Source organism: Capsicum annuum, chromosome 6 (genome assembly GCF_002878395.1).
Source record: "Capsicum annuum cultivar UCD-10X-F1 chromosome 6, UCD10Xv1.1, whole genome shotgun sequence".
Classification (NCBI taxonomy): domain Eukaryota; kingdom Viridiplantae; phylum Streptophyta; class Magnoliopsida; order Solanales; family Solanaceae; genus Capsicum; species Capsicum annuum.
The window spans coordinates 178,813,597-178,885,685 of NC_061116.1; the positions used below are offsets into that span (position 1 = coordinate 178,813,597).

The 72,089-nt window shown below is 34.9% G+C and overlaps 1 protein-coding gene across 1 annotated transcript; it reads left to right on the top strand.

The window, feature by feature from the left end:
- Positions 1–436: 436 nt before the first annotated feature.
- On the top strand, positions 437–34,139 carry LOC107874890. The gene is made up of 6 exons (XM_016721599.2): positions 437–561; positions 852–1,017; positions 1,469–1,569; positions 1,829–1,894; positions 33,280–33,436; positions 34,058–34,139. Exons 1-6 carry the CDS (start codon positions 538–540, stop codon positions 34,126–34,128), a joined length of 585 nt encoding a protein of 194 aa, XP_016577085.1. The 5' UTR covers positions 437–537; the 3' UTR covers positions 34,129–34,139.
- The last annotated feature ends 37,950 nt before the right edge of the window (positions 34,140–72,089 follow it).

Below are 72,089 nucleotides of genomic sequence, written 5' to 3' on the forward strand. Positions count from 1 at the left end.
TACATAACTTAACAAATATCAATGCTGACAAACAAATCTTTTCTTACAAAAAAAATGAGCTCAAATTCACAAAAGATTCCCTATTATAGTGTTTTTTAGTGATTTAATTGATGAGTTTTTCTTAAAACTTCATTCATGTTATGATAAAGCATAGAATTTGCTCAGTTTTTTCTGATATTTTGATGTTTTCTTAAAGCATAGAATTCTTTAGTGATTCTATAGAATTCTATTAGTTAATTCTTTTATAAAAGTCTTTGGGTGAAAAAAATGAGGCATTTCCTTGAATTTCTTCAATATGGAATAGTTAAGTCATAATATTTTATGATGCTAGCTTATTCTTTTACAATGAACTCTACATTATTGTTGTGATGTATATACATGAGGAGGCTAAACTATTTCTTTCTGTATATATATGTGTCGGCATTAACTGATATTTCTTAATTTAATTCAGTTTGAGAAGGAAATAGCTTAGTAGCTTAGAGGAGAAATATAATCACGGGATTGACGTGTTGAATTCAATCTCCTTTTGCTTTTACGATGAAGGACAACGATTATGTGATGGTAACTTTACTTCTCTCAAAATCTAATTTTCTGATTTCTTTTATAACTCATTTTGTAATTACTTATTAAAGCATAAAATCTATCGATATACTCAATTGTTTCTTTATTATAAGGTGAAAGTTTTGCAGTTTTCTTTCCATCCCATTTTAGTGAACTCTCTATTCTCTTCTAATACTTTGCCTTGAACTTTTGAACTTATTAGTATGATCAAGCAATAGTCTACCTTTTTATAATCATGAACTCTTAAATTTTTGTATATAATTTGTGGATTTTTTTGTGTGATTCCATAGTATATTATAATGGAATATGAAAAGGAAAGGAAAGAAAAGGAGGCACTTAAGAAGGTGATGAAAAACAAAAAATCGAATGTGGACATTGAAGGTGAAAAGGGAAAAGATCAAAGCATCTCTGTTGAGAAGAAAAACATTGACAAAGAACAAAAAAGAGACACCAATGGTAATTAATTAGAAATTTTGCATTTTACAGACTTATGTTAATTTCTATTTTTTGTTCATTTTAGATAGTGCATATTACTGATTAGGAGGAAGGGAAAGATAGAAGTGGCCGAGATATACTTTAAATTTTAAATTTGCAAGTATTGTGTCATGTAGACATAATTTGTTTTCTTTTCTTTTTTTCAAAAATCTTTTAAAACTAATTTGTTAGTTATATGTTAGAATGAGTTTTTCAAGTTTGAAAAGCTTGTCCCGATACAACTTTTTTCAACATCACTTAATTTATGTCACTACACCTACTTAACATATATACACACACATACATATATATATATACATATATATGTATATAGATCTATATGTATATACATATATATATACATATATATATATATATATATACATATATATCTTATACAAATTTTAATTCGCAAATTGCGAACTTCATGTAGAGAAAGCTGCAAAACAAGAAGCAACTATAGACAACATCAAAGACAATGTTGGAATCCATTTATCTTGTGGGCCTAAACTGGGTCTTGAACCAATTGATGAAGTAAGTGTATTTTTTTCTCATCTTTTATCTATTTAATAAACCTGTATATATTTTTCATTCCACATCATCATCGGCTTTTTATTCTTTGAATCAATGGCTATGTAGTCTATCAATAAAGATGTTGGGACCTCTCATCAATAACATGATATTGTACAAATTCCATCACAAACAAAACAGAAAAAAATTTATTAAAAAACATAAGTGAACACACTTTCTCTTCTTATGATTGTAGTGGGTTCACACCATGTTCTTTGTGCAGCTTGTCAACGAAGTTATTGAGACTTCTGATAAAAAAGATGATGTTATACAAGAGAAACTGCAGAAGGTACTATTAGAACTTGGGTTTCCCCCTTTAACTATGTTGAAAGTTGAGTTATTTTATCCTCTCTATATTATTTCTCCATGTCATGGGAAATTTTTTCCACAAGAATCAAATCTTCATCTAATGATAAAATGATTTTCAAACCTAGTTCTTTCATATAGCCCACTCTAGAGTAAAATAATATAATAAATAACTATAAATATATCTAAAAAAATATAAGTAAGTACACTCCAGTGTAACCACAACTTCATTTTTAAAAATGGATAACTAGTTTAGTGCATCTCTGATTGCTCAATTCACTATTGATGCATTATAGTTATTCTTTATATCACAACTCAATTTCTCTATGTCATGATGACACTTACTTTATCCCACCTGTAGGTAATCCAACTCATAGTCCAAAACAAGTGAAGGAATAACGAGCAAAAACTAAGGAAAGACATAAATAAATCAACACCAACAATAAAGACATAAGCAGAAGTGAATAAACCTATGTATATAGTATATCGTAAGAGGAAAAAAAGAGTAGAAAATCTATAAGTTGATCCCTCCCAAGACCTGGTAAGGTCGGTACTAGAGCTAATACTTAAATAAACTCAGAGTACTTGATTGAATCCAAACTATACACAATATGTACAAAGTAGTTTCAAGTATAAAAGACTAAACTAGAATAGATGGAGAAGAATCAGCCTCGTACGACAGTAAACTCACCCTATTTTAGATCAGTATTGGGTGTAGGAAATTATGTCAATGCCGATTGCTAGTACTCATATCTATATCAAGGAAATGATGCAGTATGAGTACCAAAGAAACGGTTACTTAGGAGACATCATCGACTGACTAAGCTCAAGTATAGAAAAGTATGACTAAAATACGAGGGTATAATATAATTCATCAGTAAATAGGGAAAGTAAGGTAAACACCTACTGAGCTATACAAATACGATAAAGGAATAAGCAAAAGCAATTCAACAAAGTAAATAATGAAACAATAAGAAGGCAACTAAAACATAACCTAACTGGGCCCCTATAAATCTTTCAGGCTTACTAAAGAAGAAAATTAACCTAACCGTGCCCACATACGCCGGTGGGACACACAATAAATAATTAAAGGAAAACCCCTAAATAATTTGTAGCTAAACCAATCCAAGGAAATCATAGTAGCCACCAAGATTTGAACCGGGCTTGAACAATCACCAATTGGTAGTAATGAGAGCCCATATGCTAGAGCCAAATCAGGAATAGTAGGTGATAATGAGAGCGGCACATATTTGATATACAACTAACTCATAATTAGATGCTAGACTTGAACCAAAATTCAGAGGAACCATAACTCCCAGAATAACAATAATCAGTACCAGAATTTCGGATCATATCATAACCATTGCCAGACTCAAGTTAGAACTAATAGTAACCATACTAAACTTTAAAAGTGAAATCAAAGACATACCGTAACTGATGCCAAAGTGGTGTAAGAACTCATAATAAATAACAAAAATAAAATATATGTTGGCCCTCAACCATAACTGAAATGAATTTAAATACACAAGTATTACTTCGCTGAAAGGGAGGAATTCAAGGTTTTGAACCTGAATGCCACATCCTAAGTTCATAAATATTACACCAAACTAATGGATAATGACATCAAAATTTATTAGAATGGGGCCCTAACCGCATAAATAAGGCATATAATATGTCAAACATTATCCAAGATACAACTACCTGCCCAAAGATAGCATAATAACCTACAATTACCATAAATAAACTCAATTCAGAGATAGGTTAAGCCTAACCTACCTTAACGCAAAAGCTAAAAGCTACTCCGAGAATCTTTCGAATAGTGTTCCATTGGAGCATGAGCTTGAAAAACTTGATATAGAATGTTAATTTCATTTGGGATAAATATGATATCATAATATTTTCTAAAGTATTAACTTTCTTTGATATTCATATTCGAACTTAATTTGTATATCAATGAAATTAAATGGACAACATAGTTTATAAATGATTTGGTTAATGGAAAAAAGTTTAATTTGCCTGAATCATTACGACTCAGACATTTAATATAATTCATTTACTGGAACCTTTGACCTAATAGTGGTGATGAGTTCTCCCTCCACTTTCATGTGGGAGCGGAGGTGTCCTCTCATATCCCTCCGGATCATCTCTTTAATTTTTTTATTTGGATATTGCTTAAGTTCGTGATAAAATAAAAATAATTTTTTAAATATATCATAATTAATTAAAATTTATTTAGAATAAAGCCTCTACCATATAATAATAATATTTTATCATATCTAAATTTACCATCTTCGCTTAGAATATTAATAGATTATAAAACTTTTATAAGGTAATATAGATATATCATAATTAAAATGTTTATAAACATAAAAACATTTACAAAAGGTAATTGACTATATCATCTAACCTGATTGGAATTTAATTTAAATATCTCACAACTAATTCAGTATAAATAAATTCTCATATGAATTGCTTGAAAACCGATCTATCAGTCCTAGCAAGTTATAAATAACTTATGACACTTATATAAATTCTCTAAATGCTAAGAATGCATGAAAATAAGGGAAATGACCATGAGGGTCATTACAACATCCACTACTAAAAGGACTTTAGTTCACAAAAGCAAAGGATAAGTAAATACCTGAAGGCTCAAACATGTACCTTTACTGGCCGCACATATCACGCTTGGTGTCCCAGGTACCCTCTTTATCTAGATGGTGGTAACACTAAACCTTAAATACTGGAATATGACTGGAGCACAACTATCTAACATCTCTATCAAAAGTGGATGTAGGCTCCTATACAAATGTCAGCCTTTTATCCAACTAAACTGAGTTTAAATGAAGCGTGTGTGACTCATATGGAATTTTTTATCATAGCATAGACATATAAAACTCCAGGTGGATAGCTGAATAGAAAAGAGAATGTGGAACTCTCAAAATCTTACACTCAAGTGCGGAGCATGTCCTCTGAAAATTGGTAATCCGCTCTGACTATCAATCTGGGTTGAAATATAGTGTTATGGTCAATATGGGTACTTCTTGAAATATCCTCTAGCAGCTAAAACTAAAATGAACCGTGGTCTGAAATGATAGCCATTGGTACCATATGTAAGTGAACTACCTCATGAATATAAATACAGGGTAACCTTTCAACAATATTGAAGACTTGAAGAGGGATAAAATGTGTAGAATTGGTTCATCAATCTTTGATGACCCTAGTACTTTCAAAACTGTGGGAGGTTAGAGGAAATTTATCTATGAAATCCAATGTAAATCTCTCTCATTTCCAATCGGGAATGGGTAGCTACTAAATCAATCCACTAGGCCTTTGGTCCTTGGCCTTTACCTACTGACAATAAAGGCATCGAGCTATAAATCCTGTTATATCTCTCTACATACCACTCCATTTCTAGTGTTGCATCAAATCTCTATACTTCTTAGTTGTTTTGGGGGAATATAATAGCTGAATTCATGTGCCTCACAAAGAATCACCTGAATCTAGTGTCCAACCCTTGGAACACAAATACAACCGTCAAATCTTAGAACACCTTCAGACTCTATGGTAGACCTTCTGGACTCACTTCTCAAAATCTTATCCAAAATGATAATAAGCCTACTATCCTCAATAGATGACCCCAAAATTTCTCTAAAAAGTATATTAAGCCTCAATAGTAGCAATGATTCTTTAAGGGACATAAATATCCAAATGAACCATCAAGTTACCTAAGGACTGGATATCGAATGACAACATCTGCTGAGAAATTGGAATAAAGGACTAGCTACCCATACTTACCGACTTCTACTCAAGGCATTTGCTACGATGTTCACATTTCTTAGAGGTAGAGAATAAATATATCATAGTGCTGAAGAAACTCAATTCATCTATGATGCCTTGAATTAAGCTCCCTCTAGGTGATAATATACTTAAGATTGTGGTGATAAATAAAGATCTTATAGAAAACCCCATACAAATGATGTCTCCAAATTTTAAGAGCAAACACAATTGCTGGCAACTCCAAGTCATGAGTAGGGTAGTTGCACTTATGCACCTTCAGTTTCCTTGATGCGTGTGTAATAACATGGTCTCGTCGCATCAGAACACACTCCAAACCAATAACAAATGCATCATAATAGATACTAAATCCCTCACCCTCAACTGGAAGAGTCATATCAGGGGGCTAAAGTAAGCAAATCCTTGAGCTTTAGAAAGTTTGCCTCATAATTTGTAGACCACTGAAATGGAACCTCCTTCATGGTAGATCTATTCATTGGGGCTACGATAAAAATAATGACCCTCAATGAACCATTTATAATAACCTACAAGCCCAATGAAACTACGAACCTCAGTAGGTGATGTCAGCCTAGACTAACTACGAATAGTCTCAATATTTATTAGGTCTAACATAATACAATTCTTGGACACTACACGCCCTGAGAAAGCCACAACTCAATCTTGAACTCACACTTTGATAACTTATCATAAAGTCGATGATCTTTCAAAGTGTGGAGCATAGTCCTCAAATGTTGCTCGTGCTCCTTCCTACTTCTCGAATATACCATAATGTCATCAATGATCACTATCATGAAAGAGTCTAAATACTACACATAATTCATTAGATCCATAAATGTTGTTGGGTTATTAGTCAACCTAAAAGACATCACTAGGAACTCGTAATGGTCGTAATGAGTCCTAAAGGTTTTCTTAGGCATGTACGCAACCTTAAATCCCAACTGATGGCACCCAGATCTCAAATTTCTGATAGGAAATACTCCCTGAAGTTGGTTTAACAAATCATCTACATGAGGCATATGATATTAATTATTCACGGTCACTTTGTTCAACTCTATGTAGTTGATATACATATGCATAGAGTCATCTTTTATCTTTATAAATAGAACTATAGCACCCCAATATTCTACACTCATTCTGATAAAACCCTTACCCAAAAGATCTTGAAGCTGAATATTCAGCTTCTTTTGCTCGACAAGAGCCATAGGATAAGTATTCATAAAAATAGGCAAGGTGAATACATTGAGGTCAATAATAAACTCTATATCACACTTAGGAAGAAGGCTAGGTAGGTAGGTATGAAAGACAATGAGAAAATCATAACAATAAGAATAAAGTCAAGCAAAGAACTCTCAACACTAACATATCAAACATAAGCAAGAAAAGACTCATAACCCCTTGATATTAATGTCCTAGCCCAAACATAAGAAATAATCAATGTCATTGCACATATTAAAGAATTGTGCCACATAACTGGGGTATGCCAGGCATGGCTAAAGTAATGGTCTTGGCAAGGAAACCAAGACCTCATGATATATAGACTACTAGTCCGTGCATAGTATCATATCAAAATATTCTATATCTAATACAATATCAACCTGTATATCATAATATCGAATAGTCACCAATCACGACTATATACCCGATCACTTTTAAAGAATCACCTATTGAAATGCCCTGGAAATACACCCTGAATGTCACCTGGTGCTCAGGACTACAAGTAGTCCCAAGCTAACCATTTAAGACTTCTAACAACTTTGGAACTCATAATAAAAGTAAACTTGACATGTAAAATCTTGAGATAACAGAGTTAATATCTTAACTGAAACTGAAGTAATATCTTACTAAAAATCTTAAACTTTGAAATCTTGAAAAACAATCACTTTTAAATCTAAAATATAAACTAGTCGGACAAGCCTCTACTTCTAACTAGAGAGCCACTGAGACAAGCCCCAGCTGACCCGGACTTAACAGAAATCAAATGACTAAAATATTTGATCGATATCAAAGTCTGATAAATAGGCCATCGAAGTATGAGGACTCACTAAAAATTTAGATGTAGGTAAAGATGATAATAATAGATCACACTACTGGAATTGAGCACCAGTACCTACATTATAAGACAATGTAGAACATAAACATATATATGGATCAATACTTCTAGAATGTACTGAGTATGTGGGGGTGAATTCATAAGTAAAACAATAATCGAATCTTTATATATATATACATATATTTATATTTTTTCAAATTATGCATGCTAAATGTAAATTACTCACCTTGGGACTGAATAGAACTGAAAACTGAAAAATCATAAACCATGAATCATAAAACATACTGAATAAACTTCGTAAACCATATACTTAGTTTTTGAAACCTTTACTTTTACTCTTTTTTTGGGAGGTTCTTCTAACCTACATAAACCATGTAAGCTATCATTGAGTCCAATGTCTTACCCACATTGTGGGGAGTTATTCTTTACCATCAGATTAGAACCAAAGATAGAGTGATCACTATACTGAACCCACTATGGGTTTTAAAACCTCCGATGGCATTTACTTCTGGGCCAAGGGACCTTGGACTCATACCTATCTTGATTCTAAATACTACTCCCACATTAAGTATATGCTCATACTATAAGAAATCCACCTTAAAATAGCATAGAGATTTATATAATGAAAACCAATTATGATTCTCTTTACTTTAAATCATAAACAGTATGGATAATATGGATTTCATAATCTTAGCTAGGGATCAAAAGATCAGTTCTTGCTTCAAATCTTGATATAAGCTTGTCATAGAATCTCTAAAAGCATAACTTCTTGAAAGCTCAACACTTAAACTTAGGGATTAAAATTCATGCTTTAAACTCATGGTAATTCATACACAAAACTCCATGCTAAATATAATTCTTAAAGTACTTCAAGAAGAACAAGTCAATATAGTGCAATCTCATTCATAATATATATCTTGTAAGTTAAAAACCATAAACATAAGCACTTCTTGATATACTTAAATCTTTAAATCTCATGATAATTACTTGCTTCAAGAATAAATAAACTTGGGTATAAACCCTACTTCTAAATAAATAAATAAAATCTTAAAATCATGAAATTTGGGCACAAAGGTGAAAGGATACCCTTGTTCATAACTGCACATACCTTAATAGTCTTGACTTGGTGTAAAAGCTTGACTTTGGAAGCCTTGGAGATGATATTGGAAACTTTTATTGAATGCTTTGGAATAGGGAACTTAGATTCTTACTTATCTTGAAGAAAGCATAATGGAGTTTTTGGTGTTCTTGAGAGGAGGTTAGGGTTTTGTCGGAGAGAAAAGTGAGGCAGAATAGGCAAATAATGCTTAAACTGACATTTAATCTCTTTTTTTGTGATTTGGACTGATTTGAAATGACTTAACTACCCCTCAAAAGATTAATCTCATAACTAGAATGTCATTTGGAGGCTTGAACGATGAGATGACATGCCAATCACTATCTTGGTGTTACGCAGCACAATCGTGTGGAGCTACCAGAATCAAAATCCAAACATTACCCAAACCTCGTATGAAAATTACGCAACTTCTCTAAGACATGCTTCTTACACCCCTTAACATGAATCAACTCAATAACCATCATCTCGGAGCTCGAAAGGTCAAATTAAAAATCCTCAAAGTTGAGAGGTCGAAATAAGGCTAAGTCTTTAATACTTAATTAAATTTTTAGGCTTTAAGCCTTTATGCAAGAACTAGGAGCTAAACTAAATTAAGTATAATACGGGGCATTGCAATATGTCTTTCTTCAAAAAATTAGTCCTCGAACAAGACTGCTTAAGCTGATGATTCTAAGGAACTAAGATTATGTATTGAACTTGCATAACTGGAAACATAATTACATGACTGATATGACTCGTGAATGCATAAAATGACAAGAAAAATGATTATATAAAGTTGTGACTGAGAATAGAATGAGGTAATCTATGGAAAATTATCACCTTAAGCTGTGTCTAAACTTTCAGAGAAAAAATGTGGGTATTGGTTCACATATCTGCTTCTACTTCCCAAGTGGCGCCCTCAACAAACTGATTTATCCAAAGAACTTTGACCAAGGGAACTTCTTTGTTCCTTAGTCTACTATCTAGCGGTCAAGGATCTCAACTTGGATTTCTTCATAAGAAAGGATATCTAAACATCTGTGTTTTCCAAAGGAACTACAACAGCTGAATCACTAATACACTTCTTCAATAAGGAGACATGAAACACTGGGTGTAGAGATGTCAAATCTACAGGCAACTCAAGCTCTTTGCTACATTTCCAACATGGCTCAAGATTCTATAAGGAACAACATATTAGGTACTAAGTTTCCCCCTCTTTCCATATTTTTACCATCTTCATAGGAAAAATCTTCAAATAAACTAAGTCACCAACCTCAAACTCAAGATCTCTTCTCTTACTTCTGTATAGCATTTATGTCGACTCTGGGCTATTTTGAACCTCTTTCGAATTATCTAAACTTTCTCTATACTATCAAAGAAGACTCTCCCACTTCAAACCAATCAGTAAGTGACCTATATCTTCTCCCATAGAGAGCCTCAAACGAAGCCATCTGGAAACTGGAATGATAATTGTTGTTGTAGACAAACTCAATCAATCGCTAGTGATCATCCCAACTTCCTTTAAAGTCAAGAACACATGCCCTCAACATATCCTCAAGAGTCTAAATAGTCCTCTCTTCCTGACCATCTATCTGAGGATAAAAAAGCATTACTTAGACAAACTCAGGTAACAAGACCCTTCTGAAAGACTTTCCAAAAGTGAGAGCTAAACTAAGTACCTTTGTCTGAAATGATAGAGAAAGGAACTCTATGCAATCTGACCAACTCTCTAATATAGATCTTGTCATAATCCTCTGTTGAATAGAAAGTATAAAATGGCAAGAAATAGGAAGACTTGGTTATTATTTCTACAGTAACCCAAATCAAATCATGATGATGATGCAAATGGGGAAACCCTATCAAATAATCCATGTTCTCCTATTCTCGCTCCAAGGTGGGAATGTTGAACTCCTGTATAGTGTAACTAGGCCTTTGGTGTTCAACCTTAACCTGCTGACAATTAACACACTTAGCAAAAAACTCTACAATATCCCTCTTTATGCCACTGTACTAAAAAATTTCCCGTAAATTACGGTACATCTCGGTGGCTCATAAGTGAATGAGTAACGCGCACCGTGCTCTTTTACCAAAATCCACTGCCTCAAACCATCAACACAAGGCAGACACAGTCTACCCTATTATTGCAACATACCATCACCCCCTTAGGAGAAAACCTCTATTTTCTGATCTCTGATTGACTCCTTCAACTTAGCACAACTGGAATTCTTATATTGCTTCTCCTTTACTTCGGAAACCAAAGAAGATTCTAAACTATTGTGAACCCAAACACTACTTTCAGCTGAATCACCCAATCGAGCACCTAATCTCGCCAACTGATAAACCTCCTAAACTAACTTCTTCATATCATTATCAACATGAGCAACACTACCTATAGAAAGTATACTAAGGTCGTCTGCCACTACATTGGCCTTGCTCGGATGATACAAAATACTCATGTCATTCTCTTTCAATAACTCCAACCATATTCTCTGATAAAGATTTAAATATTTCTATGAGAAAACACAATGCAAACTTTTGTGATCCGTGAACACATCAATATACACCTCATAAAGATAATGCCTCCAAATTTTCAACACAAAAACAATGACTAACTCAAGATCATGGGTAGGATAATTCTTCTTATGATGTTTAATTTGGATAGAGGTACAGACTATGACCTTACCTCTATGCATCAAAATATAACCCAGAGCAACTCTAGAAGCATCACAGTAAATAGAAAATCTATTCGTACCATCAAGTAGTGTCAAAACTAGGGATGAAGTGAGTCGAGTCTTGAACTCCTAAAAACTCTTCTCACAAGAATTTAACCACGGAAAATTCACTTTATTTTGAGTCAATATAGACATGATGGATGCAATAGATGAAAAGCCCTCAGCAAACTGACATTAATAGCAAGCCAAACCCAAGAAACTCCTGATCTATGACATAGAGATGTGTTTAGGCCAGTTTCTCACTTCTTTGGTCTTTTGAGGATCAACTCTAATGCCATCACCGGAAACAATATAACCAAGGAAACCTAATGATCTTAGACGAATCTCACACTTATAAAATTTAGCAAACAACTGATGGTCTCTAAGATTCTGTACTACAATTCTGATATGGTCTGCACGATCATCTTCACTACGGGAATAGACAAGAATATCATCAATGAAAACTATGAGAAATATGTGCAAGTACTGCTAGAACACTCTTTTCATAAAGTCCTTAAAGGATGCTGGGGCATTTATCAGCCCAAATGACATGACTAGAAATTCAAAATGACTATAACGGGTTCTAAAGGTTGTCTTTGGAATGTCACACTCCCTTACTCTAAGATAATGATAGTAGGATTTAATGTTTATCTTAGAGAAATGACATGCACGTTAGAGTTGGTCGAATAAGTCATCAATCCTAGGAAGAGGATATTTTTTCTTGATTGTGATTTTATTGAACGAGCGGTAGTCAATGCATATTTGGAGAGATCCATCTTTCTTATGCACGAACAGGATGGGAGCACCCCACGGAGATACACAGGGCCTTATGAAACCTTTATCTAAGATGTCCTTAAGATGCTTTTTAACTCTTTAATCTCAGCCGGAGCCATACTATATGGAGGGATAGAGATGGGCTAAATATTAGGAAGATGATCAATACTGAATTCTACTTCTCTATTGGGAGGTACTCCTGGCCGATCAATGGGAAAGACCTCGAGAAACTCATTGACTACATAGACTGAATAAGCTATGGGACCTTCAAACTTAGTATCTTTGAATCAAATTACATAATAAATACACCTTTTTGATATCGACTTTCTGGTCTTAAGACAAGATATGAAATGACTCTTGGGAGATTCAGAACTACCTTCCCAATTAAAGACTGCCTCATCAAGAAACTGAAGCTTCTCCACACGGGTGTGACAATCTAATGTTGTATAGCATTAATTGATCCAATCCATTCCAAGAATTACATCGAATTCTACCATTTGTAACTCTATTAGGTCTACTAGTATAACCTTATAGAGGACAGTGATACGATACTTCATATATACTCATTGTGAAATAATTGACTCATCCAGTTGGGTGGAAAGTAAGAAGGGCAAGGAGAGCTTTTCAAGACCTATCCAAAAATTTACCATAACCAATGAAGTCACATAAGATAGATTTGACCCTGGGTATAAAAACACATATATATCAAGATGAAATACATGAAACATACCAGTAACAACATCTGGTAAACTCTTCTGCTGCTGTTAGGATGGTTAAGCATAAAAAAATTATCGCGCTGACTACAACTAGTTCTGGATATTGTGCCTTAAGGAGGAACTGGGTGACCTAATGGAGTTGGTGGTCAAGTAGACTAAGTCTGGGGACGATCATCCCTACTTTATTACTTAGAATATGGACACTCTTTGGTTCTGTGACCCAACTTGCCATATACATAACAACCGCTTCTTTTTATCAAATACTCACTAGGATGGTTTCTGCCACACTTTGCACAAGTCGAATAACTGGGCCTTCTACCCATACTATTCTAAGATCTAGAAATAGAAGTCCTACCCCTTTGCTCCTGCTTGGTTCTGGGTACAGGGGTACTAGCTATAAATGGCACTGGTGCTACTCAATGGCCTTAAAACTATGAATGGATTCCCTCTCCAAACCTCTGTTGAACATACTCAAACTATTTAGTTCTAGCCTTTTAATTTCCCTTCTCTCTTTCCCTCATCTTTTCTGCCTCAATTTGTTGAGCATGCGTTATCAACCTAGCAATATTTATATCCCCAATAATCCTAGGAGTCCTACAATCCTTGACTACTAAACTAGATACACTAGTAACAAACTTACTAATACTTTATCTAGGATCAACTACCTACTCGAAAGCATACTTTGACAACTAAGTGAACCTAAAAGAGTACTTCTTCACTATCATCGAGTCCTGCCTCAGGTTTATACACTCCTAAACCTTAGCTTCTCTTATATCACATGGAAAAACCCTATCCTGAAATATATCCAGAAACACTTGCCAACTTATAGGAGAGATACTTTTACCTCTACCTTTCTTCCACATAACAACCTAATCATAAGAAATATCATTAAGCCTATAGGATGCTAATTCTACACTCTCTTCCTCAATAACATACATAATCTTATTGATATTTCTCACCACATCAATAAAGAGTTATTGATCCTCACCAACCTTTGATCCAAAGAACTCAGGTGGATCCATTCTTATGAAGTCATGAATTCTAGATGCAGCTAGATTACCATTTCGATAAAGTGAGATTTCCACTTATTGGTTACCCTAAAAATTAACATTCACAGCTTAGGCCAATGTCTGAAAGGTAGCTCAAAATTCAGAATGAGACATATTCTCATTCACAGGGTTGACTTATATTAGTGGTTGTTCATTTTTTATCCGTGTATTGGCTCGACAAGGAGGTATATTCTGTCACTTTAAAGAATGAATTAAAGCCAACTATAAGCATGATAGATCATGAAAGAAATGATGATTCGTAACTCATTTTGTATTCTCTTAATCATAAATATGGTGCTCTTCACACCCTGATCAAGAATCACTATAATGTGGCTTGTCTGACTTCATAGGACTCTTTAAAACCTTAGTCTCTAATACCAAGTTTGTAACATCACAAAATGTACCCTGAACATCACATAGTGTTCAAGACTATAAGTAATCCCAAGCTAACCCTTTAAGCCTTCTAACGACTTTGGAACTCATAGTAAAAGTAAACTTGACGTGCGAAATAATGAGATAAAATAATTAATATCTTAAATGAAACTGAAGTAACATATTACTGGAATTCTTGAACTTGGAAATCTTGAAAATAGTAACTTTTAAATCTAAAATAGAAAACAATCGGAAAAGCTTCTACTTCTAACTAGAGAGCCACTGGGACAAGCCCCAGCTGATCAGAACTTAACAAAATCAAATAACAAAAATACTTTATCGATATCAAAGTCTGATAAAATGATCCTTCAAACTACGAGGACTCATAAAAAATCTGGATCTAGGTGAAGATGCTCGTAATCAATCATATTGCTGGAAATGAGCACAAAGACCTACATTATAAGGCCATGTAGAACATAGACATATATGTGGATCAGTACTTCTAGAATGTACTTAGTATATGGGGGTTGAATTCATAAGTAAATCAATAACTGAATCTTTATAAATATGTATATATATACACTTTCAAATGATGCATGCTTAGTGTAAATGACTTACCTTGGGACTGAATAGAACTTAAAACTGAAAAATCATAAACCATGAATCATAAAGCATACTGAATAAACTTTTTGAGCCACACACTTAGTTTATAAAAACTTTACTTTTACTATTTTTTTTGGGAGGTTCTTCTAACCGACATAAACCATCTGAGCTATCATAGAATCCAATGTCTTACCCACATTGGGGAAAACTATTCTACCCTTGCCATCGGTATAAAACCTAAGATAGAGTGATCACTATACTTAAACCACTATGGATATTAAAATCTATGGTGTAAACGTAGTTCTAGAATATGTGACCTTGGACTCATACCCAACTCAGTCCTCAATACTACTCCTATATTACCTTTATTCTCATACTGTAAGAAATCCACCTTAAAATAGCATAAGGATTTATATAATGAAAACCAATTATGCTTCTCTTTACTTCAAAATCATAAATAGTATGAATAATGTGGATTTCATAATCTTAGCTAGGGATCAAAAGATCCTTTCTTTCTTTAAATCTTGATATAAGCTAGTCATAGAATGCTTAAAGCATAAACTTCTTGAAATCTCAACACTTAAGCTTAGGCTTAAAATTCATGCTTTAAACTCATGGAAATTCATACCTAAAACTTCATGATCAATATAATTCTTAAAATACTTCAGGACTAACAAGTCAAGATAGTGTAATCTCATTCATAATATAAATATAGTAAGTTAAAAACCATAAATATAATCACTTCTTGATCTACTTTAAGCTTTTAATATCATGATAATCACATGCTTTAAGAATATATAAACTTGGGTATAAACCCTACTTCAATACAAGTAAATAGAATCATTAAATAATTTAATTTGAGCACAAGGGTGAAAGGATACCCTTTTTAATAACCCCACATAGCTTAATATACTTTGACTTAGGAAGCCTTGAAGATGATATTGAAAGCTTTTCTTGAATTTCTTAGATTAGGGAACGTAGGTTCTTGATTATCTTGAAGAAAGTGTAATTAAGATTTTGGTGTTCTCGAGAGGAGGTTAGGGTTTTTATGGAATGAAAAATAAGGAAGAATGAGAAAATAATGCTTAAATCAATGTTTAATTACTCATTTTTATGATTTGGGGGGATAAGAAAAGACCTAACTACTCTCAGAAGATTAAAATCACAACTAGAATGTCATTTAGAGGCTTGGCGTGATGCAATGACATGCCCATTAATATACCCAGCACGCCACGATGCAAATGCATTGAGCTGCTGCATTAAAAATCCAAACATGACCTGAACCTCATCCAAAAATTTCAAAACTTCCCTGAGACATGTTTCTTACACCCCTGAACATGAATCAACTCAAAAACCATTATATAAGAGCCTAGAATGTCAACTTAAAAATCCTTGAAGTTGAGAGGTCAAATTAGGGCTAAGGCTTCAACACTTAGTTAAATTTTTAGGCTTTAAGCTTCTTATGCAAGCACTAGGAGCTGAACTAAACTAAGTATAATATGGGGTATTATAGTTATGGGAATCACTATATGCAATGACACAGATATATACATGGAACTTTGAACCAAACGTGGTGAATAATAAGTAGAAATATTTGAAAATATGGAATCAAGATCAAACATAGTAGAAACTGGCTGATGGCATACAAAAATCATACATATGATCACAATATCCAAAGCCTCAGCCTCCAGCCAATTAGGTACAACATATAAATAGCCCTGCCCGCTATCAAACTAGGTACCAACCTGACCACCTATCCTACCACCATGAGGACCACCTATCAAACCTTAGGGAACACCTCTATGACCCTAAGCACCACCCCAACTAGCGGCAATACTAATATAACTAATTATGTAGTCTGAACTGAAGGCTCAATTATCCTATATCGGGGATATTCACAGGTGAGTGACTAATAACCTCACATTCAAAACATAGCCCATCCATTTTACTCTATCTAGAAGGTTTGATGGAAACAAAATGACCACCCTAACTCGATGACCCTTATACTAAATACCTCTTTGATGCTAAATGTTTCTGTAACAACTAGAACCACAATACTCAAGCTAGTCCCTATTTGATATCCAAAGAGATGCCTAAACTAGCCTGCTTGGCTGATCATGATGTTGATAAGGTTGCTCATGGGGGTACCTACTCTGAAACCCCTGACCTCTAAATTATGGGTTGTTATGGATCCTACTATAATCACCCTAATAATAAGGTCTCTTATAATGGCTCCTTGGGTCTTCTGATGTATCACTATTGTCACCCAAAACTAACCTCCAAAAGAAGTAAGCTACGGTCGATGCCAAATATAGTAACCCAACCAGTTTGGGGTCGATCCCATAGGGAAAATATTTAATAGTTGCTCAAGTTGATGTAATTCACGAGCAGTGCAGAAAGTAAATTGGGAAAATTTGGCGTTATTAGTAAGTAGTAACCGAATCTATAATGCTTTGAGTAGTAAAAAATAGGAGGAAAATATTAGGTTTGTGTTGCCCCTGGCTTTTTAATTCCGTAAATTTCTTATGTACAATCCACCCATTTTAATATCTACATGTAAAGTCGTCAAGAAATGTATTACCAACCATCTTGTCAATGTGTTGGTAAATCTTACCTTTAACGTGTGAGTCTCAGGGAGTTGCCTTATTGCTACTTGTCTTTGACTTTAATTCACTTTCTCTTTTTGAGTCTTTAGTGAATAGATGAGATGATGGAATAGTATGCTGGGGGTAAACCTCTAATTACTGTCTTAATCCTCTTTTCCCAATAACAAACTCCCTTGTGATGACGTTTGCAAATACAGTCTATCCTAAAGCTTCTGCAGTAGCTCGGAGGTCAATTATTATGAAGAATATTATGATACATGCAATAACCTAGAATAGATGAATCTCCTACTTCCTTAACGTAGCTAATCTATTAGGGTTCCCACAACCCTATTCAGGGAGATTAGCTACTCATGATAATTTAAGAATTCATGATTATCAATAAAGAAAAGTTGTAATTAATTACACAAGAATAAGTTGAATGAAATTCCCAAGTCTTCAATTACATAAAATCCCAAAATCTCAAGAGTAATTGTAAAGTATATAAAAGTATGTTGAATATAGTTAAAGTAAGTGTAACAATGTGAGACTACCTCCTAGTCGTTACGCGATGCTTACGGACCTGAGGGACCATAAGCTAACCCATGAGTTGGTACCTGATGTGAGCACTGGATAATATAATCATGAATGTGGAAGAATAACTGAAATGCCATAATGTTTTAATAATGAAACGACTACTAAATTATAGACCTGGCATAATACTAAAATCTGAATAGCTAATTGTAGTGTCTGTAAAGCCTCTAAACTGAATACTGTAAGTTGATGGGCTATGCCCCCAATGAACTCTACTAACTTCTAATCTATCCTTGTATGATGAGGACTAACCACTGCTACTATATTGCTAATGATCTGAGCAACTAAGTATGATCCGAGAACTGAGAGTCAGCACCTATTATATGATACATCATAGCACAAAGAAAGGTATGCGAATAGTACATTAAATATACTGGTATGCTATATAAGGTAATTTGATATGCATGGTTTGATGAATAGAACTAATAATTAACTAGGTATGTATGTAAATCATGGAGTACTAAATAAAGAGAATGGAATCTATAGACACTGAATATGCATGAAAATCTATAAATATTGAGGATGCATGACCAAGCATAAAACATAAATTGAGTAAAATCTATAAACTGAAATAACTGAAATATGTATACTTTGGTCAAACAACACTAAGACTGAATAGCTGAGCTAGGACTGTAACTGAGACTATATCTGAGATAGTGGGAGGTATCATCTAACCGACATTTTCCAATTAGAGCTAGTCGGTGTCCAATCTGTAACACCAGTTAGAAGGGTATGAATATCATGCCACGGGTACTAATGATGGTTGTGTGGATCCACTAGACTAATATAATGTCAAAAGGACTAAGGGTATCAAGCCTGAACTGATGGGTGACCCCTACGAGATAGTCAAACCTAATCTGACGGGTGACTACTCATATCCTACACAGGCTATGTAGTTCTAGAGTATAGGGAATGCTATTAATGACTTTGCCTATCTGACGGGGAAGCCACTATCCTTGCAATCGCTCGGTGCTAAATCCTTCTTCCATCTGAAAGACACTGAGATACTGGACTGTTCCTAGTTTAATGACTAACATATTAATATTTTGATAATGCTCATAATATAATCTTAAGACTATTCTGTAATGTAGTGAGACTAGAGAAAATAAATAGCTATGGTTTTTGGGTATTCAATACCTCCAGGACTCAAAACAATAATGGTAAAAATGAAACTAAAGCTTGGAAAACAAAACATAAAGGCTTTTATCAAATCAATCACTTTGGTAGGCATTTTATTTAACACTTGTATTTCAGGGTTTGAAGTAATCATAGGAATGCCATGGAACCATTAAAATTTCATGAATTCAACATAATAGTTCTAAATTATGGTTTTATTCAATAAATAATAATATAAAAATATGGAGGATTGAATGATATCAATAATTTCATAGTAACATGGTATAAAATCAATAGTACATGGAGATTCAATGATGAAATCATGATTTAAAACATAATAACTTGAAACTACAATAGGTTATTTAGACGTCATGGATGAAAGGAATGCATGGATGAACATCTAACATACCTTAATGGATGAATTTCTTGATGTTCTGGGTGAGTTCTTGAGGATTGGGCTTGAAATTAGAGAGCTAGGGTTCTTGATTTGTGGGAAAATGATTAAAATAAGGAGTTCAAAAATGTTTTTAGGGATTAAAAGCACACTTGGGATGATTAAAATTAGGGAAAAGGACTATTTTACCCTTGGGCAAAAATTTTAATTTTCATTGAATTTTTCCAAAATGGGCACTTGGCACGACGTAGCGATATCACATAGTGTAACTTGAAACGGACAAATAGGAACTGAGATGATGGCATGATGCGCAACTATTGCGGTAAGCCTTTGGATGCCATTTTGTCCACCTCCGCGATGCACCAACGTCGCAGAGGCCAGCTAGAAATTGATAAATGAGAAATTAGCCAGCTCCGTGATGTGCCATGATTGCAGAGTCACACTGGAAATTGACAATTATCATTTGAGCTGCCTGTGCGATGCGCTAAGGGTTAAAATGACGGTGTTTAATGACTGAAACTTTAAATCACCATAACTTCTTACCCAATATTCAGATTTAGGTGAATTTTATATTGTTGGAAAGATAATTGAATTTCGTACAAAATGGCAGGCTATAGACTGAAAAATAAGGAGTGTTTCAAAAAATTTATATAAGAATACTCATGTATTGGAGCTTAGATTATGCTAGTGAAATACGGTTCATTACAATATCTCCCCTTTGGGATCATTCATCCTTGAATGAAACTAGTTAAGATGAAAAAAACTGTTGGACTGAGCTTACACACTGAACATACATATTTGATGCACGGATTACATGACTGAACTGATTTGTAAATGCTCGACTGACATGGACATAATGTCCAACTAAAACTAAGCATGATAGAGAGAAATTTTTAAAAATTTGTTCCTTATACTGAATCTAGATTCGTGGAGAACATATGAGGGTACTTGGTTTGCATATCTGCTTTTACTTCCCAAGTGGTTCCTTCAATGGACTGATTCCACCAAAGAGCTTTGACTAGTGGAACTTCTTCGTTCCTTAGTTTCGAACTTGATGATCAAGCATTTTGACTGAAACTTCCTCATAGGAAAGACTATTTTGAATATCTACTCTTTCTAAGGGAACAACTACTGCTGGATCACCAATACACTTTTTCAACAATTATACTAGGTGTACTGAGGCTAAATTTGAAGGAAAATTAAGCTCGTAAGCTACCTTTACACAATGACTAAGAATTCTAAGGGGACCATTATATTGAGGACTGAGATTCCCTTTCTTGCCGAATCTCTACACTCCTTTCATAGGAGAGATTTTCAAGTACACGAAATCATTGACCCCAAACTCGAGATCATTTCTCCTCATATCTGTACAAGATTTATATCGGCTCTGGGCAGCCCTAAGCCTTTCTCTGATCAATTGAACCTTCTCCATCGCATCAAAAACCATGTCAGGAGTTACTACTATAGCCTCACCTACTTTAAACTAACCAATTGGAGATCTACATCTCCTACCATAGAGAGCCTCAAATGGAGCCATACAAATACTGGAATGATAGGTGTTATTGTATGTAAATTAAATCAAAGACAATTGGTCATCCCTACTACCTTTAAAATCAACTGCGCATTATCTCAGCATATCCTCAAGAGTCTGAATTGTCCTTTCTGCTTGACCATTTGTCTAAGGGTTGAAGGCTGTACTGAGATTAACTTGGGTACCAAGACCCTTTTGGAATGATTTCCAGAAATAAGAGGTAAATAGGGTACCTTTATCTAAGATGATAGATAAGGGAAAACTGTATAACTTAACCAATTCTCTGAGATAGAGCTTGGCATAGTCCTCAGCTAAATAAGAGGTATGGACTGGCAAGAAATGAGCTGATTTGGTCATTCTATCTATGATAACCTAAATAGAATCATGCTGATGACGGGTACGAGGAAAACCTATCACAAAGTCTATGTTCACTTCTTCCCATTTCCACATAGGAATAATGAACTCCCATATGGATGCATTAGGCTTCTGATGCTTAATCTTAACTTGCTGGTATGTAGAGGACTTAGCCACAAACTCTGCAATATCTCTCTTCATTCCCCTTCCCCAATAGATCTCCCGTAAATTATGGTCTATCGTAGTGGTCCCTGGATGAATAGAGTAACGCGCACCATGCATCTCCAAAAGAATCCATTACCTTAAGTCATCTACACTACGCACACACAATCTACCCTGAAAGCGCAACACACCATCTCCCCCTTGGGAGAAAACATCCACTTTATAATCTCTGACCAATTCTTTTAACTTAAATATACTGGGCAATCTATCCTACTTTTCCTTCACCTTGGAAACTAGAGATGATTTTGAGTTACTCTACACCCACACACTACCCTCTGCTGAGTCAACTAAGCAGACACCTAGTCGGGCAAGCTAATAGACTTCCTCAGCTAACTATTTCTTACTATCCTCAACATGAGCTACACTACCCATGGACAATCTACTGAGAGCTTCAGGAACTACATTGGCTTTACCCAAATGATACAGAACACTCATGTTGTAATGCTTCAATAAATCTAACCACCTTTTCTAATGTAGATTCAAATCTTTCTGAGAGAACACATACTGAAGGCTTTTGTAACCTAAGAACATATTTACATGCACCCTATGCAAGTAATGCCTCTAAATCTTTAAGGCAAACACTACAACTGCTAACTTAAGATCATGAGTATGGTAATTTTTCTCTTGGGGTTTAAGCTGTCTGGAGGCATAGGGTATGACCTTACCTCTCTGCATGAAGACATAACCTAAGCCTATTTTGGATGCTCACAGTACACCATAAAACCATCTAAACTAACTGGTAAAGTCAAGATTGAGGCTGAGGTAAGTCGAGTCTTCAACTCTTAAAAATTCATCTCGCAGGAATCTGACCACTGAAACTTAACTTTCTTATGAATCAATTTGAAAATAGGGGGTGCAATAGAAGAAAAACCTTCAACAAATCGGAGGTAATAGCCAGCTAAACCCAAGAAACTCCTAATATCTGATGGAGAGATAGGTCTAGGCCAGTTTCTCACTACCTCGGTATTTTGAGGATCAACTTTAATATAATCACCAGAAATAATATGACCAAGGAAAGCTACTTATCTTAGACAAAATTCACACTTACTAAATTTAGCGAACAACTGTTGAGCTCTAAGAGTCTGAAGTAATATTCTGAGGTAGTCTGTATGATCGTTTTTGCTATGGGAGCAAACAAGAATGTCCTCAATGAAGACTAACGAACATGTCCAAGTACTGCTTGAACACTCTGTTCATAAATTCCATGAAGGCTACTGGGGCATTTGTATAACCGAAGGACATGACTAGAAATTCAAAGTGACCATAGCGGGTTCAAAAAGCTATTTTGGAAATTTCCCATTCTCTGACCCTGAGGTGATGATAGACTAATCTAAGTTTTATCTTGGAAAAGTTGTTAGCACCCTAAAGTTGGTCAAACAAGTCGTCGATTCTAGGAAGTGGATATTTATTCTTGAATGTGACCTTGTTTCACTAATGGTATCCTATGCATATTTTGAGATAACCATCTTTCTTATGAACGAATAGAATAGGTGCAAACCATAGGGAGACGTTGGGTTTGATGAGTCCCTTATCTAAGAGATTTTTCAATTATTCTTTCAATTCTTTGAGTTTAGCTAGAGCTATTCTATATGGCGGAATAGATTTAGGCCAATTATTTGGAAGAAGGTCTATTCTGAAGTCGGTTTCCCTTTCGGGAGGAGCTCCAGGAAAATCTTTAGGAAATACATCTAAGAATTTATTTACTACTAGAACTGACTCAAGAGCAGGAGTTTCTGTGTTAAAGTCCTTGACTCACAAAAGATGGTAGACACACCCCTTGGATATTATATTTCTGGATCTAAGGTATGAAATCAGCTGTCCCCAAGAGCTTTGGTACTACCCCTCCATTCAAGGACTAGTTCATTTAGGAGCTAAAAATGAACTATTCTTTTTCTACAATTGACTGAGGCATAGCATGAGTGGATCCAATCCATGCCAAAAATAACTTTAAAATCTGTTATCGATCTAACTCCATGAGACTAACTAAGGTAAATTTTTGAGATATTGTGATCGAACAGTTCCTGTAAACCTACCTGGCTATAATAGAAACACCTACTAGGGTAGACACTAAAAAGGGCTCTACTAGTGTTTTGGGACTGACTCCAAAATTGATGGCTATATATGGAGTTACAAAAGAAAGAGAAGATCCAGGGTCTAGTAAAGCATAAACATATAAGTAAAAAACCTGAAACATACTAGTAACTACGTCACGAGAATTTTCCTAATCTTTGCGGGACTTAAGAGCATACAATCTATTTGGATGTTGACTACTGGTAGCACTGAAAGCGGCACCCTGTTGTGTCGAGCGACCAGATGGAACTGACGACTGGTGGGATTGGCCTTGTTGGTTCCCATCCCTACCTTTCTTAGAAACTACCTGACATTCCTGAATTCGGTGGCCTGGCTTGCCACACCCAAAGCACACATCACTACCTAGACTACACTTATCCTGATGCTGTCTGCCATAATTCTGACATAAAGGATTGGTATGAGCACTATTAACACTAACTTTGAACTTAGATCCTAGTACCCTATCCTTATTGTCATTTCTAAATTTGTGTACTAGGTACTGGCTGAAGAAGGTGCTGGGGCTGAAGACGTCTAATGAAATTAAAGACAGTTACCACGTTATGACTTTGGCTGATTAAAATTTAAAATACCTATCCTAGCCCTCTTATTTTCCCTCTTTCTTTCCTTAATCTTATGTTTCTCTATCTTTTGAGAATAGACCATCAGCCTAGATAAGTCCATCTCACTAATCAACATTGCAGTCCTGCACTTCTTGACCACACTATCATACATGCCAGACACAAACTTACTCATCTTGGACCTGTTATTAGCTACCAAATGAGGATCATACTTATCTAATTGAGTAAACTTAAGGGAATACTCCCTCACTCTCATGCTGCCCTGCCTCAAGTTAATGAACTCTAACACTTTGGCCCTCTTAACTCTAATAGGAAGAATATGTCTATGAATATTATGGCAAACTCTTCCTATTCTACAGGCCTCACATCTATACCCCTATCAACTTTCCACTACTTAAACCAAGTATGGGCTACATCTGGCAATTGATATATAGCTAACTCGAAACTGTAACTAGACATCACCCCCATAGCATCCATTACCTTTTGTACCATATCTAAGAATTCCTATATATCATCTTCAGACTTGGATCAAGTGAAAAAAAGAGGATTCATCTGGGTGAAATCTTGAATTCTAGTCATAGCAGTATTGGCCACTGGGTTGGCCAGAATAACAGCTAGCCATTTATTATGTGCTACTATGGAATTGGCTAGAGTAGTGAGCGTAACCCAAAATTCTGCGTAAGAGACGTGCTCATCCAGAGGACCTGCATGGATGGGTTGAGGGCTGGCCAATTTCCTATTCTTGTTTCGTTCTTCTTGGGAGGCATGTTCTATAAAAGGAAGAAGGAAATGGATTAGAAAGAGAGTTTAACTTGAGCTCATGCTAACTAGCATGACATGACTACTGAAAGAAGGGAAAATTTTTCCTAAATGCCTTATAGCTTCTCGTCCATAAGTGTGGCGCGCTACACACCCATGCACAAGACTCTACATGATGTGGCTTTCAGAATTTCTAGGATACTTTAAGACCTTAGGCTCTGATAACAAGTTTGTAATGACTCGAGACTACCACTAGTTGTTACACGGTGCTTATAGTCCCAAGAGACCACAATCTAACACATGAGCTAGTACCTTCTGTAAGCACTGGATAATATAATCATGAATGCAGAAGAATAACTAAAATACCATAAGGTTTTGATAACTGGAATACCACAAGGTTTTAATAATGAAACGACTAATGAATTATGAACCCGATATAATACTGAAATATGAATAATCTGAATAACTAACTGTAATGTCTGAAAAGCCTCTAAACTGAATATTGTGAGTTGATCGAACAGGCACCCAACTAACTTTACTAATTACTGAGATAATGACATAAAGTAATATAATCTATCCTTGGATGATAAGGACTCACCACTGCTATTATACTGCTATTGATCTGAGGGACTAAGTGTGATTTGAGAACTGAGCGTCATCACCTATGATATAATACATCATAGAACAAAGAAAGGTATGCGATCAGTTCTTTGAATATACTGGTATACTAAATGAGGTAGGATGATATGCATGGTTTTATGAACATAACTAATAGTTAACTGGGTATGCATGTAAAGCATGGAGTACTGAATAAAGAGCATACAATCTGTAGATACTGAAAATGCATGAAAATTTATAAATACTAAGGATGCATGATCAAGCATATAAGATGAACTGAGTAAAATCTATAAACTAAAATACTAAAATAACTAAAATATGTATGCTTAGGTCAAACAACACTAAGACTAAATAACTAAGCTGGGACTATAACTGAGACTATATCTGAAACTGTGGGAGGTATCATCTAACCGACATTTCCTAATTTAAGCTAATCAGGGTCCAACCCGTAACCCTGTTAGAAGGGTGTTTATATCATTCCATAGGTACTAACGATAGCTGTGTGGATCCACCAATCTGATATAATGTCCAAAGGACTTAAGGTGTCAAGCTTGAACTAGCGGGTGACCCCTGTGAGATAGTAAAGCCTAATCTGATGGGTGATTACTCATATCCTATGCTGGCTAATAGTTCTGGAGCATAGGGACTACTACTAACGACTCTGCCTGTCTGACGAGGAAGCCACCATCCCTTCAATCGTTCGGTGCTAAATCCTACTCCTAACTGAAAGATACTGAGATATTAGACTATTTTGAGTTTAATGACTGATATCTGACTATTCTGATAATGCTCATAATATTATCTGAAGATAATTCTATAATGTACAGACACTAGACTAATAAATAGCTATAGTTTTCAGGTATTCAATACCCCTAGGACTTAAAACAATAATAGTAAAAATGACAATAAAGCTTGGAGAACAAAACATGAAGGCTTTTATCAAATCAATCACTCTTATAGGCATTTTATCAAACAATTGTAGTTCAGGGTTTAAAACAACCATTGGAATACTATGGAATTTATCAAATAGCATGAATTCAACATAATAGTTCTAAATCATGATTTAATTCTATAAATAATTATATAAAAACATGGAGGATTGAATGATATAAATAATTTCATGGTAACATGGTATAAAATCAATAGTACTTGGAGATTCATGGATGAAATCATAATTTAAAACATAATTAGTTGAAAAGAATAGAACTTGAAATTTCAATAGGTTACTTGGACTCCATAGATGAAAGGAATCCATGGATGAACATCTAACATACATTAATAGATGAATTTCTTAAAGTTCTTTGTGAGTTCTTAAGAATTATCCTTGAAATTGGAGAGCTAGGGTTCTTGATTTGGGGGAAACTAATTAAAATAAGGAGTTCAAAAATGTTTTTAGGGCTTAAAAGCACAATTGGGCAGATTAAAATTAGGGAAAAAAACTGTTATACCCTTGGGAAAAACTTTTAATTTTCGTCAAATATTTCTAAAATGGCCACCTGGTGTGATGCGGCACTATCGCGTCATGTCGCTGGAAACTGACAACTGGGAACTGGGCTACCGGCGCGATGTGTCACTATCGTGGTAAGCCTTTGGATATTATTTTGGCCACTTTCATAACCCGCCAATATCGCAGAGGCCCACTGGAAATTGACAATCAGGAAATTGGCTTGCTTCGCGACGTGCCATGATCGCAGTGTCACACTTGAAATTGACAATTGTCATTTGGGTTGTCTCGCGACGCACTAAGGGTTAAAATGACGGTGTTTAATGACTGAAACTTTAAATTACCAGAACTTCATACCCGGTTATCAGATTTAGGCGAATTTTATATTATTCAAAAGCTAATTCAATTTCCTATAAAATGAAAGGTTCTAAACTGCAAAATAATTATTGTTTCAAAAATTTTATAAACTAATACTCATGTATTAGGACTAAGATTATGCAAGGGAAATACTAGGTGTTACAGTAAGTAACCTCATACAAGATAAAACCTAGTGTATTTATAGTACCTAAAAAATTCTTAGAAATCCTAATGAAAATGGGAAAGGCAAAGTTATGTTGGCAAAAGGTACGAATCGCCATCCACCCATACTATCTTCTTATGAATTATACTATGCCTCTTGTATCCACTCCAGTGTCTGGTCTTCCAGGCTTCAAATTTTTTTTCTACTTACAACTCAAGGTCATGAGTCTTACCTTGATCATACGACTTATAGCCTTCACTCATATCCACCTAGGGCTTTTTTCTTTCATGCTTTGGACATTGGTCTGCTTATGGCTTGTCCATAGAGTCATACTCAGTCTTCAACTCGTATTCTTCTAACACTTCAAAGATAATTTGTTTTCTTGGGTTCTTCTCTATGTATGACTTCATGATACACCTTGTACCCTCAGCTTAGGACTAGGATGCTCAGTTTTATCTTCTCACTACTTAGCTTTTCTTGGCATGCTTGGTTTCTGTTGTGCTTATGAGTCAAGACTACGTGTCATATGAGGTGTTGACGACTCATGAGTAGATTCATACCTTCTGAAACTTTTGTCTTTTTAAGTCTTTTTCTTCTAGTTTCTTTCCAATACCATACTAGACCTGTTTTACCTATAATAACCACCAAAGCACATCATATCTACTAAAATAGCCTAAGTTCAAGCATAATTTAATATTTTTAAGTATTGAAAGTGTTGTGTTCTTCAAGACACACCAATCACCTCTACAAAATAATGATGGTCATCTACATTAGAAAACGACTTGCCTGATGTCAGCAAACTCTATATAGCCCTAAAAAGTGGTAATCTTAATCCCCTAACAAAGTATCGAATATGCTTATAATCTTTAGGTAGAATAATAATGGAATGCCTAGCTAACTTTTAAAATCTCACTTCATACCCATCCACATGAATGTAACCCTTTCTCAAAGTAGAAAACTCTACTCAAAGACGCTCGCGCATATTGCAAGGCATATACTTTCCTAAGAAAGCCTCAGAGAAATAAGTCCAAGTCAATGGTAGAGATCTAGTTGCCCTTGAATCAATATAATCTCTTACCACTTCCTCACTGCCGCATCTAGATGATAAGCAAGTTTACTCCAGGCGACTCTACCAACCCCAAATTTAGTAATCTCTCTTCATAACTAGATAAGAATTCATACACATCCCTTTTGGTGTCCCAATAAACCTGATTAAAGACAATCTCAAAAATCAACCAAACAACTTTTATTTTTTCCAATAAATACTAGTTAAGATACTACCTACTATAGGACTATCAGTACTAAAGAAACCTCTATGCTAGGTATTACTATTGTAGGCTGCACCTCTAAATCAACACCACTCTATGCCACTGGCTAAGATCTCTCAGTGGATTGACCATCAACTATCCCCAATATTTCTACTAATGCATCTTAAATAACCAAAGACGATATAAAATTAGGTGGATCTTGGGATTTACTGTCCTACCTTCTACTGTGGTGGCAAAATACTTAGAGTTGTCTCAGGCTCAAGAGCTATTATAAGGTTCAATGATGGCTTCCTACCCTGATCTCTAGTTGGGACTACTACTCTATCCTGTCCTCGACTCTGGGTCGACTTCGAACCTAACCTAAACTCTAATAGTGGGATTGGGGTTGAGATCCATTACTCCTATACCTTGTATCCTAGAATTTGTGTAAAGAGTGAACCAATAAATATTAAATACTAACTCAGACCAAATGCATGGAATGGATCACGAGAATGAGATTTTTCCTTAGAAATACTCTATGGCCTCCCAAAGATAGGATAAAAACATCTCTATACCGATCTACAAGACTACATCAAATATCAGTTCCAGTACCAACAATACTAGTGAAACCTAGGCTCTGATACCAGACTATCTTTACCTGATTTCTTAAGTCATGATGGTACCTACCTTATCCCACCAGTAGGCAAGAAAAGTCATAGCCCAAAATAGTGAGTAATGAGATAATGTGCATAAACTAAAGAAATATAGGAATAAATCAATGCCAACAATAAAGAAGAGAAAGTGAAGAATATATGTATAGTGTATACCGTATAGGGAAAAGAAAGAGGACAAAAAATACAAGATGATCGCTTCCAAGAGCTAGTACGGAAGAACTAGAGCCACTAATAAACATACCCAGAGTACTAGGTAGAATCTAAAATATACACAATATATAAAAAGCAATCACGAGTACAAACTCTTAAACTAGAATTGATAAAAAAGGATCAGCATTGAACGACAAAAACTGACCCTACTCCAGATCAGTATTGAGGTGGAGGAAATCATATAAATGTTGACTACCAGTACTCTAATTTACATCATGGAAAATATGTAGAAGTGATATAAGAGTACCAAATCAATGCGTACTAAGTAGATATCTTTGGCTGAATAAGCTCAAATATAAGAAAAGTATAACTAAAATGTGAGGGTATATTCTGAGTTAGTCATAAATAGGAATAGAAAGGTAAACAACTATGGAGAAATGCAAATATATTAAAAAAAATAAGTAAAAGTGATATATAAAGTAAATAATGGAGTTATAGGAAGGCAATGCAAACATAACCTAATTAGTCCCCCATAACTATCACGCATACTAAAGAAGACAATTAACTCAACCATTCCCCATAAGTTGGTGGGACACACAGGAAGTAATTAGAGATATAAGATGTAAATAATCCATAACTGAACCAGTCAAGGAAACTATAGTAGCCATAAATATGTACACCAGGCCTAAACCAATAACAATGGGTAGTAACAATAGGCCATATGCTAGAGTTGAACCAAGAATCGTAGGTAATAACGAGAGGCCACATATATGATATGAAATATAACTCATAATTAGATACCAAAATCAAATCAAAACTCAGAGAAACCACAACTCTCAGAACAACGATAATCATTTTGAGAAATAATATCATTACTAGATGAAAAAATTGAATTGGAACTAATAGTAAATATACTCATTGAAAAACTAGAACCCAAGATATACCATAACTAATGCCAAAGTGGTGCTAGAACTCATAACAAATAACAGAAATAAAGTATATGGTGACCCTGAACTATAACTGAAATGAATTTAAGCAACACTCATAACTTAGTTAAAAAGGAGTAATTCAATGTCTTCAACTTAATACCATGCCCTAAGTTCTTAAATAATACACCATACTAAGGGATAATTGGATTAAAATTTACCATAACAGGACCTAACAGGATAAAAAAGACATAAAATATTTTAAATGATATCCAGGATACAACTACCAGCCCAAAACTAGCATAATAGCATATAATTACTATAAATAAACTCAGTCAAGGATAGGGTAAGCCTAGACTACTTGGCTGCCAAAACTAAAAGCCTCTCCTAGAATCCTCCGAATAGTCTTTCACTAGAACCAGATCTTGAACAACTTGATGTAAATAATTAATTTATTTGGGATAACATATGATATCTCAATATTTTCTGAAGTAGTAATATTTTTAAACATTCATATTTGGAACTTAATTTGTATATCAATGAGAATTGAATGGACAACATAATTTATATATGATTTGGTCAATAAAGAAAAGTTTAATTTGCGTGAAACATTATAACTCATACAAGTCATATACTTCATTTGCTTCTACCTTTGACCTAATAGTGGTGATGATTCCTATCTCCACTTCCACATGGGAGTGGAGGTGTCCTATCCAATTCCACTCGATTATCTTTTTACTTTTTTAATTCGGCTATTGCATAGGTTTGTGTAAAAAAGTATAACTTTTTGAATATACCATAATTGATACAAAATTAATTTTAATAAATCCTTTACCATTTAATAACAATATTTTGCATATTTAGATTCAGTTTCTCACATTAAAAATTAATAGATTATAAATCTATTTTATGGTAATTTAGATATATCATAATTTTAATAAATTCACAAACATCAAAAATATTTTAGTAAGGTTATTGACTATATCATCTTACAAAATTATAATTTAGTTTAAATAAATCACATCAAATTCGGTATTAATAAAATTCTCAAATGACTTGCCCAAAAATCAAACTATCATTCCTAGAAAGTCATAAATAATTTAGAAAAGTTATAGAAAAGCTCTAAAAATTGAAAATGCCTAAAATGAAGGAAATGACTGTGAGGGTAATTAAACTTTTGCAAGAGCTTTGAGTTTACTTCTCATTATGATAGGGTATTAAACATGTTCATGCAGGATCATAGTATCTTTTGATGATATTATTATAGAGTGTTATAATACAAATGAAGTGATTTATTTTGTTGTGGGAGCTTATTTTGTCGCCATACATGCGTTGAGGTATTAGTTTATGAAAAGATGTTACAAACTACAACTTCATGATATTGTTTCTTCTTAGTTTCTTTTACTTTACGTACTTCGTTATTAGTTTCATATATGTTTTAGCAAAATATTTTACTGGATATTTTTCTTTAAGAATTTATGATACTAACTAAATCTTTAAGCTTTTTAACTTGCTAATTTTAGGACCACTTCATAATTTCTTATAGATATATTATCTTTGAGATTATGAATGATTCATACAAGTACTCTGATTTTATCACAAAGGGTTAATGTGGTAGGATTGATAAGATCCTCTAATTATAAATAGAGGCCTCATATTCTAGCTTTAGATAGAAAAAAAAATTAAGAAGGATTCTCCCTTAAATTAGCCTTATGCGACAACAATTTGGATTTGTTGAGACTCTACTATGATTAAAAGACATTGGGATCTAAAAATGAAAAATTACTCTTGGTTAAAATACTCAAAAAAATCTTTTTTAGATGAAGAAAACATTATTTTTGAAGATGCAGAGCATTTAGCCAATTAGGAAAGCTACTTTTAAGTAGCAGTAGATCATCTTAATATGAAAATGGAAACTACAAATTTATGTTGCTTTCAAGTATATAATTAACTTTCTCAATATTAATATATTTTTACCAAGGATTTATGTTTATCAAACTATCCTTTTTTAATTTAACCCATATATCTTTAAAACTAGTTGTATATACAAAAAATAAAATTTATTTTTTAATAATTATAACTTATATCACTTTTTTTACCGCCCATGATTATGCAAAAAGAGTATGTGGATCCCAAGGTAAGGGACTTTCATTCAAACCCAATGAGCATATTTTGTTGAAAGTATCTCTGTGAAGGGAGTTATACAGTTTTGCCGGAAGAGTAAGCTTAGCCCTCAATATATTGGTCCATTTGATGTTCTTGATAATATAGGACCAATAGCTTACTATTTTGCATTTCCATCAAACTTGTTAGGGTTCCACTCCGTATTTCATGTGTTAATGCTAAAAAGATACCATAAAAATAGATATTACATCATTAAATTAATTTCAGTTTTTATTGATAAGAATCTTAAATATGAGTAGGAGCCAGTTTCAATTGTTGACCGAGACATTCGTAAATTGAGAAAAAAGGAGATTCGATTGGTAAAGGTTCAGTGGAAACATCAACTTATTCAGCAAGCTACCTGGGAAATCGAAAGGAATATGCAAGACAAATACCCTCACTTATTTGAGGATACAGGTGTGCTCTTTTTTTGACTTACATAATTTATGTTATTTGATTATTTAGGAATGAATATGGGTCATTTTGTATCTACTGTAACAACCCTTTCTATCTTAATCGGTAAATCAATATGCTAGACTTCAAGTTATGGTTTTTCGCTAATTTAAAGCTAGAAATTTCAAGTTAGGTTAGTCTTAAATAAAATTGGCGCATATGTGGTCCATGATAATCCACAAATGAAATATATATAGGTAAAGTGATTTGAGATGATTTTACTATAGTAAATACTATGAAGGTAAGTTAATCCTTTCCTTATGTAGTTTTCAATTACTGATCCTTAGAATCACTAGTTTTGGGGATTTATTAAAAGGATTTAGCTTGACCTAGGTTTTTTTCTAGTGCAACTGGCTGAATTAAGTATAAAAACCTTGGGTTATGGTTAAATTTTATTAATTACAATTTTATGCTTATAATTCACCGTTATATTCATGAAATTTATAGCATAAAGGTGGAATATCGATAGAAAATCCTAGAATGGGAGGAATGATCATACATTTAATCATGGGGTTTTTGGGTTAGGTTGTAATTCATTTATGTACTAGATTATTGTATGAAATATAATCATGTAAATTTTCTTAGACGATAAACAAGCCAAAAATGAACGGAAAGACAAGACTCAAGTTTTACATAGTGGTGCAAGCTTGGATTGAGGTAAGTGATGGTTTAACAGAGTTTAAACCCAATTTTATTTATGTGTGCATGTTAACTATTTCTTTGTATAATTATTACAAATAATTTCAAATAAAGTTAGTTGTTACATGATATCGTAAGGGTTAATCACATGCAATGATGTTATATTTAAAGCGTGTTGATTGTTTTTATTATGGTTGTAATTTTTGTGAGTTGTATTGATTATTGTGAAACATATCAGTATTCAAAACATATTTATCAGATTCATACTTATTATTATAAGATGTACCATTATTTGTACATCTCCATTGGATCAGTGATATAAGGTTGACATGAACTAGATGTCTAGAATTATGATACATGGATGGGAGCTCCCCCATACAGGTCATGGTTGGGCAGCCATAAGACCATTTGCATACATGTACAAGTTATTGGTGAGTGTGATGGTTCCTTGAGTGAACAAAGATTTATGATTATGGTCATTATTATTGTATAATAAGATCCTTGATTGGCCAAAGCTAAATTAAAAATTATTGGCATATTTATTTTATTGTCTACCTAATTAAGTAATTGTGTCATGATTTATCATATGATTGATGAATCATGGTTTATTTACCTTGATTTATGATGGTAGTCATAGGCTTGGCATGAGTTATTATTTGTATTGACTTGTACTTGACTAAAATCTGTGGCAATTTTTGAAAGGCTAATAAAGTTTGTTAAATGGTTGGTTTTCATGATTGTTTCATGTTACTATGCTAAGGTTGCTTATTTAAAGTTTCTTATTTTTGTTGGTCGCTAATGCTACCAATGAACTATAATTTTTTATGTACTAATATAACACATGATCTTTTTTTCTTGAGTGTAGAGTATTTTACGACCACTGCACTGAGATATCAACATTAGAGCAGACTCAATTCCAAATCAAGTTAGCTACATCTTATGGGAATCCATGAGTCATTTTATTAATTATTGGACCATCATTTAAGACTTGAATATTTTCAGTTGTTTTAGGGTTGGAACCCTTTATTAACATTTCTAGTGGTTTTGGTACAATAACTTTTAAATTCTATGGGATGTTTTAGGTATTCATTTTAATTACCAAATATTGACATTAAATACTTATGAAATTAGATTAGTACATCAAGTGTTTAGCTTATTTTAAATTTTCTATTAGTGTTGGGTTGAGTAATCAGAATTACATAGTTCTCCCACCAAAGGGTTCGTTTAGAAGATACTCATATAATGCCCAAAGTTTTCATGTTCTAAACCTCTCAAAAGATAAACCATGAAGTTAGTTTCCCAATGTTTCAATCCTCATCTTAATTTGAGGTCCGGACGAAAAGTTATGGAAGATTTTCCTTAAGGGCCTAATAAACTGCTATGGCTATGAATCAAGGTAATGAGTCGTAACTAGTCATGATGAGTCATCATGAGTGAGATGTATCCACTCTAGTGAATCTCTCTACCCAATTCCAATGACTATTACTACTCACTACGACTTATACCTAGAGGCTACGAGTCATATGGAAGGATTCGTTGTCACCATAGTATATAATTCAAGAATTCAACCCAGTAGTTATGATTCCAGCATATGACTTGTATCCATACATTATGAGTCATTATGAAGAATCATTTATTGACAAGTAAAGGACCCAAGAATAAAACCTCATGTTTTGGTATCTTTATAAGTGACTTAGACCTATATTAATATCCCAAATAGCTTCTAACTTATAGACTAGCCAAAACATCCCTTAGTGATTAAGTTCTTATGAGGAATATGGCTATAGTTAGATTAAAATGAGCATTACATTCTTCTAAGAAGAATTTTTAATCTCAAGACCCACCATAAGATAGATAATTTCATTATCTTTCCAATGATACCAATTTTACCTTAATCAAATATTGGGATGAAAAGATACGGCCAAGTTACTGAAGCACTAAGAAAGATGATAGTGGTTATGACTCCTAAGGATGACTTGTACACAGTCCATATGAGTCGTTAGGAGGAGTCGTAACCATTATAATAGGTGTAACACCCATGTGTTTTTGAGCTATAAATCAAACCATTGTTGTTATGTATGCAAAACTTTAATCCCACAATTTGTATGTTAATACAATTTTCATGATCTTAATCCTAGTGTGTGAAGTGCTTTCGACGTGTAAAATTGTAAGACCCAACAAAGTCCTAGTCTTATCAGTCCTATATTGCATACTAAAAGATGTCCCACACTTAGAAAAACATTCATCTAAGTATGAGGACTTAGTCATTTCTTGGGACATCAAACTTTGATGAATTTTAGTTCGACCTTCCCGGCCTTAAAACACAAATTTACATGTTTTTTCATGACCAGGGTCACTTGTAGGTCATCTCAGGTGAGTTTTGGATTTTTTGAACTAGAGCAAGGGTGAGTTTGAAGTCCAAAACTGCAAGGGGTTGTGATAGGGTTGTGTCGCGAGGTCAGTTGACCCATAGCATATTTTGGTATCTTTCCAAGTGACTTATACCTATATTAAGATCCCAAATAGCTCCTAACTTATAAACTAGTCAAAACATCCCTTAGTGATTAATTTCTTATAAGGAATATGACTATTTTCAGATTAAAATAAGCATTACATTATTCTAAGAAGAATTTTTAATGTCAAGACCCACCAAAATATAGATAATATAATTATCTTTCCAACGATACCAATTTTACCTTAATCCAATATTGGCATGAAAAGATATGGCCAGGTTATTGAAGCACTATCAACGATGATAGTGGTTATGACTCCTAAGGATGATTTGTATGCAGGACATATGAGTTGTCAGGAGGAGTCGTAACCAAGATAGTAGGTGTAACACCCATGTATTTTTGAGCTATAAATTGAACCATTGTTGCTATGTGTGTAAAACTTTAATCCCATGATTTGTATGTTAATACAATTGTAATGATATTAATCCAAGTGTGTGAATTGCTTTAGACGTGAAAAATTGTAACACCCCACAAAGTCCTAGTTAGATCAGTCCTATATAGCATACTAAAAGATGTCCTAGACTTAGAAAAAAATTCAGCTAAGTGTTAGGACTTAGTCATTTCTTGGGCCATCAAACTTTGATGAATTTTAGTTCGACCTTCCCGGACTTAAAACACAAATTTCCATGTTGATTCATGACCTGGGTCATATGTAGGTCATCTCAGATGAGTTTTGGATTCTTTAGACTAGAGAAAGGGTGAGTTTGAAGTCAAAATCCGCAAGGGGTCATAATAGGGTTGTGTCGTAAGGCCAGTTGACCTAGGCTTAGGGTCGCACCGTGAGGGCTGTTTGACCCAAGCAGGGGTCGTACCACAATGGACACTTGACCCAAGTAGGGGTTGTAGCACGATAGGGACCCTCATTTAGTATTTTTAATCTGGGTTGAGTGTAAATGGAACATTTTCCCACAACATTATTCAGCCATAAAACAAAGTCAAGCCTCCATAGGGCAAACTCACTCATTATTTCACAAAATTCTCTCAAGAGCAAGCCTAGGTTCATCAAATTCAAGTCCAAGTCTCAAGAGTTCACCATCAATTCTCATGAATTCAGGAACCAAGGTGTGTTAGTGTTTCATCCTTAAGTTTTCTTCCACTCTAGGAGTTCAAGGACCCTTTTAAACTTTCAAGTTAATAGACTAACGATTTACATGCACAAATTGGATTGTATTCATGTTTATGTTGTTGTATGGGTTTCAATTAAAGAATTAGTTTCCAGTTTCATGAATATAAGATAGAATGTTTGTGACGGATGTAATTCCAATGTCAAACCCTTGAATTATTAATTGGTTTTTATAGTCATGATGCATTGACATGTTGTTCATGCCCAAGAACAAGTTATGCCTCCAAAGTGTTTGACAAAATGACTAAGTGAATTAATTGAGCATTTGTGATCCATTGGTGATTTTAGTGTTGAGCTCATGCTATTACTACATGTTTAACTATTTTCATCTAAAAGCTATGCCTTCCAAGTGTTTGATAGAATGTCCATGTGAATTGAATAGTGTAATTAGGACATGTTAGCATGTGTTCTCATTTTTGTACAAGTTAATGACTTCCAAGTATTTGACGAAATATCTTAGTTATTGAATTGTGAACAATTGACTATTGTTATGTTCTTAAGAATTGCTATGTCTTACTATTATTGATTCTATTGAGTCCTGGGCGTATTTATTACCCAAAAACTAGTTCTTTACTTTATTCTAGTAGCCATAGAATAGTCCCAGTAAAGGTCAAGAAAGTATTACTCAGTCAAGTTAACAGAACTCAGTTAAGTCAGTCCAGTTTAGTCAGTCAATATGATTAGTATTAGTTCAGACAAGCCTAGAATAGTCTTGTAATCAGTTCAGTGTCCATTCAGTTTGTAGTAGGATTCACTGAGTGAACCCAGGGATTGGGGAATTCCTTCCAGTAGAGGGTTTGACCTTTAGTACCAATCCCTGTGTTATAGAAAAACATAGCCAACATAGGGTAATTTATCCTACTGCCAGACTAGGGTTGACACGATCATATATACATATTTTATGAGTTTTTCTATCAGATTAGGGTTGACCTAACTTTGTTAGTATCCTGTGGTTAGCTTCTATCACCCTTCCAAGTGGGGTCACAGGTTGTCCCCTAATCAGTCTATATCGGGGTATGTCAGTTAGATGAATACTCCCATAGTTACAGTTTTAGTCTCAGTATTAAGTAAAGAACTCAGATAGTTCTACAGAGCAATGGCTATCAGTTATCAGTTATATAGCCATCAAAATTCAATATTCAGTTTCAGTATAAATCTCAGATACATGATGAAAAATTACATGCACAGTATCGCATGATCAGAATATATAGCAATTATAGTTTTACATGCGTAGTATTATATGTTCAGTATGTTTGGCAGTTACAGTTTTGGATATATACTCTTTTAGTTACTTCATGATATTCATTCAAGAAATTATCATCTCTTGCATATAAACGCAAGTACCTCAGCCTACCTCACTTAGCATACTATTACATTCCACGTACTGACACATACTCTTTCTTTACACTATGATGTCTCACATCATAGATTTGGATGCTCAGGTTCCTGACCGTACTAAGCAGCTCAGGCTATTAGCAACAAATATAGTGGTAGTCCTTATATTTAGAGGACAAAGTTATTTATATCATTACATAAATAGTTCAGTAGTCAATTCAGTTGGGGTTAGTTGGGGACCTGTCCCATCAACTCCATATTTATACAGTTAAAGTCTTTCAGACCAGCACAGTTAGTTATTCAGTTTTCAGATATTGTTATCAGTTATACTTAATATTACCATCAATAGTTAGTATTTTATTTTCAGTTTATGAACCTTATGGCATTTTTAGATTATTTCTGCATGTGCTTTTAGTATTACTATTTAATGCTAATAGCAGGTACCAATTATGGGTTAATTTGTGATCCTTTGGGGTCGTAAGCACCGTGTAACATTTGGGGTGCAGACTCGGGGCATTAACAAATGTTCATAAGAATTACTTGGAACAAAGTAGAGCTAAGAGCATTTGATTCGTCCAAAGTTTGGTATTCGATTCTATAAGAGTCTACTTTGAATGTTCCTAACTTTTGATATATGTGGAATATTTTAGCTTAAGACCCACCAAATTATAGATAATCAAATTAGCTTTCCAACAATACCAATAGTTTCTTAATTCGATACTCGAGAAAAAAGTTATGGTCATGCAAAGAGGTGTGTGTTGTCTAACAATCGCCTAAGGCTACTAGAATGGGTGTGAGATTGGTTAGGCGTCGCCCAACATACCTGTAGCGATTGATTGGGAACCGCCTAACCCATTGCCAAGTGCAAAAACCAGTCCGTTTTTACTTAGATCAAGGATGTTGAAGTCATTTCACACACATAAACCATCCTTAATCACTTCAAAATGTTTTTATGAAGTATTAGATGCATTAACTCCTCTCTCTTAACCCCAAATAATTAGTTAAACATCTCAAAATCCTATAATACACTCTCAACAAAAAGATTAGTTTTTTCTCTCAAGATATTATCTAAAGAACAAGATTCAAGCCCTTCTTCCCACTCAAAGAACGTTCAAGAAAAACTATTTCTCTTTCAAGATTAAAGCTTTAAGGTATGTGTGATATTCATACATAGGCCCTTTTTCACCCATGGAGTCCAAGAATCCATTTTCAAGTTTAAAGTTTTGATCTTTACATATTATTATGACTGATATCCACAAACTTTCATGAATTTTGATTTTTATGTCATGTTTACAAATTGTTTTTGTTGGAATTAGCCTTTGACACGTTTGAAGGATGATATTCGCATGTTAAATCCTTAACCCATGATTTTCATATTTAAATTATGCTATTATCACATGATTAAACTATTCTCATGCTTTAACTCGTGACCCCCATGCGTTTTGCTAAAATGCCTAAATGATTGGGTTTTCAACAATGACTACTTATTACATGTTTAGAATGAAATTACATGTTTACAATAAAATTCCTCCATGAAAATATTATAAAATTCGATCTTGTATTACATTTCCAAGAGTCTTGATAAAATGAGCCCTTGAACATTTGAAAGTTGAAGTATGTTTATCTATACCTTAGCTATTTGATTTGAAGTTATGATTTCAATGGTTTTCACATGGAATGCATTATAGTATGTTTTAAATATTGTGGTTTTCATATCATGTTCATGAAAATTTAGAATAAAACCCTTATTTATGATTTGGTCATGTGATCGTGCTATTTTATTATGTTTTAAAGAACTCCTATGATAAAGACTTGACTCCCATGTGTTTGATGAAATGCTTAAGTGAATAATTGTGAGCAATAATTTTCTTCTATGGTTTCAAAGCTTTAATGTGTCCCTGTTGTTATTATTATCGAGTCTTGGTTTATGAATAAACAAAATTTAGCTATTTACTTAGTCTCAGTATTTTCATAATCGTTTCAGACACGTATGAGCATTATCAGTTCAGTCAGTTATCATATCAGTCAAACTTAGATTAGTTCAGTAATCTGAGTTAGTTTTTTTTTAGTTAAACGTAGTTGAGTCCCTTAATCAGTGTCAGTCCAGTTGGGAGTAGGATTCAATACCAAGCGACCCAGGGAAGGGAGCATTCCTGTTATTATAGGGTTTGACCCTTAGTAGCAATTCCTGAGTTACAGAACAATGTAGTGAGCATAGGTTTGAGATATCTTCCTGCTAGTTAAGGGTTGACACATATCTCATAAGTCTTTCTATTATTTTAGAGTTGACAATACATCTTCCTGCTAGTTTAGGGTTGACAGAACCATTGTTAGTACCCGTGGCACAGTATTGGCACCCTTCCAACTGGGGTCACAGGTTGGACCCCAATCATCTTAGCTTTGGGGCATGTCAGTAAAATGATACCACCCATATTCTTGTTCAGTATTCAGTACAGAGTTTAACATTTTGATGCTTGACCATAGAATACAGTTATCAGTTATTCAGTTATCATATTTTAGATTACAGACTATTTTAGAATCATGTTATATGATTGGTCATGCATTCTCAGATTTTACAACATTCATGCATTCATATCTGTTATTCAGCTACCTTATACTATTGATTTAGTCAATTATTACTTATGAACATAACCCATACATAACAACCTATCCTTATCTAGCGTACCAATACATTCAAAGTAGTGATCGCATACTCATTTATTGCGCAATAATGTCTTATATCATAGGTTTGTATGCTCAAGATCCATACTATTCTTAGACATTCCAGTGTATCATCAACATCAACAGTGGTGGGTCCTCATAAATCAAGAACTATTTCAGTCTATTTTAGTATTTCAGTTCAGTAGGTCAGTCGGAGTTAGTTGGGGCTTTGTCCCATCAACTCCTCAGTCAGCTAGAGGCTTTCAGAAATAGTTAGATAGTCAATTAGGTTATCAATTTTTATCAATTCTTAGATACTTGGTTTCAGTCTTATGATTCAACATTGTTTTCAGTCTTTAAAACCTTATGGCATTTTATGTTAAATTTCACACATGATCTTTTTGTAATAAGTATAATATTCAATGCTCACAACAGGTACCGGTCATGAGTTTGGTTGTGGTCCCTTGGGACCATAAGCACTGTGTGACATACAGGGTGCACTTTTGGGGCATTATAGTAGGGGTCCAAATCTAAGTTCCTGGTGATGACTCAAGACATAACTTGTATTAAAATCTTATGCGTCATGGCCAAACTCATCAAAGCAGCTTCAATGCGATTTCCAGATAGTACCTATGGGATTTTTCAGTCTTTTCCCACTCTTTTAAACCCAAAACAATCCAGTTTAAACTTTTCTAATGATGAATAAAAAGACAAAACAACCCTAAATCCCTCATTCTTTATTACAACACTAAAATTTCTCCAAGAACAAGTGAATTCCTCATTCTCACAAGCTCTCAAGAACACCAAAATAAGGGTTTCTCTCAATAATTCATTTTCAAGGGTTCCCAACTCAAATGTTCCTTCACGAAATCAATAAGTATAGTTATATGGGATTTCATCAATGGGTTCCTTCCACCAATTGAGTCCCAAAAATCCCCTTTTTGTTCAAATATGGATTTTTTGTCTTCTTTCACGAAATTATCTATGTAAATCATGAATTTAATGCATGTCATCTTTGAAATTTGAATTCAATCCATGTCAACATGTTTTCCCCATGAAAATTAGATTACTTTATGCTTTAAATTTCAACTACATATGTCATATTCAATTACCCCCATGTCAAACTATCAAATTATTATTCCAACCATGTGACATTGTTATCCTCATAATTTAATATATTTATATATCCAAATTCATGGACTTTATCAGTTTTTTGACACGTATTATGTTTTGGGTCATTGAATTGGGATTGTATGTCACTGTTTTAACTGTTGTTATTGAATTTTTTTATCATTCAGTGCTCGAGGGTTATGAACACCCGATACCTATGTGTTTACTTACGTTTCAGACCTTCCAAGCAATAATTTAGTCAACTCATTATTCAATAGTTATACTCGATTTTTTATGACCATGAACACTATCAACTTACATGTTTATGATTAATTCAAACTTTGCATGCAATGTTATTTTTAAAATATCATGACCTGAGCTTATAAGTTATCAATATATATACCAGTTAGTATTTTGGTGTCTTTTAGTTGGGAGTAGGATTTAGCACTGAGGGGAAAATGTGGGTTCAATGCATCCTACTTCCTATAAAATATGTGCCACCATAGGTTTAGGGACCATGCAATAGAGTGTCCTCCTTGCCAAATATAGGCTTATTTTAGTGATCACTCCAGTTCAAGTTCTATTCCGATGGCCAGGATAGAATAGACCGCCTCAAGGTAGGTTAGACATTGGAATCCATGATAGCTCACATGGTTTATGTCGGTTACATAATAGCTCCCACAGTTTCGGTCAGTGCTCAGTCTCTATCAATTCAGGTTTTCTTGACCAAGTAATCTGATTTTTAGTTATTCAATTATTCAAATATCAGCATTCAGATGTTCAAACCATTTTAGTACATGTTTTACTTGGTATTCGATGTTTCGGCTTTTGATGGGACATTTTTCATCTTATTCTTAGGAAAATTTCATGTTTTTAAGAAACCAAGGTTGAATTTAATGCTGGTTTTTAGTGTTTTAAGGTAAGGAGCTTAGTAAAGGAAAAAACTCAGGAAATTAGCAAAAAATCACTTCTGACGGTCAAAATAGTAGACTGTTAGTTTTATGATGGACCACTAACTAAACCTCAGATCAAGGCAGAACCCATGAACTCTGAAGACCCATCGACGCTCCATGCAGTGTACCATCTGTCTTGCGATGGACCACCACTTTGTCCATCAACACTAAACACAACCAAGCATTTTGGAAGGCTCAGCGACGACCAACTTGGTGGACCATCGATCTTTCGATAGACCACCACTCCATCCATCAGGATTATCAAGAACCTGACTCTCCATCACCACCTACCATGGTCAAGATGGTGGACCATAATTCATGCGATGGACCACCATGTGAACCATTATTCTTAACCAGAAAGTGACCATCTAGGATCAGCTTCGATAGACCAAATGGTGGACCGTCACTCTTACGATGGATCACCACTTTGGCTATCACTTTGGACGCAAATTTTGTTTTATTTGAATTTTAAATTCTTTTTATGAGGGAACATATAAATACCCAGTTTTATCTTTTATTAGGCATTTTTTATCTTTTACTAAGATTTTTTTCACGACTTGAAAAATATTGCAACATAGTCTTTCCCTGAGATTTATTCTAGAATTTGGAATCAAGATTTCATTATTATATTTTCTACTATTGATTAAAGAACAACAATTGTGACTTTTGTATGTGAATTCTAAATTACTTTATGAATATCCCAATGATTTCTTCTCTTTCTTTGTTGGAAATGTGTGGCTAAACTCCCATAACTAGGGCTATGGGAGCCCTGGTGTGAATAGCTGACTGGAGGTTGTGAATCTAGTAGATTCTCATGATTAATTGATATTTCATAAACCCTTATTCACTTTAACGACTTTTCTTGGTTGCAAACTTGAAAAGTGAGCCCAAGAACAACACATGTTCAAATAGAAAAGTGTTTGTTGGGAAAAGAAAGGGATTACACAAATCTAAAGACTTTAACCTTTGGATAGAGGGTAAATGCCTTAACGGAATCAACTCATGTGAGAATATAGTTGGAAAAATAATATGTTCCTTAAGATTGAATGAATTAAGGGATAAATTACTCATTTTAGGTTGAGAAACTAATGAGTGAGTCATAGAATTCAATTAATATTGTAATTAAAACTATTCAATAGGAATACAAAATAGTTCACAACCCTAGATGCTTAAGCATATTGGTAACCATAATCTTAATTTCAAAACTCTTATTGAATTACTACTTGCAATACAGTCGATATTTAGATTACTCTCTGTGACAAGCATTTAAGTAAAATTGATAAATCAAACCCCCTTCCATGTTTGAGCCTTTGAATAACTATCTAATAACAACCACAACACTTTGTGAACACAGTATTCCCTGTAGGATTCGACACCCAACCCAGTTAGATTCTATATTTGATAGCGACCGCTTACACTTTCTAACGAGAGTTGTAATTTTGGCGTATCAGTATTGCATTCATCTTATATTTTTATGTTTTCTGATTTAAATATATGATCCTCAATTTAGTTTAATAGCATGTTCAACTTTACATAAGATTTAATATAGTATTCAAGTTTCTACCGCTTCCTGGCTTATAGAATTATTTTTAGCTAATGATTTATAAATATCACTATGACTTACCATTTTTATGTACAACCATTTTTTAAATGTATGTTTCAGAAGATTACTTAGATTCTCATCTTTAAGGCATGCTCTAAATATTTTCATGATTTAGTACATATCTCCATATACTATGTACATTCCAAAGTAGTGACAACATATATGTGTTTGTGGATACATTCCTTCATAATGTAGGTACCAGATGTATCTCATACACAAGGGTCATACAGTTCTCTGCTTTCAGCTAGTAGGTGATGAGTTCTCTTATTTTGGGAACTCTATTCAGTTGTAGTTCATGTACTATATCAATATTATTCTTATGTGTTGATTTGAGGTAGTTAGAGGTATGTCCTAGCCACCTACCGTCAGTATAGTAAAGGCTTTATTGATAGTCAGTCAAAGTCATAATATGTAATTATAGTCTTTCTTTACTTTTATTGTATTGTAGACATTATCAGTATTACATTTAGTGAACACAGTTTTCCTATGGGATTCGACACCCAATCCAGTTGGGTACTATATTTTATAGCGACCGTTTACAATTTCTAACAAGATTTGTAATTTAGGCGTATCAAATTTTGCCGCTGTTACCGGGGAATACTATTGTCAATTAAGTTTGTCCTTATTAATTAATCTTTGGTCAAGTTTCCCAAATTTTACTTTTGTTTTTATTTTTTTTTTTTGTGTAGGAGAGTTATTGTGTTTTATAAGTACAAGGAGATTGGGTGCACCATTATTACCAATATATTTGGAACCACAGTTATTTGGCAGAATGGCAGATCCCCAAGATGCAAAAATACTAGCCACTCTGGCTAGAACCCAATAAAATCAGAAGAATAATAGCTATCAAGGACATTATCCTAATCCTGATGATGATGATTTGGGGGATGATGAATTGTTAGATCCTGTTAACCCAGGGTGTGCAGATAATATGGTTGCACCAGTGAATCGAAATGTAAATAGTAATCACCCCTTTAGGTCAAGAAAAGAGCATCAATCAATGCAGTTTAATCAAAACGATGATAAAAATGGAATGGATGGAGTGGGTACAACTGGAGTTTTCATCCCTCTACCTCTAGCACCAGGAGCTAAATTCAATATCACCAGTATGATAATTCAACTTCTTCATCTTAAAGGGTTGTTTGGTGGTCTTCCTGGAGATGATCCTAACATACATTTGGTGAATTTTGTCACCATTTGCAAGTCTTTTGATAGTCCAGGAGTGGGTCAGAATGCTATCCACCATGCTTATTTATGTTGTCTCTATCTGGGAGGAGACACTATGGCTAAATAAATTCGCTCCCGACTCAATAACCAACTAGAGGAAGTTGAAAGAGACTTTTATAGAAAGGTTCTTTCCACCCTCCAGGAGGGTACAGTTGAGGGATGAAATCAGTAACTTCCTATATCTTCCCACTGAAGCTCTTCATAAGACCTGGGAGAGGTTTAAAAAGAAGCTGATGTAATGCCCGAACCAGAAAATGATGGATGTTAATTTGATAGAGACTCTTTATCGGGATTAAACTCTATTACGAAGACAGTTTTGGATAATATTATAGGTGGGTCATTTGTTGACCTCACTTTTCCAGAGGCTTCGGAGATGCTTGATCAGATGACCAAATAGAGTAGAGCATGGCATACTAGGGATTCTATGGTAGCAAGCCCTACTATGTAAGGTGGTATGACTACAAAGCAATGCAAGAAAGAGGAAGAAAATGACCAGGATATGACACATTTAAAAACACATATGCATTTGCTGATGAAGCATCTATTATCTGGAAAAATAAAGAAGGTGAAAGTTTTTGTATCCCAAGCAAGAGCTGACTCTGATTCGAAAAAAGAGGCAAACTATTTAAACAACTAGTGGGGGTTTTTGTGGCAATAGCCAAGGGAATCAAGGTCTGAAATATTATGATAAAACTGGTTACAAAGATAGAGATCAAGGGAACTAAAAGAGAAAAATGATAGGAGTGGACTATATGTACCTCCTAGAAGCAGAGATAATAGTGTAACTAGCTTTGGAAAAATGTCCATGGAGGACATGATGGAGAAATTATTAAAGGGAGTTGAGACTGCCAACTCTGGGGTGACCACTATGAAGAGTGATTTGTCTTACATGAGTCAGTTGGTAAACTCACACTCTACGTCTATCAAGTAGTTTGAGCAGCAAATGAGCCAACTCTCAGTAGCATTAAATTAGAGGAAGAGTGGAATTTTTCCAAGTGATACAGTTCAGAATCCCCGAAATAATGGCTCTCGCAATCAGGAGTGTACTTATTAAGCTAAAGGTAAATAAGCTACTATTCAGGCTGAATGATGAAGTAGTTCGGTTCGATGTATTTAAGTCCATGAAACAACATAGGTGTTTATTATAAGGAGAAGCAGGAAGTACTTATAGAAGAAAAATTTACTATGGAGATTTTAGCTGTTGTATTAATGAATTTTGATCAAGATGGTATTGAAGATTATTAGGAGACTGTGTGTGCCTTGACAGGCATCGGATATTATTCCTATGCACTTAAAAAATTGGATTTGGACTTGAAAAATTCTCCAACTCCACCAGCCAAGCTGTCTATTAAAGAGCCACCTACTTTGGAGCTGACAAAGTTGCCCGGTAATTTGAGGTATGTGTTCCTGGGCAACGGGAATACACTACTCTTTATCATTACGGATGACTTAGGTAAACAACTGGTGAAAGTACTCATCTATATTCTTAAGAGATATAAGAGGGCCATTGGTTTAATGATTGCAGACATTATTGGTGTTCCTTCTAGTATATGCACACATAAAATTAAGCTAGAGGGGGATTGTGTCCCGACTAATGAGCATCAACATCATTTAAACCCACCTATGAAAGATGTGGTGATGAATGAAATCATCAAGTTTCTAGATGCAGTAATGGTATATCCCACCTTAATTAGCAAGTGGGTAGGTCCTATTCAGTGCGTGCCCAAGAAAGGGGGCATGATAGTTGCGGCTAATGAGAAGAATGAGTTGATCCCACTAAGGCTTGTTACTGGATGGAGGGTGTGTATAAATTATAGAAAACTCAACTCGTGCATACTAAAGGACCATTTCCCTATGCTTTTCATGGATCAGATGCTTGATCGGCTAGCAGGAAAAGGTTGGTACTATTTCTTAGATGGATATTCTAGTTGCAACTAGAATTCTATTGCTCCTGAAGACTAGGAGAAGATGGCATTCACGTGTCCATATGGCATATTTTCTTTCAAGAGGATGCCTTTCGGGTTGTGTAATGCACCTGCCACTTTTTAGCAGTGTATGATGTCGATATTCTCTAATATGATTGAAGACAACTTAGAGGTATTTATGGATAATTTCTTGGTTGTCAGTGATTATTTCGAGCTCTGCTTGCTGAATCTAATTAGGGACCTGCAACAGTGTGAGGAGTTCAATCTTGTGCTTAATTGGTAGAAATGCCACTTCATGGTGAAAGAGGGCATTTTTCTTGGATAGAAAATTTCAGCAAAGAGGATTGCAGTTGATTGAGCTAAATTTAAGGTTATAGAGAAGCATCCACCTCCTATTTTAGTAATGGGGGTGTGAAGTTTCCTTGGTCATGTTGGCTTCTATAGGAGGTTTATAAAGGACTTCTTAAAGATTGCAAACCCCCTTTGCAAACTTTTGGAGAAGGAAGTCAAATTCTCCATTGATGATGATTGCTTGAAGGCATTTAAATGCCTTAAAGGGAAGTTGGTTGACGCTCCTATCATTGTTGCACTGGATTGGTCAAAACTGTTTGAGATCATGTGTGATGCAAGCAGTGTTGCCCTGGAGCTGTGAAGGAAAAAAGAAGGACAAATTATTTCATCCAATCTTTTACTCCAGCAAAGCACTGAATAGAGCTTAAAAGAAGCACACCATTACAGAACAGGAACTTCTTGCAGTTGTCTATGCCTTTGATGGAGAAAAAAGATGTGAAGCCAAGGTTTATTAGATGGGTAATGTGGCTTCAACAGTTTGACTTTGAATTTAAAGATCAGAAGGGTTGGAAAAATTAATTTGCGGACCACCTGTCTAGGCTTGAAGGGTAACAAGTAGCTAGAGATGAACTTGAGATCAATAATGCATTTCCTGATGAAGAAACCTTGGCTGCTGTTATGGATATAATACCTTGGTATGCTGATTTTGCAAATTATGCGGTGATCAAGGTAATTCCAGGGAATCTTTACTTTCATCAAAGGAAAAAGTTTCTCTATGATATGAACCATTACTTTTGGGATGAGCCATATCTTCTTCAGTGATGTATGGATGGTATTATTAGATGCTGCATCCCAGAAGTGGATATGTTGAGTATACTAGAAGTGATTCATGCTTCCCCAGTTAGAGGTCACCATGTAGGTAATCGGACCATGAGGAAAATGATTCAGAGTGGCAACTTTTGGCCCTCTTTATTCAGAGATGCCTACGAGTTCATGAAGAGGTGTGACCAATGTCAAAGGCAAGGTTCCATATCAAAGGACCATGAGATGCTAATTTCTAAAATGCTGGAGGTAGAATTATTTGATGTCTGGGGCGTTGATTTCATGGGGGCCTTCATGAGCTCATTTGTGATAAAGTACATATAAGTGGCTGTTGACTACGTGTCAGAATAGGTTGAAACAGTGGCTCTAGTAGATAATAAGGGGAAAAGAATTGTTACATTATTGTGGAAAAACATCTTCTCTCGCTTTGGGGTACCACATACTATTATCTGTAATGGAGGACAGCACTTTTGCAACAAAATGTTTAGAGCTACCTTGGCAAAATATGGAGTTAAGCAGCATAAAGTGGCTACACCATACCACCTGTAAACCAGTGGGTAGGTAGAAATCTCTAATCGGGAAATAAAATCTATCCTTGCTAAGAATGTAAATTCTAGCAGGAAGGATTGGTCTAGGAAGCTAGAAAATGCTTTATGGGCATATCAAATGGCTTTCAAGACACCTATTGGCATGTCACCATACCAATTGGTTTATGGTAAGGTGTTCCATTTGCTGACTGAGCTAGAGCATAAAGTGTTGTGGGCACTGAAGCAGCTTAACTTGAATTGGAATGCGGCAGTGAATATGAGACTGGGGTACCTAAATAAGATGGACGAGTTCCATCTTGGATCTTATGATCGAGATGATCTATCCAAAGAAATAATAAAGAAGTACCATGATTGTAGGATTTAAATGTGGGATTTCTTGAGAAGTGACTTGGTGCTTCTATTCAACTCCAAACTCAAACTATTTCTAGGTAAGCTTAAATCTAAATGGTCCGGCCCATTTAAATTGAGTCAAGTCTACTCATCTGGGGTAGTGGAACTTGAAAATAAAGACAAAAATGTCTTTAAGGTAAATAGGCAATGTGAGAAACTATATATCGGTCCAGTGGACTCAATAAGGAGTATTGATGTTGTCTATCTCGATGAAGTCTGAGTAATCGAGATATCTGAGTTATGCCGCGATAATAAATCAGGCACAAGTGGCAGGCAACCAATAGTGTGTTATTGTAAAGCACTAGTTAAATTATTTTGTTGTTCCAGTGCATTGTTGATGTGTTTGTGAAGTGTGCAAGTTCAAACTTGAAGCAAAAAGAAGAACAAATAAAGCTGGAAAAAAGGGGGTAAAAATTAGAGCAACTGGAACAAAAGTGACGGTCAATTTGGTGGACTACCAGTCATTTGACGGACCTCCATTTCCACCATCGGAAAAATGCTGAAAAGTTTATTCACTGGATAAAGTTGATGGTCAAATTGGTGGACCATCACAAATTTGGTGGACTACCACATCGATCGTAGAAAATCAAGCTGGTGGCCTAAGTTCTGGTAAGGATCAATGGTCAAAGTGGTGGACCATAAAAAAATTGGTGGAACATCAAATTGACCATCGAAAGTAAGCTAAAGTAACCATGTTATGCTTTGAAGTAGCGGCCCTATTGGTGGTCTGTTGTACGTCCGACGGACCATCGCTGAGGCCGTCGAAATTACCCTAGGAATGGGTTGGGTCGGGTTGAAATTGTGATATATTTAAGTGACCCGTTATTGGCTAAGCTATTTTAAGGAGGTAAGAGAGTGGTTACATATATTGTACCCTTTTCAACTTCGTCAACTTACCAAATTCCTTTGTATTCAAAGAATCTAAGGGAATTTGATCTTCCTACGACTCACCATCTACTTCTCTTTGTTCTATTTAAGCAAACTCATTTCTTTTCATTATCTTCATCACAAGAAATATTGAAAGTAAATTACTAGAGTTGTAGTTGATTGTGTAATTTGTAAGCAACTAGGAAAGAAGCTACTGCAACATGAAGGTATGAGCACCAACCTTCTCTTTTTTAATTGCAAAAACATGAAATGACTTAGTGGTTTGTTCATTAAAATTTTGTCTTGTGTTATTCTCTTGCTTTTGAGTTACTGTAAATTTGGAAGCTTTAATATTCACTATTGAGTGAAGTCTGAGTAACTCACGCATTTAAAAGCCAGAAATAGTGTGCAAAATCATGAAACTGGTGTAAAGTTGTGCTAAAAACACGATGTGCTCAGTAGGTGCTGGTGGCCTGTTATTTGCTTAAGGCTGATGCTAATAAAAGTTGACAGTAACTTTGATAAGCACAGGCCGTATTGGTGGCAAGCTTGGTGTTAGGTCTGGAAGTTAACTTTGGCCAAATTATTGTAGATGAGATGTTTGTAAGGGCACATAAAGCAAGTAGTGCATTGTCATTCCTTTTCTTAATTAGTGAGTTATGCAAACAAGCTGGTATACCCTTGATCCATGGGATTGATAATGAAATCCTGGCTATACGTAGACAGGATATTGAGAAGTTGAAAGATGACTCAAAGTTTGAGATGCATGTCACCAAGCCTCCAGCTTACCATACTTAATCTGCACCAGCTCCTGAAGCTATAAAATTTCCCGTAGGTATGCCGTTGCCCATCACCACTTATGCTCCACCAGAATATGTGCCTCCAGTTACTTCTGCAAGGTTGGGTTCTACACAATCTATGGGTGGAGCAAACCTTTTCAAATACAGGTTGGCACAGGTGAATTTCGCAAAATTAGTAAAGCTGCAAAAGAGATTTCAGAGACAGTTAGATAAATAGGCATCAAAATTTAAGCCTTTTGATGATGAATTATAGCTGAGGAAATTCGTCCATTCCAAAATATTCGGGTGAGGATGGAAAGCATAGCGTACCGCATTAATAAAAGGCTAGATGCACTATCCCTCCCTGATCTTCCAAAGATCATGGATAAATTTGAGCAAGCCAAAGATGATATAGCAGAGTTGAAGGAAAGATAATCACAGCAACCTATTTTTGACCCAGCATTAGTGGTGAGTGATGATGATAAAGGTATTGTGGATCTGATGGGGAGGCTCGTGAAGGACAAAGAAAAGTAGTAGATGGATGAGCGAGCTGCAAGGAAAGAAGAAAAAGGGAGAAAAAGAGCAGAAATAACACCAGAGAAATATGAAAGGCATGATCTAAAGATAGCTCAAGATAAATCAAGGAAGGATGAAGAAAAGAGAATGGAGAGCGAAATAGATGAAACAATATGAGTATCTACTAGTGTTGCCTTAGCTAGGGCTAAAGTTCAACATCAGTCTGAGAGATGAATCTTCCAATCTAGGAGGGTGAGGTTTTGAGTACCCCTACCACCATAGAGGGTCAAAATTATAGCAGGTGATTAGGATCCTAACCACACTTCACAGAAGCCTCAGATGAATGAGATGCAAATACAAGTATACCCATTCCTTTGTAATTTATTTTAATAATTTAAGGATAATGCATATGTTTTTCTGTGGTGGTGGGCTACTTGTACCATGGGGGGTTGTGTTGTCGACATTCTGGACCCCTACAATGTGCTATCTAGAAGAAGTGGCATGTTTAGGCTTAACTTCAAATTTTGTATTTTTCCTTTTTTTAAGTCTTGTTATGTTGCCAAAGTTAGCCCATGAAATAAAAGTGTTTTTTTAGTGTCTTTTGGTGAATACGGATGATGAATGATGTTGGCATCTAACTACGATGGTTTTCATTTAACTGTTTACTTTTGTCTCCTAGAATATATGATCAACTATTTGTGAATCTGTAATTGGAATTACCTTGTAAATATACATGATATGTGATGCCAATTTTAAGAATAGTAGAATGGGTGTGACTCAGTTTCCATTGTGTGTGAGAGTATTTGTATTAGTTCTTACATAGTATAGTACCTAGAGCTTTCCTGGTTTAATTGATGTTATTCTGTAGTTTATGGGATAGGAAGTGATGGCAGGCCACCTTGTGCTTTTAGTCTATTTAGCAAAAATAATTGACCCTACCAAATATTAGTTTCCATTTTTGAACCCTTCTTTGATCCGTTGTTAATTTATATTCATCACCAAATATTCTAGTTAACTCTTTTTCAACTGTTGACTCCTAGGTATGGCACTGTTCTATTAATGGGAAATCTATACCTAAACTAAGGCAAAAAACCTAAGTTGAGGGTTGCTAGTATGGGACTGTTAACTACCTAATCGAAAGTTGGTCTAGAATTTGAATTAGAGCATTTGGCCCCGGTCTAGTTAAGACAATGTGCACTTTGACTTTTGGCATCAGAGTAAGTTGATGGTGGATGATGCTTGTATAAAGAAAAAAGAGGGTCTATTATGGTAAAGCATGAATGTTGAGAAATGGATAAGTGAGCTATCAAAGCAATGGTATTGGTAAGAAGAATTTGTAGGAAAGAGAGTTAAAGCATAGCTTTTAGTCACTTTTGCTAAAAGTCCCCTCCTAACCTAGCCTGATACCTCAGAACTAGCCTAGAAAAGACCTGCTTGATCTTGGAACTCAACTATAAGGAGGCATTGGATGACAAGGGCAAGCCTATGGGTGCATGTGCTATGTTTGCAACTTCTTTGATGATTGAGAGAGTTGTAATTTGTATCCACAAATGACATTGAGTGGTGGATTTCCTTGACTCTGAAGGCAACTTAAGTCGTACTTAATTTAGCTGATCTATGCAGATACTTGTAGCCATGATGTGTAGATGAACTGAATTTAAAACAATGTTATTTAAGACTCTAACATGTTAGACCATATGATTTGGATGACAAGTGAATTATTGTGTGAGAATTTGTTCAGTGGTAAATGATTGTCATTGTATTGTTCATATTTGAAATTTGATGTTGAGTTTCTTGAGGGCAAGCAATGATCTTAAGTTGAGGGTGTTGATGTTTTGGCTTTTGACAGAACATTTTTCATCATTTTCTTAGGAAAATTTCATGTTTTCAAGAAACCAAGGTTGCATTTCATGTTGGTTTTTAGTGTTTCAGGGTAAGGAGCTAACTAAAGGAAAAGACTCAGAAAATTAGCAGATAAAAACTTCTGAAGGTCAAAATGGTGGACCGTTAGTTTTGCGATGGACCAGCAACTCAACCGTGAGATCGAGGCAGAACCCATGAATGCTGAAGACCCAAAGACTGTCCATATGGTGGACCATTAGTCCTGTGATGGCCTACTACTTTGGCCATCAGGACTAAATAGAACCAGGTAATTTGGAAGGCTCAGCAATGGCCAACTTGGTGGACCGTTGATCTTTCGATAGACCACAACTCCAGCCATCAGGATTATCCAGAACCTGACTCACCAGCACCACCTGTGATGGTAAAGATGGTGGACAATCAGTCATGCGATAGACCACCATGTGAACCGTCAGTCTTAACTAGAAAGTGACTATCTAGGATCATCTACGGTGGACCAAATGGTGGATCGTCAGTCTTGAAACGAACCACAACTTTGGCCGTCACTTTAGACACAAATTTTCTATTATTTAAATTTTAAATTCATTTTATGGGGGAACAAACAAATACCTAGTTTTATGTTTTATTTAGGCATCTTTTATCTTTTACTAGGGTTTTTTCCAGGACTTCAAAGAAATTGCTACATAGTTTTTCTCTGATATTTCCTCTAGAATTTGGGATCAAGATTTCTTTATTATATTTACTACTAGAGATTGAAGAACAACAATTGGGACTTTTGTAAGTGAATTCTAAATTACTATATGAATTTTACAATGATTTATTCTCTTTCTTTGATGGAAATGTATGGCTAAGCTGCCATAACTAAGGTTATGGGAGCCTTGATGTGAATAGCTGATTAGGGGTTGTGAATCTAGTAGATTCCTATGATTAATTAGTATTGCATAAATCCTTCTTCACTTTAATGACTTTTCTTGGTTGCAAACTTGAAAAGTGAGCCCAAGAACAACATTGTTCAAATATAAAAGTGTTTGTTAGGAAAAGAAAGGGATTACACAAATCAAAAACTTTAACCTTTGGATAGATGATAAATGCCTTAGCCAGATCAACTCATGTGAGAATATAGTAGGATAAATAATATGTTCCTTAAGTTCGAAAAAATTAACGGATAAGTTACTCATTTTAGGTTGAGAAACTAATGAGTGAGTCATAGAATTCAATTAATCATGCAATTAAAATTATTCATTGGGTATCCAAAATAGATCACAACCCTAGTTGCTTAAGCATCATGGTAACCATAATCCTAATTTCAATACTCTTATTGAATTACTACCTGCAATACAGTCGATATTTGGATTACTTTCTGTGACAAACATTTAAGTACAATTGATAAATCAAACCCCCTTCAATTTTGGAGCCTTCGATCAACTTTCTAATAACAACAACACCACTTAGTGAACACAGTATTCCCTGTGGGATTTGACACCCAACCCAGTTGGGTTCTATATTTGATAGCGACCAGTTACACTTTCTAACTAGAGTTTTAATTTGGGCATATCAGTATTGCATTTATCTTACTTTTTTATGTTTTCATGTTCAAATATATGATCCTCAATTTAGTTTTATAGGATGTTCAACTTTACATAAGATTTAATATAGTATTCAAGTTTTTACCGCTTCCCAGCTTATAGAATTAGTTTAAGCTCATGATTTGTAAATCTCACCATGACTTACCATTTTTATGCACAACCATTTTTTAAATGTATGTTTTGGTAAATAACTTAAATTATCATTTTTTAAGGCATGCTTTAAATATTTCCATGATTTAGTGCATATCTCCATATAAACTGTACATTCCAAAGTACTGACCACATATATATTTTTGTGGACACAGTCCTCCATAATGTAGGTACCCGATGTATCTTATACACCAGGGTCATATAGTTCTCGGCTTTTAGCTAGTAGGTGATGAGTTCTGTTATTTTGGGAACCCCATTCAGTTATAGTTCATCTACTGTATCAATATTATGTTTATGTTTTAATTTGAGGTAGTTGGAGGTATGTCCCCACCACCTACAGCCAGTATAGTAAAGGCTTCAGTGATAGTCAGTCAGAGTCATAATATATAATTCCAGTCTTTCTTTATTTTTATTATATTGTAAACTTTATCAGTATTACAATCATTATTATTTTCTCATGATTATGCTTCTGCTCATGAAATTTAGCTTACATATTCATTTTAAATCAGTTGCTCAAGTATCATACAAGTACATGGGTTAGATTGGGATCACTTGTGGTTTTAAGCAGAATGTAACATCCCGAGGGTAGTCTCGGGGCATTACAAACTTGGTATCAATGTTCATGGTTCAAGTGTTGTCTATGAAGACATGTCTAGTAGAGTCTTGTAGAACGATACGAAGATGCCTGTATTTTTCTTCAAGAGGCTACAGGGCACTTAAGAAAAGTTTACCTTCTTTCATATCTTAGATCATGATGTAGAGATATTCTCTAAGAAACTTATATATATTCTCATTTTTCTCCATTCATTCCCGCTCTGCCTTATTTTTAAGGTATAAAAATAGTCAAGCTTAAATTCCTACTGATAGAGTTGTCTCAAATAGTCCTCATAGAAAGTTAAAATATTGCATTCGGGATTAAAAGGATCCAATAATTGACAATAATTTCCAAACATTGAGAGCATTCATTCTCATTCAAAAAATTAAATCGTGCACTAAGACAAATTAATATGTGCCCTCAAATCGCTTCTCAGAATCCTGTGACAGCATATGATCTAAAGTGGAAGCATAATCTTAAAATTTTAACAAGAGTAGTGTGGGGATATCTGAATTTAGTATATTATATATCCATGGGGATAGTTGAATGTAAGGTGAACCACTAGGCTTGAAACAGTTTATACAAAAAATTAAGTTTATTGATACAAAATTATGTATGATGATGTGAGTATGATCTGGTGGTATGCCCAATGTTATGCGGGATTGTATTATTTCTAAATTTTTAAAGTGGGTGTGTTTAGTAAGTACCTTTTAGTTGCTAAGTGCAAATGAGGCTAGTAAGGTAGTGTATGATGTTTTTACCAACTAATATGATGTTTTTACCAACTAAGTTATGGGCTATATGTTGTTGACATCAGGTATTTTTTTTCATGGTAATTCTCATGGTTTAGGAAAGAAATATAAATTTTGAGATGTGGTATTAGTAGTCTATAAAGGAAAAGAGGCAGATTATGTGTTTAGTGGATACGAATGTTGTCAAGAAGGGTGTAAACATGTGATGCTTGCTAAATCTACGTAAAGTTAAGGATAGTATATATTAAGGGAGTGTTCAAGGATGAAGTTAGCATAGTTCATTAAATCTTTGGTAATATCTATGTTAAGTGTTACAATCTAAGTTTGAAATTTGGATGATTAAGCTAATAGACAGAAAAGTTGAAATTGTAGATGGTGTGAACTCAGGGTATGGTGATACTTATGAAAATTCTAAGTTATTAAGTGTAAAAGTTATTATATGATGACTAGTGGGGCTATAGAAATTAAGAGTCGTATCTCAGAAGGAAGTACTAGCAACGGGTTTTATACTTTTAGGGGGAGTCTTTCAGGGTGAGTTTATTATTTATTGTAACACAACGAATCAATACCTCGGATGTTACACAGGCTAGTGACCCAAAAGGATCACTAGCTAACCCATGACTAGTACCTGCAGCAATAACTAAAAAATAATACTGTAAAGTGCGGAATTTAGGTAGAAATAACAATAAGGTTCAAAACAGAAAATTAATTACTAAATACTGAAATCAATACTGTAAACTGAACATCTGTCTAAAAAATACTCTAGTCTGAAAAGTCTCTACTGTCTAAAACATGCAGTTAATGGGACAAGTTCCCAACTAACTCAGACTACTAAAATAAACTGAATACTGACAACTAAAATGATAACTTTATCCTCGAACTATGAGGACTCACCATTAAACCTGCTGCTAATAATCTAGACTACTAAGAGTAATTAGGAGACCGTGCGTTTGAACCTACGATATAAGATATCCTAGCGCAAAAGTAAAGTATACAGTAGTACTTTGAATGTATTGGTATGCTAAGTAAGGTAGGCTTATATAGATGGGTTCATGTGCATGAAGAATAATTGACTGAATGACATGAACATAACTAAAAGAGAGTACATTCATGAATTCTTAAACTGTAACTGAGATCATGGTAACATTGAATACTGAGTTCTAAATCACTAGTTTACTAAAATCTGAGTTTACTGATACTGTATTAGTGATAACTAAGTGACTCTATCTTACAGTCCTGATTTTGTAGAAATTTTTTGAGTTCTGTACTGAGTTGAGTGACTGAGTCTGATAGTCCTAATTTCGGTAGAAGTAAATAGAGTTCTTTACTGCAACTGGATCTGAAACTAGGACTGTCGGAGGGGATTATCCAACTGACATGCTCTTCTCTGAACTGATTGGTGTCCAACCAGTTACCCCAGCTGAAATGATATCAGTACCATACCACGGGTAAAGATAAGCTGAGTCACCCTCACCTGGAAGGTGCTCCAAATGAGAATGGTGGTACCCTTAACTGGAAGGTTAAAAAACCTCATCAACCATCAACTGTCAGGTTGATGTCTCAACCTATGCTGACTATATAGTTCTGGAATGCAAGGACTGCTTCTAAGGATCATAACCTATGCAGACAATTGAGTCCCTATCCTTGGGTTCACTCGATGTTGAATCGTACTACCAACTTTATACACACTAGACAGATTTCTCAACAATTCTAGGCTGGACTGAATTGTTATTAATCCTTTTAACTAACTGAACTGAACTGAGTTCACTGGGTTTGAAACAAATTTATAACTGAGTCCTGAACTGTTTAGTGACTGAGTTCAGAACTTATTACTGAACTACTAATTGTGATATGACTTATAATATTCTGTAACTGACACTGGCTATAGGTATACAACTAAATTGTTGGGGATTTAATACCCCCAGGACTCTATAGCATGAATAGTACATCACTGCATGACTTTATTAGCATAATGGTACTAGCTTGCTAACAATACATTCACTTAGACATTTTTGTCAAACACTTGATATACATGTGCTTGTGCATGATTGAAATCACATAATAACATGTTATGCTTGGACTAGTCAATTCATATAATTATTTTGACAAAAACTTAGGGGGCATGAGTATCTCCCATATCAGTAAACATGTAGTAATATCATGGATTCTACATTCAACTTGCTATTTAAGAGTTCACCATGAAGTTCACAAAATTCAATTCACAATTAACTAATTTGCATGAAACTTCTGGAAAATCATGGAATTAGATCACCATTAACACCATAATCATGAACACATTCAAGATCCAACATGAAATCCATGAAATCAATTAACTTGTATTTTAAAACAGTTTCTTCAACTCTAAGGATGGAAGAAAACCCTTGGATGAATACTTCACATACCTTGGTATCCAAATTTGTGAAGAATGATGAAGTTTTCTTAAAGACTGAATCTTGAACTGGAAGTCCTAGGATTTGCTTTTCTAAAAATTTGGAGAAAGATGAATTGATTTTTCCTCTAAAGGGAATTAATCTCCTGTTTTGGGGGCTGACATAAGGTGGGAAAAGACCCAATCACCCCTAAGAACGCGGTTTTTTAATGAATGAAAATGGGTTAAGTAATGCAGAGGCCGATGCATGGCATCTATGGGTTCGATGTTATGGTCAACGCACCGCATTGAGTTCACGTCGACTCACTAAAATATGAAACTTGAAACTAGGAACAACATTTATCAACAAGATAGGCGATGTGGCATGTTGAGATCTCATTGACCCACTAGTTTGGACTCCCAAACTTGAATCAAACGAGGTCCAAAAAATTCAAAACTTGTTTCAAAACAACTACTAACATTTTTGATAATGAATCAACCTAAAAATTGATATTTAAAAGTCATAAGGGCCGTGAAAAAGGATTGCTAACTTCTAAAGGCTAAAATAACTCTAAGTATGAATACTTAGCTAAACATTTTTAAGTCTTTGACCCCTCATAAAGCTCTAAGAGACTGAGTTAGGCTTAGAATTCTGTGGGGTCTTACAATATCTCCCCCTTGGGAATGTTCATCCTCGAATAAGACTAACTAAGCTGAGAATACGGATAGACTGAATTTAGATACTGGATATGCACAAATGCAACATGATTTCATTACTGACACTACTGATATGCTAAAATTTCATACTGAACCTACATATCTAATGGATGAATACATAGTTAAACATGAATGCAAGACTGGGATTCATGATAAGATGAGTTTCTCATGCTGAACATACATATCTGATGCATGAAAACACAACTAAATAAGCAATGGTAACTAGTACCAAGTTTATAAAGGAAAATCTGAGCATGGAACTGAGTAAGTTCAAGGAAAAACTATTACCTTGGGATGAGTCTGATTTTGCGGAGAAGAGGTGAGGATACTTGGTCCACATATTTTCTTCTGCTTCCCAAGTAGCTCCCTCAATTGATTGATCCACCAAAGAACTTTGACCAGAGGGACTTCTTTGTTCCTCAGTATATAAATTTGATAATCAAAGATTTCTACTGGAACCTCTTCGTACGAGAGACTATTCTGAATATTTAGGCCCTCTATAGGGACTACAACTGCTGGTCACCATACACTTCTTAAGTAAGAAGACCTAAAACACTGGATGTACTAAAGCTAAGTTTAAAGGTAACTTGAGCTCATAAGCTACCTTTTCAAAATGGTTGAGAATTCTGTAAGGATGACATATTGGGGACTGAGTTTCCTTTTCTAGCCAAACCTCTTCACTCCCTTTATAGGAGAGATTTTCAAATACAAATAATCATCAATATCGAAGTCGAGATCCTTTCTTCACACATATACGTATGATTTCTATTGGCTTTGGAGCTACCTTAAGTCTTTCCCAAATCAACTGAACTTTTTCTAAAGTATCAAATACCAATAAAACCCTAGTACTGTAGCCTCATCTACCTCAAACCAACAAATGGGATACCTACATCTTTCCCATAAACTGATTTTAATGGGGCCATCTCAATGCTGGAATGATAGTTGTTGTTATATCAAACTTAATCAAAGACAAGTGATCATCCCAACTACTTTGAAAATAAATCGTACACGCTTATAGCTTGTCTTCTAAAGTCTGGATTGTTCTTTCTATTTGGCCAGCTATTCGAGGGTAAAAGGTTGTACTGAGGTGAACTTGGGTCCAAGACCCTTTTGAAATGCTTTCCAAAAATAAGAGCTAAACTACGTACCTCTATCTGAGATAATACATAATGGAATTCCATACAATCTGACCAACTCTTTAAAATAGATCTTACCTTAGTCCTCGGGTGAATAAGAAGTATAGACTGGTAGGAAATAACTTATTTGGTCATCGAATCTATAATGAACTAAACAGAATTATGTTGACGACGAGTACGAGGCAAACCCATCACAAAGTCCATATTTACCTCTTCCCACTTTGAAGTAGGAACGCTAAACTCCTACATAGACCTACTGGGTTTCTGATTCTCGATCTTAAATTGATGACATGTTGAGCACTTGGATACAAACTCTGTAATATCTCTCTTCATCCAACTCTACCAATAGATCTCCCAGAAATTATGGTACATCTTAGTGTCCCCTGGATGACTAGACTAACGCGTACCATGCGCTTTTACAAGATTCTGCTATCTTAGGTCATCTACACCTGGCACACATAGCCGACCCTGATAATGCAATACACCATCTGCCCCTTGGGAGAAAACCTCTATCTTTTGATCTCTAGTGGATTCTTTCAACTTAAATAAGATGGGGTCCCTATCCTATTTTTCCCACACCTCGGAAACTACAGATAATTCTAAACTACTCTGCACCCATACACTATCGTCTGTTGAATCGACTAAGAGGACACCTAGCCGAGCTAGCTGATGAACTTCCTGATCTAACTTTTTCTTAACATATTCCATGTGAGCAATACTACCTGTAGATATCTAACTAAGAGCATCGGCCACTACATTAGCCTTGCCCGAATGATATAAGAAACTGATGTTGAACTCTTTACGCAACTCCAACAACTTTCTCTGATGGAGGATTAGGTCTTTTTGAGAGAACACATATTACATGCTCTCGTGGTCTTTGAACATATCCACATTCACTCCATAAAAGTAATGCCTTCAAATCTTGAAGGCAAATACTACAACTGCTAACTCAAGAAAATGAGTGGGGTAGTTCGTCTCATGGGGCTTAAGCTATCTAGCGGCATAGGCTATGACCTTACCTCTCGACATAAAAAAACACCCCAAACAAACTTTGTAGGCATAAAAATATTCCACAAACCCATATGAACCATCTGGTAGAGTCAAAATTGGAGTCGTAGTGAGTCAAGTCTTCAACTCTTAAAAACATTTCTTACAAGAATCTGACCACTGGAATTTGAATTTCTTATCAATAAATCTAGACATAAGAGATGCAATTGAGGAAAATACCTCAACAAACCATCGTTAATAGCCAGCCAAACCCAATAAACTCCTGATATCTGATGGAGAGATAGGTCTAGGCTAGTTTCTCACTACCTCAATATTTTAGGGATCTACTCTAATGCCATCTCCAGAAATGATATAGCAAAGGAAAGCTATTGACCTTAGGAAAAATTTGTACTTACTAAATTTTGGGAATAGTTGATAGTCTCTGAGTGTCTGCAATACTATTCTGAGATAGTCTATATGATCATGCTTACTATGGGAGTAGACGAGAATGTCATCTATAAAAACTATGATGAATATGTCCAAATACTGTTTGAGCTCACGGTTCATCAAGCCCATAAAAGCTGTTGGGGCAAATTTGAAGTGACCATACCAAGTTCTGAAATTTAGTTTTTTGATGTCACATTCTCTGACTCCGAGCTGATGATAGCTTGATCTAAGGTCTATCTTAGAAAAGTAACTGGCACCTTGAAGTTGGTCAAATAAGTTATCAATTCTAGGAAGTCGATAATTGTTCTTGATCGTGACTTTATTTAGCTGACGGTAGTCTATAAATATTTTGAGAGAACCATCTTTCTTATGCATGAATAGAACTGGTGCACCCCACAAGGATACATTGGGTTTGATGAATCCCTTATCTAGGAGATCCGTTAACTGTTCTTTTTACTCTTTAAGTTCTTCTGAAGCCATTCTACATGGTAGAATAGAGATTGGTTGAGTATCTAGATGATGGTCTATTCCGAAGTCAATTTTCCTCTCGAAAAGAACTCTGGGAAGATCTTTGGAAAACATATCTGGTAATTCTCATGCTACCTCAACTGATTTAAGATTAGGTATTTCTAAACTAGAGTTTTATACTTAAATGAGATAGTAGACAGATCCCTTAGATATCATTTTTCTTGCCCTTAGGTAGGACACAAGCTGACCCCTAAGTCTTGAAGTACTACCCCTCCACTCTAGGACAGGTTCATTCAAAAATTAAAAATGGACAATTTTGTTTCTACAGTCAACTTAGGCATAACAGGAATGAAGCCAATCTATGACAAGAATGATATCAAAATCAATCATCTCTTATTCTACTAAGTCTACTGAAGTGACTTTTTGGTATACTATTACCGAATAGTTCCTATATACTCATCTGGCTATGATAGATTTACCCACTAGGGTAGATACTAAGAAAGGCCTTGCTAGGATATTGGGACTGACTCTGAAGTCAACAGCTATATATAGAATAACAAAGGATAAAGAAGCCCCTGAATCTAGCAAAGCATAAACATATAAATGGAAAGCTTTCAACGTACCAGTGACTATATTAGGAGAACTTTCCTGATCCTGTAGGGAATGAAGTACATAAATTCTATTTAGGCATTGTCAACTGGTGGCACTGGAAGTGGCACCCTGCTAATTCGGGTGACCAAACTGAGTTGGGGGATAGTTATACTAACCCTAGGAACCTAAATGGGGACAATATCTAACTCTGTGACCTGGGTTGCCACACCTAAAATACACATTGCTACCAGCTCTGCAGATACCCTTGTGGTTTTTTCCATATTTCTAGCAAAGAGGATTGGTTCGAGCGCTGTTGATACTGTCCTGAGGTTTAGGGCCTGATGACCTATCTTTATTGCCTTTTTTAAATTTTGGCACTGGAGCACTAACTGAGGATTTAGCTGGAAATGATGATTTTGGGCAGTCCTGAGAATGGTTTCCACCAACTGACTTAGGCTGAATAAAGTTGTAGCTACTTGTTCTTGTTTTCTTTTTCTCCCTCTCCTTCTCTCTATTCTTAGCCTCTTCTATCTACTAATCATAAAATATGAGCCTAGATATATCCATCTCCTTAATCAGTATTGTGGTCCTACACTTCTTGACCAAGCTATTAGCACACCTTATACAAACTTACTCATTTTTATTTGCTATCTGCGACCACATGAGGGGTATATCTGTCTAATTGAGTAATTTGAGAGAATACTCTTTCACTATCATATTTTCCTACTTTATTTTAATGAACTCTAGAACCTTAGCTTCCCTCAAATCTAGTAGGATGAACCTATCAAGAAAAGTAGTGGAAAAATCCTCTCATTGCAGGGGCCGTGCATCCACGGACCTTTCTGCCTTCCACTACCTGACCCATGAGTAACCCACATCCTATATGTGATATGTGGCCAACTCGACACTCTCACTAGTGGTCACACTCATAATATCCATGATATTCTACACATGATCAAGGAATTCCTATAGGTCTTTATCTGACTTAGACCCTATAAATGATAGGGGATTCATTCGGGTGAAATCCCGAATAATGGTTGCAACAGTATTGGCGACTAGTTTGGCCAGAAAAACAGCTAGGCATTCATTATGGGCTACTACTGAATTTGCTAGAGTAGTAAATGTAGCCCTTAATTCTGCATGGGAGACAAGCTCATCCAGAGGATTTGCCTAGACGGGCTGAGGGGCTGGCTGATTTCATATCCTTCTTACAATCCTCTTGGAAGGAATATTCTATAAATAAAAGGGAGTAAACGATTATAATGAGAGTTTAATTTGAACCTATGCTCACTCGCACGATATGAATACTGAAAAGGGGGAAACTTTTCTTACAATATCTTATAGCGCCTCTTGTCCATAAGTGTGGCGCACTATACACCTATGTAAAAGACTCTAATAGATGTATCTTTTAGACTTCCTAGTACTTTATTGAACCTTAGGCTCTAATACTAAATTTGTAACGCCCCTATTTTATACCCCAGATGCTACATGGTGCTAACGACCCCGTAGGACCACTAGCTAACCCATGACTGGTACCTGCTATAATAACTAAAAACTAATACTATAAAATGCGTAATTTAGGCAGAAATATCCATAAGTTTCAAACTAAAAAATCAATTACTGAATACTGAAATCATTACTGTAAACTGAACATCTGTCAGAAAAATTATCTAGTCTGAAAAGCCTCTACTGTCTGAAATATGGAGTTGATGGGATAAGTCCCCAACTAACTCTAACTACTGAAATAAATTGAATATTGACAACTGAAATTTTAACTTTTTCCTTGAACTATGAGGACTCACCACTAAACCTGTTGTTGATAATCTGGGCTGCTAAGAGCAATCAGGAGCCCCTGCGTCTGAACCTATGATATAAGACATCATAGTGAAAAAGAAAAGTATGCGCCAATACTTTGAATGTACTGGTACACTAAGTGAGGTTGATATAAATGGGTTCATGTGAATGAACAATAACTGACTGAATAACATGAACATAATTGAAAGAGAGTACATGCATGAATGCTTAAACTGTAGCTAAGATCCTGGTAACACCGAATACTGAGTTCTGAATCAATGGTTTACTAAAATCTAAGTTTACTGATAATGTATTATTAATAAATGAGTGGTTGTATATGACAGTCCTCATTTTGTGGAACTATGCTGAGTTCTGTACAGAGCTAAGTGACTGTGTCTAACAGACTTGATTTCTGTAGAACTGAACTGAGTTCTATCCTTAGACTAGAACTAAAATTGGGATAGTGGGAGGAAATTATCTAATTAACATGCCCCTCTCTGAATTAATTAGGGTACAACCTATAACCCTAGCTAGAAAGGTATCAGTAATGTGCCACGAGTAAAGACAAGCTGAGTCACACTCACCTGGTAGGTGCTTTGAATGAGAATAGTGGTACCCTCAATAAGAAGGTTAAAATACCTCATCACCCCTTAACTGGTAGGTTGATGTCTCAACCTATGCTATCTACGTAATTCTGGAATACAAGGACTGTTTCTAAGGATCACACCCTCTGCTGGCAGGTGATTCTCCATCCTTGGGTTCACTCGGTGCTGAATCCTAATCCCAACTAAATAGAAACTAGACTAATTTCTAAACTATTCTATGGTAGACTGAATTGTTATTAATCCTATTTACTGACTGAACTAAACTAAGTTCACTGGCTTCAAAATTGATTAATAACTGAGTCCTGAACTGTTTACTGACAAAGTTTTGAACTAATTATTGAACTACTAATTGTGATATTACTGATACTATTTTGTAACTGATACTAGCTCTAGGTATACGGCTAAATTGTCTAGTATTAAATACCCCCAGGACTCGATAGCATGAATAGTACACCACTGTATGACTTTAGTAGTAGAATGGTACTAAGTCTGCGAAGAATACATTCACTTTGACATTTTCGTCAAACACTTGATATACATGTTCTTGTGCATGATTGAAATCACATAATAACATGTTATGCTTTGACTAGTCAATTCACAAAATTATTTTCACAAAAACTTGGGGAGCATGGGTATTTTTCATATCAATAAACATGTAGTAATTTCATGGACTCTACATTCATCTTGCAATTTAACAGTTGTTAACAAAATTCAATTCCCAATTAACTAATTTGCTTAAAACTTGTGGCAAATCATGGAATTAGATCACCATTAACACCATAATCTTGAATACATTCAAGATACAACATGAAATCCATGAAATCAATTAACTTATATCTTAAAAGAGTTTCTTGAACTCCAAGGGTAGAAGGAAACCCTTGGATGAACACTTCACATACCTTGGTATTCAAATTTTCAAAGAATGAAGGAGTGTTCTTGAAGACTGAATCTTGAATTAGAAGTCCTAGGGTTTTCTTCTTCAAAATTTTTGAGAAAGATGAATGGATTTTTCCTCTAAAGGGGCTTAATATCATGTTTTGAAGGGTGAAATGAGGTGGGAAAAGACCTAATTACCCCTGAGGATGCTACTTTTTAATGACTGAAAATGGGTCAGTAATGCGCAGGCCGACGCATCGTGTTAATGAGGTCGATGCTATGGATGATGCACCGCGTTGAATCTGCTTTGACTCATTGGAATTTAACACAAGAAGCTGGGAACAACATTTATCAACAGGATAGGTGACACGGCACATTGAGATCGCATTGACCCACTGGTTTGGACTCCCAAAGATTAATAAAACAATTTCCAAAAAATCTAAAACTTGTTCAAAAACAACTACCAACATTCTCGATCATGAATCAACCTAAAAATAGATATTTAAAATTCATAAGGGTCGTGAAAAAGGATCGGCAACTTCCAAAGGCTAAATTAACTCTAAGTATGAATACTTAGCTAAAATTCTAAAATTTTCTAAGTCTGGGACCCTCAAAAATCTCTAAGAGACTGAGTTAGGCTTAGAATTTTGTGGGGTGTTACATATATGTGTATTGTTATATCTCAGACTCTATATTAAAGTGATTGAAGTTCATTTTAGAGTTTATTAAAGTGGTCCACATACTTAGAATGATGGCATAAATCTAATGGAGGGATGATAGAACAAGGAACCAAGTAAGACTCTTGGATTTTTGTAATGATGCCAGTATTTTATAGAAAAATAGAAGGGGAGAAAGATGCCTGAGCCATTCTTATCTCAGTGCAAATTTTTGTACTTTAATCATCAGGACATTTATTTATGCATTACAAATAATCTCCATGATCATAGCGTATATTTATGAATTCACCATAAAAATCATGTACGCTTCTAGTTCTTAGAATGAGGAGTTCCATCTCACTTAGTAGTACGAATCATATTGCTTGAATTTATGAACTCCAAACTCGGGCCATGCAGCTCATGACTCATGTACTCCTGCTTTATGGTATTCTTAGTTCCCATAACTCATGGTTCACTCTTAATGACCAACAAAATTAAGATTATGCCATCTGTGTCCTTAATTTTTATATCTTAATGAATTTGTGTTTTTAATACTCTATTCCCCAGGCCTCAGTTAAGTGTGAATGTTATGCATAGTATTCTTTCGTGCTTCAGGTCCTCATGCTCTAACCTTTCAGTAACCTCTCCTTAATGGTAAGATAGCGGTGATGAAAAATTGATGAACAATGCTTTAGATTGGAGAGAGTAAATATTTCTTATTAAGGAAATATTATTGTATGCTTGTTTTAAATAAGTATATAAGGTTTAAGAAATATTGAGGTAAAGCTTTTGATGTAAGTAATGGTTTGTTAAGAATTTTATGTGTGTTTTATTTGGGATAATTCAGGGGTTTTGTTATTAACAAGAGATATTTGAGAATGTGGTAAAAGTTCCAAGGTGGTGTTGACCAGAAGTTTATATGTGGTTATAATGATAGGCTTGAATGATGTGTTTCTATATATGTGGATAAATGCATTATGCGTTAGTGAAGTCCTAGTAAGAGATTGAATTTAGTTGTTGAAGTTGTAAGAGAAATTATTCTTGAGATTAAAGATCTGAAACACGCATGGGGTATCGAATTCATAGTTTAGACTAGTATTACGGTGTTATGTATTGCACTTTTTAATTTCAAGTTACGCTTGAACATGGAGAAAGCAGTTGCATTGCCTAAGGCCTAGCAATTTATATGCTTATGTTCCATCTTACAAAGTTACAATCATATTGAGATTCCTCATTCAAATATCTTGTTTTGATCATGCCCAAGAATTCTTTTCTCCCTAATATCATTATAACTTTTAGAAAAGTGTTAGATAAATGTTCCGATAGATTATAAACTTTTAGTATGATTCAGTACATATAGCCAGCAATTCAGTTAGCAATCTAACGGATAAGATCCTATCAGTTTCCATCCCTCCATCTAATCTTAATATCCAAAGTTTCATGAATATGGTTGTTCCATAAGGTAAAATATTCATATCTAAGAAAATTGCGAATTCAGCTTAATCCATGCATCATGCATCAGTTATAGAATCAGATATTAAATCATGATTCAGCTCGTAAGTGTTTCGTATATCATCTCAGCCTTTCCTTAGTATTTTAGCCAAATAAATATCATTCAGGGACGAATGATCCCAAGGGGGAGATATTTTAATGCCCTGAGTTTTCATGTTCTAATCCTCTTGAAAGATAATCCACGAAGTTAGCTTTCCACCATTTCAAACTTTGTCTTAATCCAAGGTCCTAGAAAAAAGTTATCGAAGATTTCCCTTAAGGGCTTGATAAACTGCCATGGCTACGACTCAAGGTAATGAGTCATAACCACTTGTGAGGAGTCATCATGTGTTAGTCATAGCCACTCCAGTGAATCCCTCTACCAAATTCCAGTAGCTATAACTACTCACTATGATTCATACCTTATGGCTACGAGTCTTCTGGAAGTATTCACTGTTACACAGTATGTAATCCAAGAATTCAACCTAGTGGTTAGACTCCCGCATATGAGTCGTATTCATACAATAAAAGTCGCTATGAAGACTCGTAGATTTACAAGTAAAGGATCTAAGAATCAAGCCTCATGTTTTTGTAGTTTCACAAGTGAATTAGACCTATATAAAGATCCCAAATAGCTCCTAACTTATATACAAGTCGAAACATGCCTTAGCAATTAAGTTCTTAAGAAGAATATGATTATATTTAGATTCAAATGAGTAGAACTTTTTTTTATACAAAGCATTTTTGAGATTAAAACCAACTAATAGATATATAATTTAGTTATCTTTCCAACTTTACCAATTTTAACTTAATCCAATATCGGGATAAAAAGTTATGGCCAAATTACTAAATCACTATCAAAGTTGCTAATGGTTACGACTCCTGATGAAGACTCGTAACCAGACCATATAAGTGGTCAGGAGGAGTCGTAACCAAGATAGTAGAGGTCAAAATATGGGTTTCTATTAATAACTCAAGACACGAGTCATACCCAGATCTTACGAGTTGTGGCAAAACCCGATGGGACGTCTTCCAGGTGATTTCCAAATGGTTCCTAAGAGGTTTTTTGGTCCTTTCCCACTCCTTTAACCCCAAAACTACGTCTTCTAAGATTTTTTAATGTTGAATAAAAAGAAAAACCCTAAATCCCTCATTCTCAATTACAGCAACAAAATTTTTCCAAGAATAAGTGATTTCCACTTTCTCACAAACTCTCAAGAACAACAAAACAAGGGTTAGCCTGAACAATTCGTTTTCAAAGTATTCCAACTCAAATATTCCTTCAAGAAAGCAACAAGTACAGGTATATGAGATATGCAGCAATGGGTTCCTTCCACCCATGTAGTCCCAAAAATCCCATTATTGTTCAAGTGTTGAGTTTTAGTATTCTTCAATGAAATTATCCATGTAAATCATGAATGTAATATATGTCATCTTAGAAATTTGAATTCAATTCATGTTAACATGTTTTCCCTATGAAAATTAGATTACGTCATGCTTTAAATTACAACTACTCATCTCATATTCAATTGCCCCAATGTCAAATTATCAATTTATGAATTAAATTATGTGAAATTATTATCCTTCCAAGTTTAATACATTCATATATTCAAATTAATGGACTTTATTAGTTTGGTGACACGTATTATGTGTTGGGTCTTTAATTTGGGACTTTAGGTCACTGTTTTAAGTGTTATTGATTTTTGTAATCATTCAGTGCTGGTGGATTCTGAACAACCAATACCTATGTGTTTACTTATATTTTAGACCTTCCAAGTAATAACTCACTCTACTAATGATTATATAGTTATACTCAGTTTTTTATGCCCATGATGAACATTATCAGCTTACATGTTTAAGATTACTTCTGACTCTACGTGTATCATCTAGTATTTCAATGTTTTTCAGTTACGAGTAGGATTTATCACTGAGAGGGAAGTGTGGGTTCAATGCATCCTACTTCTAAAAGTTTGTACCATCATAGATTTTGGGGCCTCACCATAGAGTGTCCCCCCTTTCCTAATATAGGCTAAGTTTAGTGATCATTCCAGTTTAGGGTCTATTACAATGGAAAGAATAAAACAACCCTCCTCAATGTGGGTCAAATTTTGGACTCTATGATAGATCACATGGTTTATGTCGGTTACATGATAGCTCCCCTAGTTCTAGTCAGTACTCAATCTACACCAGTTTAGGTTGGCTTCACCAAGTAATCAGATTTTAATTATTCAGTTAT

Excerpts from the sequence above, each read along its gene's own strand:
- LOC107874890 (XM_016721599.2), top strand. The coding sequence starts at position 538 with ATGAAGGACAACGATTATGTGATG. Across the intron at positions 562-851 it reads AGGACAACGATTATGTGATG|TATATTATAATGGAATATGA; the intron begins GTAACTTTACTT and ends GTGATTCCATAG. Across the intron at positions 1,895-33,279 it reads TACAAGAGAAACTGCAGAAG|GAGCCAGTTTCAATTGTTGA; the intron begins GTACTATTAGAA and ends AAATATGAGTAG.